Source organism: Neltuma alba, unplaced genomic scaffold, assembly GCF_004799145.2.
Source record: "Neltuma alba isolate B1F8T4 unplaced genomic scaffold, ASM479914v2 tig00005070_pilon, whole genome shotgun sequence".
In the NCBI taxonomy this organism is placed as follows: Eukaryota; Viridiplantae; Streptophyta; class Magnoliopsida; order Fabales; family Fabaceae; genus Neltuma; species Neltuma alba.
In genome coordinates, this window is record NW_021633967.1 from 1 (window position 1) to 58,857 (window position 58,857).

Sequence of the window (58,857 nt, forward strand, 5' to 3'; positions counted from 1 at the left end):
TGCTGGTACCTGCTAATGCCTTTGTTTTCTTTGGAGAGATACAAATCGAGACTTTCAAACCCTAGACAAAGTTATGCTGCTGTGTGTGTGCACTTTTTTCTTTCCTCACATATTCCTAAGTAGATGATGTAGACCCAGAAGGAACTCAAGGCATATTATGCTGTTATTACTAGTATACACTTTGTACTGCACAATGACTGCTCAAGAACAAGTTTCATTAACTCCTCTTCTTATCTATAATGCATTAATTTCTAGCAAATCCAAGCCCTGGAAAGCTTCACTTCTTCTGGTGACTAAATGTTTCATGTTGATAATTGACTATCAGAAAATGGTCCACATCTTTCTCTAATATCTTCATCGCAATATTTATGTCAAACACTGTTTTTCAGTAAGGAACTCTGAGACACTGTTCTCTGTTTCCTGTTCATATTTGAATCTGAGGCTATACACTGATCACCTGTTGTTATTTCTTTTTATATGCTCCTATATGATGCCAGTTTTAATATCTCAATTGATGTGAATTTTAAAGGTAAAAGGTCTAAGAATACGGTTGCTGTAGGTAAAATCTATTCTGTTAATCCATTAACTAAATTTTGATGAAATCTCGGAGTTATGGAATAAAACATTGTCTCATTTCTTGCTTGTTGCTTAGGTGTTGGTGTTGGTGTTGGTGTTGGAGTTGCAGCTTTTTGTGGCGTTCTCATTGTATGTTTGTTCTGCTTTGTTATGAAAAGAAGGAAAAGAAAAGTTGAACAGTTGAAAAGCAATAAGAACCTCTTGTCGCCATCATTAAGCAATATTAATGGCGGTGTGACAACCTCTACAACTGCAAATAGTATGGCTCAAACTGCTCCTTCTTACCAAACCTCCAAGCTTGACTCTGCGCAGAAGAGTTTTTACTTTGGAGTTCAAGTTTTTAACTATGCTGAACTAGAAGAAGCTACCAAAAATTTTGACCCTTCCATGGAACTTGGTGATGGAGGCTTTGGAACTGTTTATTATGGTAACAAGAACATCATATCTCAAATACATACGCACATATATACACACATCACTTTCTCATATACAATTTAGGATTTGAGTCCTTTGAAGAGAATCTTGATCCTATGATTTAAGTAAAATTAACATTTTTGTCCTTATAATTTTGACTCAATTATAATTCAATTTCTAAACTTTAGCTTAATATAACTCAATTCTAATAGTTTTGACTCTATCGCTGAATTTTGACTCAATCTTTAATAGTTTATCTATTTAAAATATTAGTCTTTATATATATTTCATGACACAAGGACTAGAGTTTTAAGTGATTAAAATTATAAAGATTGAGTTACAATGAATTAAACTTTAAAGACCTAATTTTAACCGAGTCAAAACTATAAGGATTGAATTGCATCTAATTAAAGAGTCAAAACTATAAGGGCCAAAAGATTAAATTGTCCCTTATTGATGGCATGTCATTAAAGCTCTATTGTGATTTCTTGTCAGGAACCCTTAAAGACGGACGTGTGGTGGCAGTAAAACGCCATTATGAAAGCCATGCGAAACGTGTAGATCAGTACATGAATGAAGTCGAGATCCTAGCTCGCTTACGACATGACAACCTCGTAGCACTGTATGGATGTACCTCCAGACACAGTCGAGAACTCATCCTTGTCTATGAGTACATTTCTAATGGAACAGTCGCCGACCATCTCCATGGCAAACTATCTCGCTCATCTTTGCTTCCTTGGCCTATACGCATGAACATAGCAGTAGAAACAGCCGAAGCCTTAGCCTACCTTCACGAATCAGATGTCATACACCGAGACGTCAAAACCAACAACATTCTCCTAGACAACAATTTCCGAGTTAAGGTTGCTGATTTTGGTCTCTCACGTTTGTTTCCTAATCATGTCACACATGTTTCTACTGCTCCACAAGGCACACCTGGTTATGTCGATCCTGAGTATTATCAGTGCTATCAGTTAACTGATAAGAGTGATGTTTATAGTTTTGGGGTGGTATTAATCGAGCTCATATCATCCTTACAAGCTGTGGATGTAACTAGGAATCATCGTGACGTAAACTTAGCCAACATGGCTGTGGATAGGATTCAGAATAATGCAGTGGATGAGTTGGTTGATCCATATTTAGGGTTCAAAACGGACAATGCTGTGAGGAAGATGACTACCGGAGTAGCAGAATTAGCTTTCAGGTGTTTGCAGAAGGAGAGAGATATGAGACCTTCCATGAAAGAGGTGATTGAGGTCTTGAGAGAGATCCAAGGTAAGGAGTATAACGTGAAGGACAAGGAAGTGATGAAGATGATGGGTAAGGCAGAAGAAATGGTGCTTTTGAAAAATTGCAGTGCACCAGTTTCACCAAATTCGGTTTCTGATAAATGGGTTAGCTTCTCTTCTGCGTCTAACTCCTCACAGAATCTATCATCTCCTAATTATTCTGTTGGTAAGACTTAGAATTAGTAAGCTTCACAGTTCATATAATTTCAGAGACCCTTTTTGTTCTCATTCTTAGGACACTTACGCATGTTGTGGGATTAATAGGTGAGAGTGAAATTATTGTTGATTTGGGTCATTTAAAACACAAACACACACACACACACTGCCTTGTATATAGAAACCACGTTTTGATGGATTAGTGTTTCTTTTGGATTATAAATGTTTTGGCTTCCTGATATATGTATATATATAGATAGATAGATGGATGGATGGATAGATAGATATAGTCGGCACTTGAATGATTGGATTGAAAAGGAACCGACTTGATTGGTGTGGCAGTCAGTAGTGAGGTGCCCTCATGTTTTTCTTTTCAGTATTCAAGATCAGAATCTGAGCCTGGGAAAAGTGCTCAGTATAAAGCTCATATAGTAAAAAACTAATTAATTAATTTGAGTATATTACAACTGTTAGTTAAATTAATTAATATGATTTTTTTTTCTAAAATATCTTAACCATACTCATTAATCTTCTCTCTGTTTCTCCTACTTGATCATTGTTGAAAAAATATTAATAGGATTATTTAAGAAAAAATTGATAAACATATAAAATAAGTCTTACATATAGGACCAACATCAACTCTCCACTTAGATTTCACATTTAGAACCGGAGAAGTATTATTTTTAGTTTAATTTTCACTTGCCATCTTTTTTTCCCCTCTATTTCTGTTATGGGCGCATTGTGTTCAATTACTTCAAACAACGTAAATAACACAAATCTAGTTATGCTGCTTAGATTTGATATGATTCGGAATTTAATTCTCTCCCCCTCTCTCTGAGTTGAATTTTGATTTTGATAATTTAAAAAGGAGATAAACATAATATGTATCAGCTTTTTAAATGATGATCACTTCAGTTTTATGTTATCTTTCTCTTTCAAAATTAAGTAATGTGGACAATGTTCTGAAAACGGGACAGTTCACCAAGCAAATGTTACCAATATTCACGACCTTCCTATGCAACAAGGTAGGGATAACCAAAGGTCCTTAACTAAATCGATGGGAAAATCTAGCTAAAGAATTTGCATGAATTTGCCTTCCTGAGTACAAAATCAATCGTGACTGGTTAAAGCAATTTAAAATATATTAAAATGTATTAGGCATCAATTGGTTCAATTACGCAACTTTCTGAGAAGTTAATTTTACAGGGACTACTGACATTTCCTGGAAAGTTGATTTCTGAGGAAGTTAATATATGAGTTACTTGATTGATTTTCGTATTTCTTGAAAAGTTATAATTATTTCTTAAGAGAAATTGTTTTGTTTGTAAGATAAAATACTAGGCAAGTAGAAGTTGTTAGAGTTCTATTTAAAAAATTACTTCCATAATTGTGAGGAAGTTGAATCTTTTAACGAACCAAGGAAAATGTATTTCACTCCTTGGAATTAAAAGTTTGAATTCCCCTCCCAATTTGACCTCTGACCAAGCGGGGCCTTAGAAGCAACACCATCAATTTTCCAATTCTATCAGTCATTTATGTCACAAGATAACACTACCTCCGATCTTAATTATAAGACATTGTTTTTAAATTAACGTCTTAAAAATGTTGTGAAATTATCCATATATTATTTTTTATTCTAATTATAAGACCTCATTTATAAATTACAAACGAGATCTTATAATTAGGACAAAAAATAACATGGATAATTTCACATTTTTAAGACGTCGATTCAAATTTTACTTCCTTTCATTTTCAAATGCTGGCTGCCTAAATGAAAATTTCATATAGTCAAACTTTTTTTTAAAGGAATTTCCCATTATTATATGCACATAATTTAATATAAATTTAATATTTAGCTGTGATTGGCTCCTTTTAGTTTAGGACGAATCACAGCCCAACCTTTTGTAAGAGGCTTATTTATTCTTATGCCACTTAGATTTGGGAAAGGGGGGGGGGGAGACGTTAGCATGTTATATAGTTCATAATTTTAAAAAGATCTTAACTCTAAGAGATCGAAGTACAAATGATAGCTTAAGAGATTTGATTGTAATTCTTTCTTTAGAGTGCCTGTTTGGGGTGCCTTGAACACCATTTTTCCATTATACGAGTCAAATTGTTAGAAAAGTTTTGCCACTTGAAACATGGAAGTGATTCTTACAAGTGATTAGCCAAATCAATATTGCACCATTGCTCATTAACATTTTTGCAGGCAACATTATCTGTTGATTAAAGAGGTGGATAGGCGCATGATACGTGCAGGTAAGCTTCAATCACTGAATTGCCTTTAATATAGAGGAACGCATTTTAAGAATGAGACAGAGAACTCAAACAATTACCAAAACACAATGATATATCTCAATGGCTTGCATTTTGGATCAATTACAGAATAATTAGCATATTATTTTCAATCATTCTAACGCCCATAACATTCATTAAAATAATACATATTGTACAACTAAAAGAGAAGGGAAAAGAAAAAGTAACAGATTTGAAGATGAAATATGAGTCTTGTACATATTTTTTTTATTATTATTTGTGAATGCGTTATGCATGAGTATCAAAGATCTAATTTAGTGTCAATGAGATGATACCTCCCAGATTAGTTGCTGTGGGTGATGTTTGAGTAAGATACTACCACACTAATCCCTTTCTTCTCCTAAACCTATCAATAAGGTCAGTGCTCATCCTAGACTTTTCAGGTTTGTTCGAATTTCTAGACTTCTCAAGGCGACTATCTAAACTGTTTCTAGAAGCTTCTGGAAGCACTGCACCCAATACAGATGCAGCATCAGAAGTTCCACTCTCAGATTCTTCTTTCGTAGCTTTGCCTTGGTTATCAGTCTCTACAGAATCACCCTTGCTAGTTCCATTAGCTGTAATTGCTTTAGCCTTGGCTTTAGATTTGGCAATTGTCTGTACAAATTTCTTTAGATGTTTAATGAATTCAGGGTACAGCTCAAGATTACAATGGCCACCACCTCTTACCCATAAAGGTTCATACTTTACCTTGCAAAGCTCCCAAAGCTTCTTTCCATGGGACCAATGCACAACTTCATCTGCTGTCCCCTGTGCATTGAGCAACACGTCACTTAAGAAGGCCAAAAGAAAAAGAACACCAGAACACACACATGTTGAGAGAAAAGTCACTTACATGTATGACCAAAACAGGACAGTTCGCCAAGCATATTTTATCAATATTCTGGTGGGTAAAGATAAGAAAAGAAACCGCATGAGTCACCCGTGTCAGGAAGGGAACAGATTAATTCAAATAAAAAATAAAGCTCTACCTTGTAAATATCAAACCAGTATGTCCGTTTTACAGGATACAGCACTCTCATCCCCGACAAAATTGGACTGTGCAACACGACGCCTCTCAATTCTGGTACTCGAGAAGCAAGATCAAGCGTCGGACCACTACCAACAGATTGACCATATAATATTAGTTGATCATCTTTCACCCCATATTGCTCTTTTAGGCATTTATATGCAGCATCAATATCTGCATATGTATTAGATTCAGTTGGCTGTTTCAACAGAGGAAAAAGCGGCATCCGTTAAGTTACAGGCAAGAATGTAGCTCCAGATCCATTTACAAAAACACACTAATAGCACAGACAGTGTTGGTAGTCCATCGTACAAATGAATAAATGTCCTTAAAAACCCAGATTTCCCATAAAATTATTTAAACACGTCAATTTTGCCTTCATTTTAGCTTCAGTTCAACGTGAAGCTCTAACTACTGAAACCGTAATGCAAATTCATGAATGAAAGTCAAACAATACAAAATCCTATCACAATTATCCAGTGATCATGGAAAAACAACCTCCCAGAACAGTAAAACCGATTAAAACAAGTGGGCGTCCTATTTCCCAGACTAGACTCACTCATAGACAGAACAATTTAACCTAAGAGGAAGAAAACAACATAACTTCAAAAGGAACTTTAGCAAGATTTGAGTAAAATAATCCACGGCAATGTGATGGCGGCGGTCTCTATTGCTTAAAGCCAGCCTACCAACAGAGGGGATAAATCTGAGATGAGTCACAGATGGCAACGGCAGTGGCTCTCTACTGCAGCTGGATCAATGACTAGTCATTTGGTCAATTGTTTTGTGTAACTCTACAGGTAAGGTTTAATAAACACTTCCAGAAAAATTGTGTGATTGCCAAAGTCAAAATTAATTCTCACTCTATCATCCTGAATCCTCAAAAAACGCTTAAAGCTATCAGTAATCATGCTGTGATAAGGTTGCCCTTCCCTTACCATTCAAGTGAAACATGGAAACTTGAACAAAACCATGATAGAAAGTTTGCCGCCAATTTGAGTGTTATTAGCTGACTGGGCATACTCTCATATACAGATCAAGGTTTTATTTAGAATGTAAGAGGGAATAGGAAAAAAATAAAAAGAAAAAAGGAACAGTACCAAAAGAAAAGAGACCGTGTCAGAAAGGGATAATCATCAAATGAAACTCAACCTCGGCTTTCTAAGAAAGTCCTATAGAAATCCTCAAAGGTGGGTTCATATGTTTTTGGCAGCAGTTATTCTTTCTACATAATGGGCCAGTGATGTAGTAGAGGTCAAGCACCGGATATCAAATGTTAGAATGAAAAACAATTAAGAAAAGAAATGGAAAATGGGCAGACACTGAAAACCAGATATTCACAAGCTTGTCACCGAGCTAGTATATAATACTCCTCCGGTCCTTATTATAAGACCCCATTTGACTTTTTATTTGGTCCTAATTATAAGACCCCAATCCATTTTGTCTCTTATATTTATGCATTTTTTTCCAAGATAATCCTTCTAATAATGATAGTTTTAGCCAATATACTTAATTAGCAAGGATATTTTAGGAATGACAACACTTATTTATTATAAATAACCAACTTAACTTACTTTCTTAATCTCCTCAAATAAGTCAATTGGGTCTTATAATTAGGACCGGAGGAGTAATAATTATTTTTAAAAAAAAAAGTCTTATCCCACTAATAAGATCGGCTACATAGATCACACATTGTCATTTTGCTCTATTAGTGACCAATTATCTAGATATGTCATTTACCAATAGGTTTGTTCAATAACTTCGTATGCGAGTATATAATAATCCATATAAAAGACAAACCTTAGAACACCCTAGTTTCTGTGGGGCATGAGATGCCATGCTAATATTTGAAAGTAAATCCAAATAAAAACCCTACTTGATTAGGAGAAAATCAATTAAACCAAGATATTAGTACAAAGGACTAAATTAGAAACATCAAACCAAAACCAAAATGCATAAGGACTTGCTTTTTCAGTGAAGATGCAATGAGAAAGAAAAGATGAAAGAAAAGAAATCATAATCAAACATATGATAACAAACTATCTTAATAAGTTAAGATGCTAAAAGATACAGCTAACAATCAAAGAGCTCTGATCCCTAGGGATCAGGGCATGCCAGCTATCCACTTTTGTATTTGTCATCTGCTGAAGCTCTCTCCTTAGGTGACACTCTCTCAATGAAGAGCTAGCCATGATTATCAATCTTCAACAATCCACTTTGCATTGAGCAGTCTCTCAAATATGCTATTCAGTAATAGGACTGCAGTATATTGACACTCAAAGGAGAGCCAATCATTGTTCTCTTCCACCCTCCAATTCTTTCCAATATATGAAGCTGATGAAGGGTGGTGCTATAGCAGAAGGAGAAGAGTGCAAAAGAAGACTCTTAGTTCTTCAATTCTAGCCATGGTTTGAGAATGGAACGTGCACATAAGAGACGGGGGGCTAAAAATACAGAGATGAAGCCAGCTTTCTAGTCATGGATTAAAATACATGTATCTCCTCTTTGTTGGCTAGGCTGGGTTGCAAGGATTGCCAATTCAATCGTCTATTAATAAGATGTTTATGTCCTTTCATTTCTTTCCCTCTGTTTTCAGGCTACTGAAAGTGTGCTTTGGGTTGGGTTAATAATACCGTTCTTCAATGTGGTCCCTAGGACCAAGAGATTCTCTCCCACTTGTATGTCTTAATAAATTAATTATATATTCGGCAAGGAGAAATGCAGAAGGATATTTCCACCATTATGAATATAATGACATGAAGACTACCCGTTGCTCTGTAAAGAAGTGAAAAGGGATTCAAAAGTTAGGCCACTAACCTTTCCTGTTGACCTTCCATAGCCGGAGTAATCATAACTGCAGAAAAGAACAATATAAAGGAGAGTCATTAACATAATCCCACAAAACAGGAAAACATAGTGCCAGAAAAGGCCATTTCAGAAAACATAGAAATATTTAAAATACAACACTTGGAAATGAATAAATCATTCTCATACATATTTTAAGATGTATAAGTATAGAATACCAAGAAAGAATTTCATTTTTAATAGTCCATTTAAAGAAAATCAAGATAAATACAGTTTTGAGGCAGCATTACAGCAGATTTCCAGACAAAGGGAGTCAAGTGCAACACTCTTAAGGTGGGCAATAAAACGATGAAATTCAAAGTGGGTCTTCATTTAAAGAATACTAAGAAAGAATTTCATTGTTAATAGTCCATTTAGCTTCTCCGAATTCGTAGCCTTGCTGGACAACAGTGATACTGAACTGGGGTAGGGCAGGTCACTTCAAAATCGGTGGTATGTTAGATCCAAAAAAGCTTGAATAATGTACAGGAATGGTAATGAGTAGACAAGTGCAAAGAAAGGGTCTTTGAATCAATATATAGCATGAAATAAGAACATGACACACATTATCAAATGAAATGGGGAAGAAGAAGAAGAAGACACACAATCAAACTCTAACGACAAGGACTGGCTGCCTATTCATAGGCTGCCTATTCATAGGCACCAGAGGGAGTAACACAAGTCTAGGCCCAATATGTGATCATATGAAAAAGCCAAAACACAAAAGAACTTTAGATCAAAAACCATAGTTAAGGAATCCATTCGTACGACCTATAAAAATGGCATTATGCATCATTACCGTTTTCCAGATACGTAACCTTCCTATTCTTGGAGGTACTTCTTTGATCAGCAGAGCGTTTAAAGACCCCAAGAAAAACACGAGAATTGCAATATAAACACGGGGAGTAATCAATTCGAGCTGAATTAAAGGACAAAACAAAATGTTGCATATGCCCATTTCCCCCCCGGGGGGGGGGGGGTAATCTTTAATACATTGATTAAAAAGGAAACTAAATAATACACTAATAGGAAAGGAAATCAATCATTGAACAAATAGGAGGCGTTCGCTTTTTATGAGTATTACTAACCGATCTATGCAACTCCCAGAAATATACATGCATCCAAGAACATATCCAAACAATATTTTTTGATTTTCTGATAGCACATATCCAAACAATATTAAGCTAAACACATAGTTATCCATCTATAGTCAGCTCAATTCAACAACAGATAACAGCAAAGAAGAAAGACCATATCATACCCCATGACATTGAGGCGAAGTTTATTGCTCAATTCGACGAAGAGCTCAAACATCTGACCCAAATCAGCAGCATTCCCATGTGAGTAGAGCATAGTACTTGTCGCTTTGTGATGCTTAACATATACCGCTGCGATGTCGTTGCCTCGCCGAGTCCGAAGTTTAAGAACATCAACGTTTTCCTTCATGGGAACCTCGGGAATAGAAAATCGACCATGGGACAATTTGTCGGAGATCAAAGTGTAGGAAGGTGGGTTTGGGGGAAAGAAGGCAAATTTGGCCGCGATTGAAGAAGTAACTCCGCCCATATCTTCTTCTCATCCAAAGGTCCAGGATTCATAAAGGCAGGCCCTTTTGTGCTCTTTCAGTAGCAGAAGATGAACAGATCGGTATGAATCAGTAGAAGGCGGCGCGTGGGTATTGCTAAGAAGATGGGTGTCAAGCGCATCAATCAACTTTTTAAACGTTGGAGGCCCTGATTTCAATTGTTAGATAGTGAGTGAGACTGATCACCGCGCAGTCGTCGTCCAGTGACAGTGATGTGGCGCGGTTATGGGACAATGGGCTAGTTATGTCAAGATGATATGTTTAAATTTGGGGTAACAGGAATTAGGGAAGAGGGAAATAAAATATTCTGAAATTTGTTAAATAACAAATAAAAATAATTATAAAAATGTCTTGTTATTTAATTTTTAAGTATAATCAATTATTATTAAAATATAGTAAATAAGATTAATTTGAAATTTTAAAATTTAAGAGCCATTTTTTTATATTCTTCCTAGGATTTATGGTACTAAATGGGAAAATCTCCAACTTAGAATTTCAAAATCTTAAATTAATCTTTGTTTCTTATACTACCTTCAGTCCCAATTATAAGATCTCGTTTGTAACAAACGAGATCTTATAATTAGAACCAAAGATAATACTTATTTACAATACTTTAAAAGCAAATGATAACATATTTGTATAGAAATTCTTAATTTAGGATGTTGAAATTCAGGTAATAATTTTTTGGGATTTTCCTTACTAAATACTCCCTTCCACTGCTATTTATGAGCTTTAATTTTTTGAATAGATTTAATAATTCTTTTCATGAGCTACACTTTAAGAACATCTAAATATTTAGTGTTTTTTATTTTTATCCTTAATTAATTATATGTTTCTGTCCTATTTTTCATCCATCTCTCTACCACTCATAATTTCCATAAATAAAAGTGTTTTAAGAGAATATGTTATAATTTTTTACATATTTAGTTATTTGAAACTTTTAAAAAGAATCAGAGGGGGAGTACATAATTAAATGGGAGAATTTGGATTAAATAGTATATAAGGAAATTAATGTAAATTTAAAACGTCCTTATAACTAAAAAATTAAAATTTACAATTCAAATTTTTATATTTATAACTTAAAAGTTGTCATGCCCAGAACAAAAGCTCAAAAGTTCTCATTTTTATTTATCTTTTTATAACTTTCTATGTCATTCTATCGAATCAAATTCATGGGAGAATGAAAGACCACTAGGATCCATGGAATTAGTTGAATGTTAATGAAATCTCATGAAATCAGCTAATGTGTCCGTAGTTCTGATGAAACCATATTGCCCTTTATTTGAAATATAACAAAACAATTGCTTGACCTCGTAGTTGTTATTTATTATAATCAAAACCATACACATATGAAAATACATCCATTTAACTCTGCAAATTGAATGAAAACTATTGCAAACAAGGGGGAAAAGGCAGGAGATGCAGATAACGGAAAGCAGAAGAAGGAGAATAGCTACAGAAAAAAAGACATTGGGACTAGAGAGAGAAAAGGTCATCAAATCACCCCTCTATCCCTCACTTATGGAGTTTTATGGCTTTGTTTGTGTTAATAATGGAAAGAATTTTATGTTAATAAATTGCCACAACTACTTTTTTGATCTTTCAAACTTTGCAAGAATATTATTCTTTTCAGTCTGGTCCTTCAATTTCTATCAGGCAAATGATAAAAAAAAATTAAAAAAAAGAGCTCGAAATTGTAAAATCCTAATTCTGAAAACTAAGAATTGAAAATGATAGGAAGGGAAATAAACCCTAATTAGAATTTTGAAATTCAAGTGAAATGATAAAAATGCCTCTTTATTTTTTTTAATTTAAAAACTTCAACCCTTCACTAGAGGTTGCCACCGACAACTAGACATCAACGCCACGCCAGCCACCTACGTGGTGGCTACCAATAGGGATTTTTTTCTCTAGCAATGGCTTTTTTTTTGGTTATTTTCTTTTATGTATCAAGAAAAAGCACCCTGTTAATCTAAAGTTTAAACTTGTTTTTTTTTTCAATCAAGACTTGTTATTTCTAGATACATTGTTGTCATTTTTAATTAATTCACATGCTATTTTATATTATGTATCAGAAAAAAATGTCTTGTTGATCTCAAGTTTAGACTTATCATTTTATAATCAAGATTTGTTATTGCCAAATAAATTGTTATCATTTTTAATTAATTCACATGCTATTTTACGTTATGTATCAGGAAAAAAACACCTTCTTAATTTCAAGTTTAAACTTATCATTTCTCAATTAAGATTTGTCATTCCTAGATAAATTGTCATCATTTTTAGTTAATTTATATGTTATTTCACGTTATGTATCAAGAAAAAAGCCTTATTAATATCAAATTTATACTTGTTATTTCTTAATCAAAACTTGTTATTGTCAGATAAATTATCGTCATGAGCTAAAGCCACAGCAAAGAAGTTAACTTTTATATATATATATATATATATATATATTGGATATAAATTTCAAAATTCTAATTTAATTTTTTTTTTTTCCTGTCATTTTCAACCTTCAGCTTTTGGAATTGGGATTTCACAAGTTCAGGTTTCTTTTTTTTTTTTTCCCGTCAGTTTTCCTTTCTTATTCTACTCCTCATTTATTGTTATATATACCCCGCACATCCTAAGCACTCATTGTAGACAGCTATTTGGACAATTTTCTAGCATTATTTGGACTCAGGCCCAAAAAAAATTATATGGACCGTTATTTCTACATTATAAAACTGAAATGTCAAACAGCTTGGTCTGAGTCTTTTTGTATGAAATTATTATGAACTATTTTTCTAAAAATTGCTTTTCACTGAAATTGTACATATAAAAAGGTATTTTTGAAAAGGATCAAGCTGGAAATATATATATATATATATATATATATGAACTTCTACTAAATGTGCGTCTGACACCATAAATAAACTACAGGTGCAAAAACATACATGAAGATTTCATAAAGTTGCAAAAATATCACAACTGTTAACTATTGTAACGTTGACCATTTCTATGACATGAATACTGATGTGGCTTAGAGGATCTAACCAAAAAAGGTACATGTGCAAATATACCTATAAAGTTTTTTCAAAAGTACACTTAACATCGTAAACAAACCTTGAGTGCTAAAATGCCTTTGATAATTCCGGAAAAAAACATTAAGATGCTACAATCATTTATAATTTACAAGACAGAATTTCTCTCATATATTTATTTTATAAAATCAATTTTTCACCACTAGTCCAGACATGATAGGCTAATAAAATTGAACATGTCACCCTGCTCATCAAGCTTCCCAGAATTTCACAACTTGAAATTTTCAAGCCCTTATGTTTCAAACCTAGCCCTGCGACTGTGAGACATATATCTTCCAGCAGCTAATTAGTTGAGTTTCATTACTCTCAAGTCTCAAATCCCTTTTCTTCACCAAATGAATCCTTCTGATCTTCCCCAATATAGATTATTGAAGTTAGATTAGCCAATAATTTGCTTATATATGTATGACTTTTAGTTTTATTCATTTCTTCCGTGCATATTTGATAAACAATTATATTATTAAGCGAGGCTTTTTAATTAATAATTTATTTGAATATTTAATTATTTACAAAGCACAATGATGCCATACAATCATATAACCGATTTCACCTAATGAGATAAGACTTGTTATGGTGGTCAATATTTATATTTGTTAGAAGGTCCTGCATATTAACGGTTGCTATTGGTCCCAAGTTTGGACTCTTTAGAGGCTGCGTGTTTAGTAAAATTGAAATACCCGCAAATGTCATCACTTGTCTCTCTGACTCTGTCCAGCTTCTCGAATTGAACCTCATTTATGAGACGACTTTGACATTACCGGTTCTCCAGAATTCTTATGCGCGAAAATATAGCTAGGCTAATTAAATTGAACTTCTCACTTTGCTCTGGCTTCCCAGAAATTCCCAGCTTCAAATTTTGAAGGCCTTGTTTTCCAAATCTCTGACGATGTGAGTGAGGCATATCTTTAATTTGGTGCACACATATATCTTCCAACAGTTCAGTTTCATTCATTGCTCTCAAACCCCTTTTCTCTTCTTCCAATCACGAAATGAATCCTTCTGATCTTCCCCAATGTTCCGTCTTCTTCTTCCTTCTGCTCCTACTTTTCGTTATCACAGTTCATGCCGATGATAGATTCACAAACTGCAGTAGCCACTTCAACTGTGGAATCGTCAACAACGTTGGGTATCCATTCTGGGGAGATAACAGGGCAGAATACTGTGGTCAGCCTGATTTCCATCTCGCTTGCCAACACAATACTCCAAAGTTGATCGTCAAATCTGTAACTTACAGGATTCTGAGTTTCGACCTCAATGATAAGAGACTCACAGTGGCCAGGGATGACTATTGGACAACTATATGTCCAACTCAACACATAAACACAAGCTTCGATTCCACCATGTTCAAGCTTTCTGATGGGTTTCGACAATTCGTCTTGCTTTATGATTGCAGCGACAGTTTTGATGCAATGAGTGACTCTATCAATTCATCAAGCACAGAGTGCTCCACTATTGACGGCTCGACGGAAGAAGTCTACTATGCGATCCTATCTTACAGTATTGATTTCACAAGATTTTGTGAGGTGGTTGTTGTTCCTATAACGAATGCCTTCGTTGATTTGGTACTTTACCATCGAAAGAAAATCGAAGAAGCAATAAAAGAAGGTTTTGGATTAAGTTGGAGCGTAAATAATGAAGAGTGCAACAAGTGTGTTAATTCTGGTGGGCAGTGCGGGCATAGTGATCAGAAGTTCACTTGTTTCTGCAGCAACGGAAGTCAAGGAACTGCGTCGTGTTCTTCATCATCATCAGGTGTGCACGTCGACTGATTAATGATTCATTTGATTCTAAAAGACTTTAGTTTACTTTAGTTTTTAAATTTATAATTATTTACTCAAAATATTCTTATTAATTACACATATTAAAGGTATTCCAATAAGAGATAGTTTAAATACACATGACTAAATAGAGTAATTTAGGAAAAACAAAATACATTTGTTATAGTTAATTAATTTAACAAATTTTCTTAATATCTACAAATTAATTATCTAATTTTTATATTAAAAACCGGAGATAGTGTCTATTTGAACTACTATTATTAGGAATCAAAGGCCAGTTACCAGAGGGACCACCCAATATCTAGCTACTAATTAAGATGGGTTGATTCATCAGCGAGTTGGACTCATTCAACCTGTTAATTTAATAAGTTGGACTAATCCTTCACCGAATATTCTTTCCGGAATTTTTAAATTTTATTTGACTTTGACTCAGCTGACCCACCATCAATAAATATGACTTGCTTGTCATACCGTTTAACACTACTTCCCATATTCAATATAAAAATTAGATAATAAATTCGTAACTATGAAGAAAATTAATTTACTTATTTATAACAAATATGTACTGATTTATCTAAAACATCATTTTTAATCATATGTATTGTAACTATCTCTTGATGACTCTCTTATTATATGCAATCTATAAGAATGCTTGAGGGAAAAAAAAATATAAATTAGGAAGATAAAGTGAATTGAGGTCGTTTATTTAAAATTAAAATAAATCTCATATCCACCCCTTTTAATTAGAATTGGAAGTAGTAATATATTTTTCCTTAATTTTTTATGGGAATTCTTTATTTGAGATTTAATAGTTTCAACCTTCTCTTTGTGGCACTCTACCTATATCAAATTCGGCAATTATCTCTAACTAGAAGGGAAGCATAGTGATAAATCCAACTATAGTGTTTGTCTTTATAAATTTAGGATATGTCACTCCATTACTCTGTTGCATCCATTCAGACCCACAGCATAACGCAATCCTTAAACACAAACAAACCAATAATCATACAAATCAGAAACAATTACATCAAATCTCGGGAAGCATACTTAATGGGAGGGTATTAACTAGCCCGACAGATATTAGTCTCAAATCCAAAATAACTTAAGAAGACTTTGAGTTTATACCCCAAAAAAATAACCCTTAAAGGACTTAAACATACACTCCAACTTAGAATGAATTAATCATGCGTAATAGATTTGATTCACTCAAAAAATTCCTCCTGCAGAAACATCTCGAAATCGGATTAATATTATTGCAATTGTATCTGCCGGCGGTGGCGTTGGGATAGTGATAGTCTTGATCGCAATAATTGGTTGTCGTAGTGGATGTTTTAAATTAGGACAAAAGATTTCCAAGGAAAGAACATACGACGATCATCACCATGTTGAGACATTCGTGGAAACTTATGGCACTTTGGCACCCAGAAAATATACTTACTCGGAAGTGAGAAGAATTACAAAGTCATTCAAAACAAAAATTGGCCAGGGTGGTTATGGAACTGTGTACAAAGCCACTATGCCCGATGGTCGTCTTGTGGCAGTAAAAGTTCTCAGTGAGACCAAGGGCAATGGAGAAGAATTCATAAACGAAGTCGCAAGTATTAGCAGAACATCGCATGTAAATATAGTCACTTTGTTGGGATTCTGTTATGAGAAGAGCAAAAGAGCTTTGATCTATGAATTCATGCCCAATGGCTCATTAGAGAAGTTCATCTATAAAGGAGAATATTCCTTAAATCCAGTCTGTGATTTTGAATGGATGAGAATCTATCAAATTTCAATCGGTATTGCTCGAGGATTAGAGTACTTGCATCGAGGGTGTAACACAAGAATCCTACATCTTGATATCAAACCCCAAAATATCTTGTTAGATGAAGATTTTTGTCCAAAAATATCCGATTTTGGGCTCGCCAAGATATGTTACAAAAAGGAGAGTATTGTATCAATATCTGGCATGAGGGGAACTGCAGGATACATTGCACCAGAAGTCTTCAGTCGCACATATGGTGGAGTTTCATACAAATCTGATGTCTATAGTTATGGCATGTTAATCCTTGAAATGATCGGAGGAAGAAAGAATTTTGAGAGTGGAGGGTCACATGCTAATACTAGTGATGATATGTACTTTCCCAATTGGATTTATAAAGAATTTGAGCAATCCAATGTTGTTGCAACAAATGTGTCCATCACAGAAGAGGAAAAAGAAGTGGTAAGAAAGCTAAGTTTGGTTGGTTTATGGTGTATTCAGACAGATCCAGCAATGCGGCCATCAATGAGTAAAGTGGTTGAGATGTTAGAAGGACCCAATGAATCAGTGTCACTCCCACCAAAACCTTCTCTCTCTTCTCCTCATCCAAGGACACTGGCCCTTCATGCTTCAGATGTCTCCTCCTGCACCGGGCTTGATGATTCCAATTCCACGCCTATTCCAATGGAAACAACTGCATGAAGCTTCAAAGGTGACATGTACGATGTTTAATTTTAGTTTGTTTTGCACTTGTAATTATGAGCAAGAAACAAAAAATCAGACCAAACCAACCAATTCAATCAAAAAATTAGTGAACCGAGCAATGATTTAGTTTATATTGGGGCATTGAACCAATCAAAAGTTAAACCGATATCAAATCAATCAAACTGGGGCTGAACTGGTGAAAAGTGAGGGGAACTGATAATGAACCATTATTTTGCTATTGGTCTTTTTTTTTATTATTCAGCTCTTAATATCTCAATTACTATAGATTTGAATTATTTTAATGATAATTTTGATATCAATGATTATTAATTTCAATTATTGATAAATCGTGAAGATCAACATTGTCAATATTGTTGTACTTTGTTATTATTATAATCAAACTATTATTATATTTTCTTGTATTTTGTTATTAGTAATGATTAATGTTATTGTATTTTGTTATTTTCAATTAAATTATATTATTTTAATATGATAAGTTTGACTCTGAGTTAACCTCGATCCGACTAATTGACCTTTAAACCACTACCTCGACTGATTTAGTATCCAGCCTAGTTTTTAGTTCCTTGATTATTAGTGTCTTACTCATGTTTTGGATCCTCCATTTGGTTTTTCTTCTCTAGGTCACTAAGGAAAAGAAGTATAACCCAGTCCTTAGTATAAGAATTAGATAACTAATTTATAAATATTAAAAACATTAATTTAGTTATTTGTTATAAATGGATATGGGTTTTTTTAAAATACCCTTACTAATCATATATATTGAAATTATCTATCCCTAATATATGCAATTATCATAGGAATTAGTTGGGAACAAAATAGATCGTGTTCTTATATTTAGAATTAAGTTGAGTCTCTAAGTATCTCTTATTATTAAGGATAGAAGTAGTATTATATTAAATTAAACTTCTATCTGGGTTGCATATATCTAGGACATCATTGTTGACATGTCGACTTAACGAACTTGTTGCTTTAGATCTTTTTTTTAAGTATAAAACTATCTGATGTTATGTACCACCAAAAATTATATTGTTGATAAGCTCAGATAAAATTAGGTTTCAAACCCTTAATCTTAAGAGACTCTGAATCTCTCTTCTACATACACAACTATGCTAATTTGCAAATTCTTTATTTAAGCCAAGCTAATCATTGTTGGTTCGCAAAGCAGCTTGCTTGATGTCGTTTTTCTTCTCAAATAATTGACTATAGAAAATAAAACAGTTATTGGCTTAGGTATCATTGAATTTAGTTCTCGCCGTCTCTGTTTAATTTTAGCAATTTCTTTATTTTATTATAATTTACACACTCATTATGTCTTTTATTTACACGCGAAGAGAATCTCTCTACTTCCCTTGCTATCCACTTCACTCTTCTTCTTTATTCTTACCACTAAATCAATTTTAAACGGAGGAGATTTAATACTCCTCCAGTTCTTAATATAGGATCTAATTGTTGAGTTGATTTTGATCCTAAATATAAGACCTAGTCTTCATATTTATCAATTTTTTTTTACATTATCCCTATGGATACTCCTTCAACCATAATCAAGTAGAAGAAAAAAAGAGGATATTAAGGAAGATGATTATGATGTTTTAGAAAAAAAAACATATTATATTTCTTATAATTAACTAACTTACCTAACTTCTTTAATCTAATCAAATTAGTTAAATAGGTCTTATATTAAGGACATCCTTAATATAAGACCTAGTTAACTAATTTGATTATATTAAGAAAATTAGATAAGTTAGTTAATTATAAGAAGTATGACATGTTTTTCCTAAAATACCATAATCATTTTTTCTTAATATCCTCCCTCCCTCACTTACTTGATTATGATTGAGAGAGTATCCATGGATATTTTAGAAAAAAATTGATTAAATATGAAAAATGGGTCTTATATTTAGGACTAAAATTAATTTAACAATTAGGTCCTATATTAAGGACCAGAGGAGTATATAACATTTTAATATAAAACTATAAAGATGTCAACTATTTAGATCAAATTTTAATAATCCAAATTTATTTATATACAATTTTTTTTGTTAATTAATATTAAAATAATATTATATACTATTAAATCCCAACCGTTTAAAATTGATCTAATAAGGAGAATAAGATAATAGAATGAAGTGGACGGTAAGAGAAGTGGATTCTCTTCCCTAAATTCACAACCTTAAATTTTAAAAAAAAAACATTAAAAGAAGTATTATATATGTGTCACTGTGCTATAACACTCGAATAAGTTTACATACCTTGTCCATGCTTTCATGTTAAAATCTTCATTTATCAACGTTGGCAAAAAAAAAAAAATCCTTCATTTATCAACAGAACCGTTCAAATAGTCAACTTGGATGACTTTTTTTAACAACAGTTATTCTGCCATGCCAAATAAAATTTTATTATTTTTTATTTTAATGTTTCGTGCCAATATATATATAAAAGCAACTGACCTAATTTTTTTTTCCATATATATATATAATTACATTTTGAGGTCATTGTTTGGCCTTTTAAAAGTAATTTTACAGAATTTAATTTAATTTTTTTAGTGCTCAGGGTTGCCAAACTGTCCATCTAATTCCGTGATGCGGTGGAAATGGAGCTGGAAAGAATAACGCAGATCCAAATACACGTGCACAATGACCTCATCAAAGCTCCTTTCCACCGATGTGCACTGTGCGCGTACAGTTTTTGTTTCTTTATTGCCCTTTTATGTGGTCCTAAGTCCTAACATGGTTGTTGATGCATAGCTTCCCTTTTTCTTTTACTTTTGTTTGTTATGTGAATGCGTATGGAGCTTTTGTCAATGGGCATTGGGCATAATCCCCCCCCCCCCACTTTAAGTCTGGTTTTATTATAAATCGAGCATACACTCGTTTTAGATACAGCATAACTTCAATTAATTGCCTTTTTGCAAATATCACATTTTGCTTACACACATTTTTAGAATCAAATACATTCTTTGCTCAATTAAATATGAAGATTAAGCCAGCACCTGTGTGGCGTAGTGACGTGATAGCCATCTGATGGTGGCCTTTAACAGGGTTTGATCCCTGTCTACAAGCTTTGTTTGCCTATTCATAAAAAAAAAAAAATTGAAGATTGAAGATTTCATGCAAGACTAAAAGTTAGGAGGGCATTTTTTACACTTTAACCACTAAAGTCTGTTTATGCTTTAATTAGATGGAATACAATATAACTTTGGAAAAATTGGGTTCCCCTTGAAATTTTTTTTTAATAAGAAATACCTGATAAAATTTTATACACAAAAAGTATCAATACGCTGCAAATTTTATACATATGGAGTAACAATGCTCTGATTTAGTTCCTTTTTACCAATAAAATTTTCAATGCAAGACCTTTTCCCAATTTTTCCTATAATTTTCATGTAAAGTAAAAAGAATTTTCCAAGTAGCAGCGTCCTTCCTCCAAAAATAAAGCTTAAACAAAATACTATTCCTCTGTCTCACAAGATGTTCAAGGTGATGACTAAGGGTTTCCAATTTCATTTTTAGTGGGCACATCATGCTCATTCTTGCGATCAAATCACTGAGTAGTGAGTATAACTACATTTCAGTAGTCTCTGCAGATCATTTAACACTTGCTTTTCACTTAAACTTCAAAAAACATATCGAAGCACTAACAAATAATCGGTTCCATTGAACTTCAATCATCACGTTTTAAGGATAGACGTCTAAGCATCATAAACTTCACCACCAAGATTTTTGAAAGGAACGGAGTAACATCAGCCCAAAGAATGCTAGAGCTTAAACAATATATTGAAGACGATATTACACCTCCAAACCCTGTCTTCCCACCATATGTCCACTACTAGACAAATAACATGAACTTTTTTATCCTTTACATGAAGAAGAACCACTTCTCAACAATCTAGGTAAAATAACCAATGAAGAAAAGTATGCTTACTTCAGTCAAGCACGAACCGTTATTGCAAAGCCATCACATGGTTTTACCTTCATCTTGCAAAGGGTCGCGAAGCGTCCCAAACATCCAATCCATCCATATCGTGAAATGACCGTAGTTATGCCGGTATGTGGTGTGGTGAATGGTGTGGTAGCCAGCCCCCATGACAGGCCACAAGTTGGCATGAATGCAATCATGAATATTTGCAGTCCAGATGCCTTCAATGAACATCAGCGCTAAATGTACGGTGAAATGTGTGGGGACAATAAACAGAGCAATGGAATGCGGTACTGCCTGAAGAATGCCATCAAGAGGGTGAAAGGCCAAACCTGAGATGTGGGAGGAAATAAGAAAGAAGGAACCGGGAAAAAGTCAGTCCAACCTTATATCAGAATGCTGATGTAAAATCATCAATGGTGGAGTTACAGTGATGACGCAACTTATGAAAGTTCGTGATAGAAAATTACACAATATGAATTATGAAATTGAATCTTGAAAAGTTGATTAAGCATTGCAGATGTAGCTTCTAAAAGAAAATGCAAGAAAACAGTTGAGGGACAGCGAATCTGGAAAATTACTTTTTGGCATCATCTAACAATAAACTTTCTTAATGAAGTTCAACATGAAGTCCTTTATGGATCACCAAACCAGGAAATTTATTAATTATAGGCTTCTTATGAAGACGAAAAGGAAGAAAATAATAAGTGAGTGAAAGTAAAGGTCTTGCAAGTGTGTGTAAAATGAATTCAATTCGATAAAGTAAACTACTGGATTACAGATTTTCTTCGTAACATTGCACGGATAAGTGATTCTTTGCTGCCTGATAGTGAATTACTATTCATTAGTCAATCTGTATGAAATAATACTATTTCAATTTTTATTTATACAACCTCCCCGACGCGATTAGCATTTATACCAAAGCCATATGAAATGGAATATAAATAGAAAAAGGCAACAATTGGTATGTCCTGCATATACATTCTTCCAATTCAGCGTTTTTTATTGTTTTGTCTTTTAGCAAATAGGTAGCAGATACAGATATATAATTATAAGTAAGAAATATATAAAATAAATATATATTTCAAAAAACTAGAAAGTTAAGAATTGTCTAAAACCTGTAAAAAAATTTGTCCCTGCTTATAAAAATCAAATATAACTTTTTAAAAAAAGAAATAAGATGGTAATTAGCTCAAGAGTCTGAAAAGAAATACACAAGAAAGACCTTTTAATAACATTTTGAAGTAAGGATAACAGTTGTGCATTTCTTCCAAGTAAATCAGTTGTTTTCTACATATTCCAGACAATATACAGTCATTTTTTTGAGTGAAAAAACAATATGCAGTCATTAAGGCCATATAGCAGAAGTTTGGAGCAATTTCTAGCTGAAGTAGCAGGTTCACTGTAAATTCTGTTTCTTCACTATTTCTGGAAAAAATGTGTGTGTGTGTGTGTGTGTGACTCATGATGGTTCAAGCTAACTCTTTTTACTTAAAAGCTAGACTAATCCTTGATTACTACAGTATTGACATTCCATCTTATTATCAAATTTCCATTTAGCATAACAATGGTGCAATAAAAATGATTATCTGCAGTGACTGCTTGGGAAAACACACAATAAACACACCTCAAGGTTATCACCCAAGATAGAAATGAAATTCCATTTGATATCTTATCCAACAACCATTCTTCTAATAGAAGCAATGAAAAAGGAAAGAAAAGATAATATTAACTTGACAAACTAAACATTTAGCTAAGCAAATCACATACTCACCGGCAAATGGGGACAACGTGTTCTGTTTGTTGTAGATGTGGTGAGTAGCGTGAAGGTATTTATAAAGAGGTTTTATGTCGTGCAACTCCCTGTGCATCCAATAAATGCCAAACTCCACTATAACTAGATAAATTGCTATATATACAAGGTAAGCAAGCCAACTGACATGACTTGCTCTTGGAAAACACTTAGTCCACCCATTTTCTGTTATGTACTCGGAAATAGTTGGAAGCAAACTGTACCAAGGCATTGCCTTCAATGCAACATATATTTGCAGGAGCATGGCTTTACGAGAGGGAATCGCGTCTACAATAGAAGATTTCAAAAGGTTGAACAAAAAAAATCAGGAATACCTCTATATGTCCCTTTAATACATAAGATATACAAAAACGCTTGCCAATATAATCTCAAGCCAGAGTTTCAATTAATTCAAATTTTATAGATGATGACTCAGCAACCTTCTAGGACCCATTAACATGAATAAAACCAACTCAGGTTTACTTAACAGAGGCTCAGAAACAGATTACTCCATTCTTTTACTAGAGTCCTGACAAAGCCAATGTGATTAAAGTTGCAGAACCAGAAACATAATTTACCAGATTATCTCCATTTTGTGGACGAGAAATTGTAACTTGAAGAAATCAGCCAAGTTATAGTGATTGAGAAAAAAAATTTAAGTCATGTTTCAACGAGTCATTGAATTGGAATGTAGGAAGTAGAATACTAACTTCGTACGGTCCATATGGCCAATAAACAATTGCTAGTTTCAGTAGTAAACACACTGAATAGGCACAGGATTCAATGAATGGAGATCTAGACAACAAATGCAAGGATAAACTGACAATTCCCATACACTAAACAGTGGCTTTGATCCCTCTTCTACGGTTTCAGACATTTACCACTAGATTACAAGTTAGATTCTCGATTCTCCGCAGCTAATAAATAAAATCACAGTCAAAATCAGATGCTGAATAAATACAAAAAGGGAAAAGAAGGAACAGTCCCAGTAACAGATTAGATTGCAATATCCCAAGGATTAAATCATTTCAAATCAGCAAGACCGATCACTCATATCTTATCGGAAATTAGAATTAAAAGAGTCGGAATTCAGATTCAATATAAGGAAATATCAATAGGGGGGAGAAAACCAAGTCTGAGATACGAAACTTGAATTGTACCAGTTTCATAGACTAGTAAAAATATAATTGAAAAGAAAGCATTACAAATTATATTGATGAATTCTACTTTTTTTTAAGAAAGAAACTCATAAATCAAGAATAAGAGAAGGCTCATGCTGAGAACTGAAATTAAACATCACGGAAAGAAGTTGAATCAAAGAAGCTTCAGATATAATACATCTGATCATAACTTCTCAAGAAAATAGCCTGCAATTTATTCAACTCAAGTTTCTCAGCCAAGAAAATTGTAAGAAACAAAAAAGAGGGAGGAAACAGGTTGTGGTCAAAGAAAAAAACGGAGAATACGCTCGTATTTGCGTACAGTAATTGAGCAAGCAGATACATCAGGCATCGGATTAAGAACAAGCAGCCAAAAGGTTAAGTGACCTGGAATATATAACACCTTCACAACTAAACTACAGAAAGAAGGGGAACAATTCTCATCATGCCATTGACCACCAGAAGAGGAAAAAGAAAAAAAGAAAAAGGAATCAACGATATTCACCTTTAGGGAGATAAACATTGCGCTTCCAGTAATAAATGTAGAAGCACCACAAGAAACCAGAAATGAGGTATAGGAGGGTTCCTCCAATGAAGTTGCGGAGCCATGTCTGGAAGAAGTGAGGGAGTGAGACCCACAAGCGGTCCGGCAAGAGGGACCCGAGCAGAATGCGGTTGTAGAAGGCGGCGTCCTCGACGAACAGATGGAGATACTCACTTGGGTCGTCCATTGGAGAGTCCACAGATGAAGCACAGATGTGCGAGAGACAGAGAAGAGAGAGAGAGAGAGAGAGAGAGAGAAATTCGGAAGAACGAGAAGCCGGCAAGAAAGAGAGAGCAAAAACCGTGAGAGAGAGAGAGAGTAGGAAATGGCATTGGCCAAACCCACACCATGTCCATACATATATATAAGCAATTAAGCATCCGCGGCTCAATTGATTAGGGAGTTAGTTTTGATAACTTGTTCATTTTACTTCCTCTTATCCGGTTATTCCTTTCATAACATTCACATTAATACATCTGTTTCTTTTTATTAAAAAAAAATTTCATCAATCCACTAAATCAAAAAGTTAATTAAAATTAATTTTTTTGGCCAAAAAATTAAAATTAAGTAAAGACAGTAGATATGTAAAAAAATAATAAGTTTTTTCTCAAAAATATTTGTATTTATAGGGGAAAAGATAATAAAAGAAAAATGAATGAATGAATGAATTGTGCTTCAAAAAATGAGATAATAAATATATCAATTATTAAAATAAGTAATTAATGGGATAAAATAGTAAACCAGCCAAAAAATTTTAAACAAAGTAGAGATGGTAGTTGTTTTTAATAAAAAGGGATGGAGAGAATATTAAATTGATAGGGTTCTTTTGAGGAAAAAAAAGTATATTTTCTATATATCTTTTACTTTTAATTAATATTAAAAGATTTTTTAAATCATGCAATTAGGTTGATTGGATCTTATAAGAAGGATTGGAGGTAATATCTTTTATATTTATTATTTTTTTAAAGTAATTTATTCAACTTATATACTTATACAGAATTTAATGTTATATTTTAGAGAGATTATGTCACATTTATTAAAATTAGGTAATTTTTTTAATTTTTTTAATTTATCCAAATTAACAAGATACCTCTTACATTAAGGATTTAAAGAGTATTAATAATTAATATTTATTATTCTAATTAAGAAATAACAAAATAGAAAATGATAAGATCTAATCCTAGCAGCCACTCATGGTTTGGTAGAATGATAATCATCAATTAAGCAGTTCATAAGGCCAAAAAAAAAAACGAGAGAGAGAGAGAGAGAGAGAGAGGAAAAGAGCATAATGACATTTGATTTGCTTGTGAAGAAATTATTAACACGTTGATAACCATTTTTCCATGAGTTCTATCATGTTGTGGTGATGAGAAGGGAAAACTTCTAAATAGATTAAACACATGTTTTGACTTTTGAGGCAAGTTAAAAAAAAATGCACAATTAAAGAATAACTGTTAATTTCACTAAAAAAAAGGATTATTAATTACCAATGCCTTATGACACATATTTAGATGTCAAAAATGTAGTATCTGAATGTGTTCCAAAACATCAAAATATCAATCGTTTTCTTATGCCATCTCCAGTACTAACTACTAACTACGAACTAGATCTTATATTTAGAGTCAGAAGTAGTAATATTTTTTTTTTTCTAAAACAATAATTGGAGGGGTTCACTTCTAATTTGATTGATTTTTTTTTTTAAAGAAAAAAAGGCTCCGTCGTTTAGATATCCCGAATACCATGAGAAATTGAAAGTGGTAAGGCTTATTCTTCCAATTATAATACTACTTCCCATCCTTAATATACACAGACTAATTAATTAATTTAAGTAAATTAAAATTTTTTATTAAACTAATTATTTGTAATAAATATATATATTATTTTCTCTAAAATACCCTTACTAATAATGTTTATTAGTTAGAATTATCATATGGTAAAACCTACAATGACTATTTAAAAAAAAAAACAGATAAATATGAGAGACAAAGTATATATAAAATCAAATTGAATGTTAAATTAACTCTTATATTAAGGATCAGAGGTATACATGAAAAATGTACCTAGTTAATATATGTGTGTATCAATTATCATGGTAGTAGAATTAGTGTTCTTTTATAACCAACAGAAAATTGGGTTTATTGAAAGAACCTAGTTTTTCACAACAAACCAAGTCTCAAATCTAACTTAAAAAGGTGCTCACATTTATTATTCCACAGTATTTTGAACAAGATTAAAGTTCTTTTATAACTTAATAATATTTTAAATTAAAAATGTATATATTGCCCAGTTATACATATTAATTTTTATTTTATACATTAGCTTCACAGCAATAAATAATACTTTTAGAAAATTATCCATCTTAAAAAGAAGGCATTTGTTACATTGTAATTTATTTCATTTTATTATATTTATTCATCTATCATACCCAGAGCGATTATCAATATAATTTCTAAGTTTCTTCGAGAAATTAATCTTTTGCATCTAAAGATACTTAATTGTACTCTTTCTTTTTCTGTTTGAGTTACTTTTGGGCTAACTAATATACAGAGTAAGATTCAAGAGTAAAAAAACATACGTCACCGTTTTATGGATATTACTCTTCCAATATTTAGGGATATTTTTATTAATGACTCTTGTCCAAAAAAAAAAATCTCAATATATGGTTAGGGTAGAATTTAAAATATTAACATTTTGAACAGATTCACAAAAAATTTTTCCTCCATTTTCTTACCATCCTTTACCAGAAAAAATAGTTAAATAAAATAATTTATAATTAGATAGTCGTAACTCATTTTTTCATATTTAAAGCACGAACCTTCCTCCGTTGAAAACCTATGTTCTTGATGAATCTTCGGAAGAAAGGACGCTTTGAGATCAATCCGTTAAGTTAATTGTAATTTAGAAACAAATTACTTGCTTTTATTTACTATATAAGTCACTTTAACAAATTTATCAAAATTAAAAAAATGATATTAATTCATTAAATTTGTCTCAATTTTTTTTTTTTTACTTTGCCGATATTAATGAGCATATCAGATAGAGATAAAAATATGGAAATCACATTTAATTATTAGTTGCCGGGCAAAATTAGTAAATAAGTATTAATTATTTTTAAGTGACTTTTTGTTATGGACCAAAAAATTTTCGTAAAAATGACTTATATTGTAAATCAAAATGAGGGAGTTATTTTACATTTTTAACAAAGGAGCAAAGTCCTTAATAACAAAATTATTCAACTATCCTTTATCATAAAATATTCAACTAATCCCAGAACTCAAACACCGGCATAGCTAACTTTGTGCTGCTGCTGCTATTTACTATCTTCGTTTTTAAATATAAAAATTAGTTAATTAATTTAAAAAAATTTAAAAAAAATTTAAAATAGTTATTTATAATAAATTAGTATTGTCTTTTTTTAAAATATCTTTGTTAATCAAATTTATTGGTTAAAATTACCAATAAATAAATATGATACTACCTCCAGTCCTATTTATAAGAGCTAGTTGAATAATTTGAGGAGATTAAAGAAAGAAGTTAAATTAGTTATTTGTAATAAATAAGTATTGTCTTTCCTAAAATATCCTTATTAATCAAGTGTATTAGTTATAATTATTATCGTTAGAAAGACTATCTTGGAAAAAATACATAAATATTAAAAACAAAGTAATTGGAATCTTATATCTAGAACCAAAATAAAAATCAAACAAGATTTTATATTAAAGACGGGAGGTTGTAGATAAAATAAATTAAAATTTTATATTTAAAGTTAAAATAAAAATTAAACGAAGTCAATACAAAGAGTAGAAGGCAGCATATGTTTCTTCGGTCATCATAAGATTGGGACTAATGGTTCAACACTCCTAGGCAACAACCCAACCACTCAAATCCACGTGGCCTAGATTATTCTATTTGGAAGCTACGTATTTCTTTTTCTGAGTTGGGGTTCACTTCTTTGCTTGTGCGCGTGGGACCCAGCGTGTCGTGAAAGACAGAAAGAGAAAGATCATGCGGGGGGTTTTCAAGTTTGGCAACCTCCTGAGATATTTGTTGAATTCAAGATTTTTTTTTTTACATAATTAGAATAAAATTATTTTTAAAAAGAACGCTAGGATCTTCAATCTTTCATTTGGATTGAAAAAAATTGAAAAAAATGAGAAAAAGTACATCTTTAAATAAAATACTCCTCTTGTCTTTAATATAAAACCTAATTGTTGAGTTAATTTTGATCCTAAATATAAGACCTATTTCTTATATTTATCATTTTTTTTTAAAATTATCATTATGAATACTCCTTCAAGGTCTTAACCATAATCAAGTAGAAGAGGAAAGTAATGTATTAATAAAGATGATTATGGTATTTTTTAAAAAAAATGTCATATTTTTTTGTAATTAACTAATTTACCTAACTTCCCTAATCTAATCAAATTAGTTAAATAGATCTTATATTAAAGAGCGAAAGAGTATCAAATTTTAGCCTTGGAAATTGTTGAGTAAGCTTTCTTCTCTTGAGACTCACTTCATATAATGTTAAACCTAAACCCATTTATAAGAGTAATGATTTTTAGTATAAAGTGTTTAGGCTTTAAATCATGTCATTCAACTAATAATTGTAAATAGGGGTGTTTACTTGTGTCATGTCTCAGCATCTCATTCTAGTCCTAGTTATTTTAGGGTGATGTAGTCCCGTTTCAAAAAGGTTTTGTTACGAGATAGTCCTGTTTCAAAAATTTACGGACAAAATGTCTTAAGACACAGGACGGGATGCGAGGTGTCAAGTCTCAATATATTATTTTCTTAATCTTACAAATTTATTTTACTTATTATTAACATAATAATGATATAATTTGTATGATTACATTGTGTACAATTTATAAGTTCTTTATATGATTTTTTAGTATATTTTTTGAATTTAATTTATTTTCTGCTTCCAAAAAAAATATTTTTCTTTATTAATTGTGGATTACTGTTAATTTTTTTAGCTATTTTTTATATAATTTTTATCACGAATTTTTATACTCTAAATATATTTAGTTTTGAAATAAAAACTTAAAAAATTTTTAAAAAAATAAGTTGGACGAGACACGAAACAAAAAAGCCGTTCCGTCCCATGAATACCCTACCCCCACCCCCAACCGGAAGCAAATTCCCTCAGCAGTCCATCCTCTCAGCAGCTGATCGGGACCATTGATTTTATTGAATCGTGACTGTTCATTTTAATACTTTTAAAACACGTCCAATACCCGTGAAATGCGCAGATTAGCCCATTTCACACGGTCCACAATAATTTCCATTTTCAGTTATGGGCTTCAATGCCCCGTCAATTTATTGAAAAAAAGAATAATTGCGTTGACTTAATTAGACAAAAATTATTTTGGTAATTTAATTTTATATCAAGTTTTTATTTATTTTTTAATTTGAAAAACTGAAAAGTATCTTTTTCAGTCCTATAATCTTAATATTGTTAGTCTTAAATGTCATTCTTTATAATAATAACTATTTTAAAAATTAAACATAATATGTCAATATTTGAGAATGACTGAAAAAATACTGAAGCAGCAAATTTATATTCTTTTTTATAGTGCCCTTAAAATTATAATGATTAAAAAAAATATTAAGTAAATTCTACTTGAATGTGACCAGAATGAGTCGTTCTCGTTAGCGCCGTGCCACTTTAACATAAAAGTTAGTGTTGAAATTGAATTTGGCCATAAATATAAATATAAAATATCAGTCTATTTTATTTATCATTTTTTCTAAAATATCCGTATTAATTATAAAGGGTTCTCACAAAAGAATAACTTTAATCATCAAATGCACATGATTAAAGAGAATAGTTTAGAGAGATCAACATATATTTGTAACAAATAACTAACTTAATTAATTTTTTTAATTAGTTATCTAATTTTTATATTAAAGATCAGAGGTAATATTAATTTGTTGTATCAAACTGCAAGACCACAAGGGAAAAAATTTGGAGAATATGATGAATATTAAAGATATTTACATGATAAATTACCTGATTAAGTACTACTTTTATGTCTTGCTTAGAATGGTGATTGAAATCTTTAAAAGAAATTTTTTAATTATGACTATATAAATATGTGTGAGGAATTTTGTCTTAACTTATATAAATATGGTTATGATAAGAAACTCCAAACAAACACTTGGCTTGTTTAGAATGTCTTAAAAATAACTTTTTAATAATAATTTATAAAATATGATATAAGTATATAAAAAGAGTTTTGTTTCAATTTAAGTGTTTATGCATTGAAGATCCAAGCAAGCCTTTAATCGATAAAAAAAGAAAAATTTTGTTGCTTGGTCTGAAATGTATAAACTTCTAGTTTTTTTGGGCAACAATCAAGAGGTGAAGTTATGTTCTAAAATAACAGTTCTTTTTGGTCAAAAGGTTCTAAAATAACAGTTCAGTTGTATGTATGACAAAACCGATATATACTTTTTAAAAAGTTCGCTTTCATTATTTTTTTTAAATTTAATAATTTATACGATAATAATAAAATCAATTTAATTTAACATATGTTTCTAACATATGAATGTTTGTCCAGGAGAAATACAAGGTTAAAAAAAAAGAAAAAGAGGAACCACTCGAAAATTTATTTAAATCAAAATACAGTGGAATTTTTAAATTTTGTTTCTTAGGATTTTTAGGGCGAGTTATATATATATATATATATATATATATATATATATATATATATCTCTACAACATAAAAACTATTTTTAAATGAAAAGTATCGCATAGTTACGTGTAATTATAACTTCGTCGCCTGTGATATCTTTAATTTATTTTACTAGTTAAAACTTAAAAAAACTATTTGTACAACTTAATAAGAGATATTTAGTAAAATATTAAAATAAATAAAACTAAAGATAAATCTTACTTACGATTAAATGTTATAGTTTTAACCAAATAAAGCAAATGATGGCAAAAAAAACCAAATAAAGTAAAATTACATGGAATTTAATTTGTAAGTATAATTTTAATAATATTTTTAACTTAAAAAGGGCGGGAGAGATCTAAAATGGGAGTCACGGGATATAATGAAAGGGGGAAAGATTCTCTAATTTATGGATTGAGCATGTGTGACTAGGGAGTTTGGGACCCACTACTTTTTTTTTTTTTCCCTTCAGTGATATATGACAGATCAGAGAAGTGGTCCCTGCATGTGATTATGTGAATTTTTTTTTTTGACCTGAGATTATGTGAATTTGTAATTGGGAAAATGACTTGAAAAATTTCCATAATGAAATGGACAATCACATTTCAGTGCCAAAACAAGGAAATAAACAATTACTTTTTTTTTTTGGGGTCAACTTACAAAAATGAAGGGATTAGTTCCTCACAACATAATAAACCAAAGATCGAATTTTCATTGAGAGAGGTATTCGTATTTAGTATCCAATAGTGTCTCGAATAGGATTATCTCTAATAGGAGAATACCTATGCTTTAGCAAAAAAACATATTAATTATTTAATAAATTTTTATTAATTATATGTGATTTAAATATAAATTATCCGTTTATTTGTGGATCGGTACTTTTTTATTTAAATGTTTATTTTATGAATATTTTTGTATACTTTAATTATATTATTTTTATAAGAGGTAAATTAGAAATTATTTGAAAGTTAAAATGAGATACCAAACCATTTCTCAAATGGCAACATTCTAATATTTGGGGTTAGTTATACAACAAGATAATGAAATCAAAGGAAATATTAATGAGAATTCAAATTGGATGTTTTAAATAAAAAGCACTACTAGAATCTGTCAATTTTTTAGATCAAAAGATGATGATTAAGGAGTTGTCAATACTAAACAAATACTTCATAGACTCACAGATATAAGATTAAATAGTCGGAGGATTTTTAGAAAGTAAAAAAAAACTTAGTCAAGTTTCTTTTATTCATTATATCAAATTCTCCTATCACATATGTGTATTTTTTTGTTTCATATGAATTTATAATTAAATGTTATTAAATGTTAATATTTTAAAAATAAAACATATGAATATAAAGAATTGAACGTAAGTATTATAAAAGAGATATCCCAAATTCTTCGCGGATTAATTATAATTAGCCAGCTTATATAGATTTGATCCCAAAAAAAAAGAAGAAGAAAAATTATTATATATATTTGTAATCTATAAATTAATTTAAAATTGTACTGTAAACCCAGTTGCGTTTTCTATACGTCTATGTTCTTTTCCTTGCCCTACTCATCAGTTAATTTCATTCTCATCATTATTTAGGTTCTTTGACCTTTTTCACCTTAATCCAACGGGGGACGTACGGCCCCATTTGTTAAGGTATTCAGTAATTTGTATTTTGTAGTTTATTTGATTTGGACCACTCCTCTTCGATCCCCACTTGAGTATCTCTAATTTAAAAGATGTGGGTGTAAAAATATTGATACATAAATATATTCATATAACATATAAAATTTATAACCACTAACATTATTTATAAATCATTAAAAAAGGAAAAAATTATCATGAGGTTTCAAATGAAGAAATTTAATTATATATTAAAAAACATCTCCTGCCCCAAAAATATAGAAACAAGCTCGCCAGTGTGAATTCCATCTCTCGAATCTTTTTGCGATATCGTGGAATACGGTTATAATACAGACCAAAACCTAAAAAATAGATAATTAATTTTTAAATATTAAAAAAATTAATTAAGTTAGTAATTTATAATAAATATATATTGGTATCCAATCATTATAACCATCCCTTAATAAAAACAACATTTACTACTACTTCCGGTTCTTAATTTAAGATCCTGTTTGACTTTTATTTTGATCCTTAATATAAGACCCCAATCTACTTTGTCTCTCATATTTACTCAATTTTTTCCAAAATAATCTTTCTAATAATTATATTTCTAGTTAATACACTTGATTAGCAAGAATATTTTAGGAAAAACAACACCTATTTAAAATAAATAACTAACTCAACTTACTTCTTTAATCTCTTCAAATTAGTCAACTGGCTCTTATAATTAGGATCGGGGTAGTATAAAACAAGTCTAGGTGCTCATATTTGAACTATTCAAATTAGATATGAACCATCCAAATTTTAAAATTTTAATTAATTATTTTTAAACAAAAACATATTTTTTTAAAAAAATGATAGTTAAGAAATTATTTTTATTTTAAATTTCATACCCTATAAAATGATTGTCTTAAAAAAATTAAAAAGAAAAAATCCGGACCGTATGAATCAAATACAGATGGTTCAAATCTTGAGGTTGGGGTGCTCATCACTCTGATGAGGGCCCAAACTTGTTTTCCTTACTATGTGAAATCAATAAAAAATACTTTAATGAAAGAATTGTACATTTAAGAAATAAAATAAATTGAAATCTTATATTCAGAATTAAAATAAATTGTCACCAACAAGAATTGGTTTAGTTGGTAAGGAATCAGTTTATAACCCACAAGTTCGTGAGTCCAAATCCTGTTATTGATATGAACATCTTGTTAATAGCAATCTGTAGGTATCTTTGTAGGTACTTTATAAGTTTGAAGATATGCCTTAATCCTGAGAAGTTCCTGAGACCCAACTCACTTAAATTTTTGTCTACTAAAAAAAATTCAGCATAGTTGCCATATTTAGAATGAATGAGCAAAAGAGCACCTACTGCAGCAATTAATTTGAGAACTCCGAGAAATTGAATCGTGATACTGCCAAAATGACACCCGCTTATATTTTCCTGTTGCGTTGTCCTGAAAGTTCAAAAGACAAAGATTCATGACAGTAACAAAAAGAGCACAACTAGTGTGAAATAGTATTCTTAACATAAGACCTAGCTTGTAATTCAAATTGAATTATCAAATATATTTTATATTAAGAGCCGAAAATAATATTACAAGAAGTAAACAAAACCAGTTACATAATCACAATAAAACCAGGGAAGCTGCTTAATTAATCACAATAAAGCCAGGGGAGCTGGTTAATTATACTTGTTTTGGTTCTTAATATAACTACTACTCAACTAATTTGAATAGTTTGAGAAAGTTAGATAAATTAGTTTATTATAATAAACATGACATAATCTCCCTGAGATATTTTTATGTAATGTGAGACATACTTACATATAAGCTCATAAATTAGATAAATTAATCGGAAAAAAATGATAAATACGGAAAATAAAGCGAGTTAAGTTCTTATATGTTTAGAATTAAGTCTAAGTCCTAGCTAACTCCTGTAAATTACAGACAACCATAACAAAAGAAGTAGACAAAACCAGTCACAGAAACTACATAACTAAAGAAGTACACAAATCAGTTACAGCAACTACATACATAACAAAAGACAAAACCAGTTATAGCCATATATACAGCGCTTGCTCAGAACTGTTACAGCAACTAATTTTCAGGCTTAGCAAAAACACTTATTCATATCCAGCATCTTGACAGTCAATAAAGAGTATTTGAGAACTCTTCCAGTCAAAAGATTGAAACCAAAAGCAAATGACAATTCATCTTCATTCTGCAAATATACAAGTTAATTCTGCATATAAGTTCAGTTATGCAAGATACCCCAATATCTTACTCAAAATCAAGATTGAGTTACTGGTGCTGCTCAATGCATCGAAGCACCCAAGTAAGATATTCCCTATATCTGACAAAAAATCACACATCAATATATTCAGTCACACAAATAATAGCGGATCACATCGGTTTTTCCCTCTTGAGGTATGGCATAAAATCCAATCAGCATGCTCTCATCAGAAATCATCTTGACATAAGCTGAAACACGCTCTTGGTTGGAAAGTCCTTCAACCTTCATAAGATCAACAAAGAGAGACTCCTTCATGGCATCCATGCGCTTCTCACGTTCAACCCTACCTATATGCATTCCCAGACGCTCACTTGCCTCCTTGAGGCTTTCAATTAATGTATGAGCAATCTTCTCCACGCCTTCGAGTAGCAAGTCATCACCATCAATGCTGTTTCGCTTTCGCTTTCTGAGCCCTGAACTTGCATTTGACGGAGCCTGTTCAATTAGACCCCGTCTTCGTCGTCGCCTCCTTAACAAGATAGCTATGCACGCGCAAAAATAAAACCTACACACTGCCTCAGCCATGCTCATCCACCAACACGACAATCGCAATAGTACTCCCTTTTCTTCAGATAGTGCCATAGCTGTGCAACCAATTATACAGAGATATAAAATAATTCAGTTTAACGTATGCAAGTATACTGAGTTCAGCCGCGTATAATAAATATAGGAGACAGAGACCCCTCTGAAAACAAAAATATAGAATCAAATGCTATGGATACAAACATATGCGAGTTCTGAGCATACACAAAAGTCAGGGAACTGGGCACATTAAACTATTTAGCCAGTGGCAGGACGATAATAAGCAGGTATAGCAGTTACAAAGTCATACATAGCGCTCGGGCGAGGCGTAAAGTACGAAGTCCGATTTGCAAAACCATTATCAGAGATGCTTAAGACTTTAGAAAATAATTTCTAACAATCCTCTGGTTCAACTGTTATCCATTTCTCCCGCGACCTCTAATCACTCCATCCCGTCTATATTATAAGAGATACGGGAATTAGCGGCGGAGGAGAGGGTAATGAACAGGATCAATACGCTAACCTAACAGAGTCTCAATCAATAGGAGAAAAAGAATCGAGCGAGGGTCGACCACCTTACCAGCGAGACTGCGACTTGCTTCTCGAACTGATGAGAATCGAGAGGGGAGAGCTTCGACGGCGACGGAGGTCGATGAGAGTGAGAACAGAAAAGTGTTATGGTTAATTTGGCGCAAAATTGCGAGGGTACTTCTGTCCGAGAATTATTATATACCGGGGTAGTTTCGTCCTCAGAGTTTCCAACCCCAAGATAGTTTTACATAAAACAATTTGGGCCTTTCTCTGATCCAATCCCAATTCGACTTGGGCTTTCTCTTTTTTACCAATCCCAATTCGACTTGGGCTTTCTATCAATTTGTCCAGATGAATTGGGAAATCCTCTTTTTTACTTATCTAAAAGTTTTCTCTTTTCAAACTAAAAAGTTAACAAATGAAATTGTTATGATTAAGATACAAAATCATAAAGAATAAATAAATTCAAACTATTAAAATATTTAATCGGAGCATTACTTTAAAATTTATAAAAAAGGAATAGTAAAATATTAAATTTCAACTATTAAAAAAATATCTGATCATATCTAATAGTTGAAATATGATATGGAAATTGAGAGCTTGTAGAGGCTGAGATGAACATGCAAGATGCCGGTTTAGATCTCATGAGAAAATGTTCTCTCCGACATGGCATGGAAAATGATCATCACGGGGAAGGCAATTGGATTTGTGGGTTTTTTTGGTAAACTAACGATGGTTCCTGCTGCAATTGCAGAACTTCGAGCCAAGCTACATGGACTTCGTATGTGTTGGAGTAAAGGATTTCGAGACATTATTCTTGCTTATGATTGCATTGAGGCTATAGACTTTGCAACAAGAGGGTGTGATGTTGTTTATCCTTATAGTGATACTTCTCATGTTTTTAATATAAGACCTATTTAATTAATTTGATTAGATTAATGAAGTTAGGTAAGTTAGTTAATCATAAAAAATATGATATGTTTTTCTAAAATACCATAATTATTTTTCTTAATATCCTCTCTCCTTCTTCTATTTGGTTATGGTTAAGGGAGATCAATAGGGGTAATTTAGCAAAAATCGATAAATATAAAAAAATAGGTCTTATATTTAGGACTAAAATGAACTCAACAATTAAATCCTATATTAAGGACCGGAGGAGTAATACCAATGATATTAGGCTTGTGATTCACAAGGAGTGGAAGGTCCAAATCAATCATGTGTTTTAGGGATGATGTTTTGTTAGTGGATCATTTAGCTAAGTATTCCCACGATGTAGTGGGATCTTTTTGCACTTTTGATCAAGCACCTTCTTTTTTGTCGAAGAGACGCCGAATGATGATCAAGTTCTATTGAAAAAATGTGATATGGAGAGAAGTCAACTCCATTTAAATAGGAAAAATGACACATAAAGATCATAAAAATTACAAAATCTCATACCAGAATTTATTACAACACTTTTAAAACATTTTGATAACAGTCGACTTGCAAATTATATCTATCATTTTATTAGAAGTAATTCTATTCGAGATATTGTTGAGCATTAAATATAGATATTTCTCCCAACAATAATTCTAATCATAATTGGCCATATTACGAGGGAATAGATTTTTTTTTTTTACTAGACCCAACCTATTTGTGTCATCAAACAATTCAAATGTGAAGGAAAAGATCATAGGCACAGAATTGATTGAGGACAAGAATAGTGTTTTCCATCAATCTCTCCTTGATTGAGGTATGATATTTTCTTTACAAGCAAAAAGCCCAAATATGCGGCGAGACAGTAATACAAATGCGTATTTTTCACTGAAATGAAAAGGAAAATAAAAAACATTCTTTATATAAAAAAAAAAAGATAAGTATTTTCACGAACATACACGAGGATGATTGGGAGGTATTTAATTACAGCTGTTATTTTATTTTATCTTTTCTTTACTTCATTCAGCTTGTAAGTATATGTAATTCTTTAATAAATTTGGATCTCTCAACTGAAAAAATTAAATCTTAATTGAACTTCAATTAAGAGATATTAGTCACTATATACTGTGATCTAGGAAGAGTTACAAATCTATTATTTAAAAAATCAGAAGTTTTTAATTGTAAGTAACTCCTCCCTCAACACCGTCAGATCACAATCTAATGGTTGGTTGATAATGAAGGCATGATTGAGGATATTCAAATCCTATTTTAACAACTTTTTGATTTTTGACTTTTATATATTCGCGGCTGAAAAAAGAACTCTTACACATTGGGTTTTATATTAAAGTGAAACACAATCAATCATGAATTACTTATCGGTTCTTTTCTTTGATCAGCGAATTAGTTATTGGTTCCGTTTATTAAACAATTAAGAATACTCAAAGTTAAGCAACTAATTTGTTGGTAAAAAAATTGTTGTCTGTTATTCTTTTCTCAATTAAATTACCTAAATCATCAAGTGATTACACTAAAAGTAGGAAATTTTTCTAAATAATTTCACACGTGGAATTAAAAGTTATGACCTCTCAATCACGTTGAAAATATATCAGGCCAAAAAATTACATTGAAAATTAATTGGATTTTCCCAACCGATCTCTTTACTTTTCTTCTACTTTTTAGCTTTGAATTATTTATTAAACTTCTGCACTTTTGCACATCCAACTTTTCTAAATTTTTATTAGGGAAGAAAAGAAGAAAAAGAATAAAGGTGAAAGAATATAAAATTATGAAAATGGCAACGAATCAAAGGAACATAATCTAAGGATCAAAGCCAAGCAAAAGAGGAGCGATTCTCAACAAAGGCTCCAATGCATTTGGCATAAACTTTCTCGCAAAAAGAAAGCACACATTGGTGACATTACCGTTATAAGTGCAATGGCCTCCATACCTAATTCGATTCAAGAACTCGTCTGTAATATCTCCCCATCCAAATCTTCCTGGATGTGGGCCACCCCTCGACCAATCAACCCATGTAATACTACGTTTAGAGTTCATTTTATCATACTTCATATGCACAAACGTTGGTATATAATGCTCGTCCATGTAACAAGGTGGACGACATAGTTCCTGAAAGATAGGGTAATAAGTGGTATCAGAGACAAGTTTGATTGCAAGATCACGATGGAGTTCAAACCATTGAGACCCTTTTCGCCAATTGGTAATGTTGATCATGGGTGACATTTTAGGGTTGTATCGTCCCCGACCTGGCTTTCTGGGGTCGTCAAAAGTGCTTAAGAAGGAGCGAGATGAGTTGATGAGATAGTTGTATATAGTTTTGAAGTTGAAAAGAGGGATGCAGGATTCTGAAAGAAGAACAAAGCGTTGGTTTGAGATGTCATCAAAGAGCGCATTTGCTACAAGACGCCTTTCTGCATCTATCATTGTTGAAGTTCCCCAAAAAACTGGCTGCAAATTGAAGACAACATTATATTATATTTCAAAGATCATCTCACTAGATACTCTCCTATGTGGATATCACTTAAAGACAAGTGGAGAATATAGTAAAATACAACATTCAATCTTATATATAAGACACAAATAATTGAATTACTTGGATAAAAAAATTGGTTAAAGGAAGTCAACTGAAAAATATATTTTATATTTCAAAAATAATTTTTTTTGGTGGAAAGAGAGTAATAGAATGAGGAAATAAGAAAAAGAGGTAATTACTAAAGTGAAATAGCATGTAACTAATTGGGGTTAAAATAAAAAAATGTTAGTTAAAATTTCAGGCATCCTTTTAGGTGTATCTTTAAATAAAGCAGTGCCCACCTAAAAATTATATCTTCTCCATATATATGTAGGAACGAAGGAGTACATTTTTGGGTTCTTCTCGTTTTCCTTCATTCATTCTAACAGGATAGATGCATATATTGGGGGAAATTACAGTCACTATCCTTACTGTAATGAGGTAAAAAAGGTTGGTAGTTGAATCTGTGTAAATATATAAAAGTAATTGTATTGTATATATTGCTAACCTGGCTAGGGATTCTTCTGCCAAAGAAGACAGAATCTTCAGGGAGAGTTTTATTGAAAGAAGGATGCTGATGTAAGTAGATGTTGTAGAAGCCTTCATGGCCTTTGAAGAATCTCTCCCATAAGGGTCCCAGTGGCAGTGAACCTTTTGCTAGGAACATGAAAGCCACTTTAGGGTTTTTCTTCTTAAAATCATCATCCTGCTTCATTCCTTGTACCTTAATTGCTTCCGAGAACAACTCTTGGTCTGTCATATTATGCATGAGAGACACCTTCGTTGTACTTCTGATGATACTTGTGCCGGACATTAATAGGTTTTGTTCCGGCTGTGTCGACGGTGGGGCTAGTGTCGGAGCCTGTGGCCGGTACGGTGGTTCTGAGGAGGCTGGATTTACATGGTAAAGAAAGTACTGTAAATGAAAAGAAAAGGTTTTGAAATACAAAGTGACTACTGTTCCTAGTGAGATACCAACAATGAAGAAGACAAAGTGATAGAAAAGGTTTAGGTTTAGACGCAGATGAACAATATTGGATGGTTTGGGAATCCTGAGAAATGGGTTATGCTCCATAATTGTTAACTATTTCTTGATCGCTCACAAATAGGGAAAGAGAGCAGAGAGTGATATTCTTATATATAAGTTTCAAAAGGGATTTGTGAGAACACTTTGAGCTCAAGTTATGGAGGACTAGCTTTCTTTAATTGTTTCAATTCCAGCAGACTTGTTTCCTTCTTCATTTGTTCTGGTCAAGAAACAATAATAGAGAACCGAAAAAGATTAACATACAGCAACTTGTTAGCTTCTTTCTCATTGATGTTGATTGGAGTGAAGAGGTCAATATATACGTGCAAAATATTTATTCCATTTTTATAATATAAGAATCAGGCATAATCATCCATTTGCAATTAAACAAACATTACACACTGCATCAACGAAAAGGGAACTTTTCGTTAATTTTCCATGAGTTAGAAATTTACGCCTACGATATATTCTTACTACCTCTTCTTAAATCCACTTCTTATCGGATATAAATCAGCCGAATTAGAAATGTATGGGGAGATTAGAAAAAGAAAGGATAATCGGAGAGTAAATTTCTACTCCATATAACTTTAATTTTCTTGTGTCACTCTTTTTATAATTGCATTTTGTAAAAAAAAATTGATTTGAATTTAAATCATAAATGAAGGTTATATAATATATATATTTATATAAATATATACTAATTGAATTTTTAAAAGATATATAGAGTTGATAGATTTCAAGAGTAGATATGTATGTCATATGCGTCTAAGCAATTTAAATGATAAATTAAATTAAAAGTTAGTGAATAGGAAGGTAGGTACGTAACTGGGAAGTGGTTTGCTTTGGGAGTATGGAGACCATAATAATTATTGAATAAGCCTAATTCACTTGACTTACTATATTATCGGAAAAATCGGAGCTAATTACTAAGTTTCACGTGTTAGCTCCTCTAATTACGGTTTAAAGCAACCCAAGAGCGACGCAATTGAATATGCAAATTTCATAGTTATTCTTTCACTTAACGTTAACCCCACTGAATTGCTTCTCGGTCTGAAACCTGACTTTCTTTTATACTAGTGTGTGTATATAAATATATAAATATATATATAACTATATACAATTACACACACAGACACACATGTTATCTACCTATTGGTCTGAGACTTGGCCTAATTTGATTTCAAATAGTCGTCCAAATATCTCAATTCACAAGTTATTTGACTTGACTTCGCAGAGCCACAATCACAAGTAATTATAGTTGTTTTATAGTGTGGTGTGAAGTGAGAAGCTATGTTCTTCATCCTCGTCTGAATCTTCAAAAATAAGGTATAGTTTGGTCAAATTTGTACAGAAAAATTGTGATTGAGAAGCATGTGACAGCTTGCCCCAGCGAGGAAGAAGCAAAACGAGGGGACTAAAAGGGTCAAAAAGAAAAGAAAAGAAAAGAAAAGGAATAATTTTTTTGCCCCTAACACTCGGTTATAAATATAAGAGTTAATAAAATAATTTATTTTAATCATAAATGTAAGACAAATCCTAATCTGCTTTCTTTTCCACATTTATAATTTTTCCCCTAAACTCTCTTTGATTTTTTGATTTTATACGATTAAACACATTTACATATACAAATATGTCAACGTCGTCCAAATATGGCTCTCGCGTTATTAGCATTAGAGCAACTTGCCGAACTGAACTCTTTTTATTAATTGCACATATTAGGAGGATTTTCCATCGAGAAGTAATTCCCAATACAAATTATTAAAATGTTATTTGAGAAAAATCAACATACTTTATTTTATTAATAATTAACTTAATTAATTTTTTTAAAAATATCTGTAAATGAATCACCAAACTTCTACGCTAGGACATTAGGGAGTGCAGAGCAAGTTACCGGTTTTCCTCCACTAATTTGTGTTTTGTCCTTTCCTATAAAGTGGATGTCACTGCTGGTAGACGAAAAGAAAAAGTTACTGTTGATACCATTCTTACTGCTGCTACGCGCAGTAGCCGCCAAACAGATCCCAACCATGACCTAACAATCCACATAGAGATAATTACTACCGAATAAATGAGCAGAGAGTGGAAATATGGGACGTCTGAGAAATTTCTTTAATCTCACTTGGCGTATGAGGCAGTCATACTTTGATCAAACCAAATGAAACTTCCATTCATTATATAGAGGTTGAAAAATGATTCGCATCATTTATGATTTGACTTGATACGAATTTTGCATTTCGCCACTTTAATTAATACCTACTAGTTTCTACTTTCCAGTGTCATCTTCTGTGAACCCTATCTTCGTAATGTCATCATTGAAGCTAATTACCACTATCACTTTCACATCTTGTGCGTGTGCGCTTTTTGTAGTCTTCCCTCTAATTACAGTGGACCAACGACACCTGCGCATCCAAGCAAGAACTGATAATGCAAACCAACTGCATATTGCAAGTTGGCTTGCAGCAAGTTGCAGTTTTAGTGAGTCAAGAAGCATGCTTTTAAGATCTAAGATAGGCTGTCATTTAGCCAACCCGAACTTGTCATAAGATGAATTGGCAGGCCCGCCAACCCAACTCTTTTTTTTTTTTTTTTAATTTGCTGTAATATTTTTTTTAATTTTTCAATTAAAGCTGTCAGCTGAAAATACCTGCCTCAAAACAGGCTTCCATTTTGCAAACCCAACCAGTCACCTTTTGGTGGGTTGGACCCTCAGACTCATATTACCACCTCTAGAGGTGAGCTTCACCTTTCCAGGTTATCAACAAGTTCATTTGCTTATTCGACTCCAAACATTTCCAGCGTGAATTGTTCCCAGAAAATTAAAGTTCCAGTCCTTTACTGTGCAATATAACTCACGTACACTGTTATAGTGTGCATTGAAAAAGGAGACTTCAAAGATATCGTCAAGGATAAGTGGCATAGAGATACCTATTTATATCAGGTCCTCTAAGAGAGAAGTCGTTATGTCAGTTTAACCCCCACCCAAGAAACAAAACAAAACAAAAAGGGTTAACAAACAATCTATGCTTAGAGTCTTGTTATTTTCAAAATCACAACGCTTTCATTATTATGAAGGGTAAATCACACATGCAAGCATAATTATAATTCACAACTTTGAAGCGGGACACTCTAGTTGTTCAATCTGCCAATAGAAGTGAGAATGTTCTCGCTGGCTAATATCTATTAAACATAAAATTGTGACCATTAACATAGATGCTCACCAAAGTTGACAATGGATGGTTCTGTTATTTCCACGAGCAAAACTGTGGCATAATCTTGAGTTAGCCTCTGGCAATCACTAATGGCAGACCAATGGTTATCCTGCGGAGCAAAGGGAGTTGCCGAAAAAGTCCATGTGCAGCATTTAGACTCTGATAAGATGAAAATCTGGGGAAGTTCTTAAATTGATGGATTAAGAGCTCGTTCTATTTCCTCCAGTGATCGACCCTTTGTTTCGACAACATTGCCAGCTATGTACATGACAGCAAGAAGACAGACGGCTGCAAACCCTAAGTATACAGAGCTGATACCAAATTTGTTCACAACACTCAAGAAAAAGAGGCCGATGGCGAAGTTGGAGATCTGATAAGATAGAAAATTCAGTTTCATGATTAACAAAATTCTTAGGCAAGCAATATAATCAGTGTAGGCGCAAAATTTATGCTGCAGCTAAACTTCATGCAGGAAAGAGATGGGGAAGATTCAAGCAGTAAAGGCAAGCATATACTGAGATTCAATGTTTTTATTTGAATCCAAGTTGCATAACCTGGTTGTGTTATGTTTTAAAGTTCATACACCACTTTTTTAATTAGGCAGGGTCCCACTCCCCCTCCCCAACCTTTTTGCTTTTTATAAACTTTACGAAGCAGTAATTTGTATTCATGGTAATCTCAGTGGTAACTAGTTCTTGGTTACTTTATGAAATTTTAACTCATTTATCCTTTTGAGAAAGTATTTCTATTTAAAATGCCGATAGCTTTGTGGCCTAGCAGCATATCACTCGCCCTCATTGGTGACAGGTCATCGGTTTGATCCTGTATTCTATCTAGTAATTAAGCAAAGAAAAAGGATTTTTAAAGCAAGATGAGGGCAATAAATAGAGGTACACTTGTTACTCTAGAAATAACTAACTCACCCAATGCATGCCAAACGACAAAGCAACCGCTTTTGCTCTTATTCTGGAAGCAAATATTTCAGGTAGAAGAAGGCCAGGCACGGGACCAGCACCAAGAGAGAAGGATAAGACATAGCTGTTTAAAATCCATAGACCACAGAGTCAAAAGAAATGAACAGCCAAAAAAATATATTAAAAAGATTAAAATAATTGAGGTTTGATCGGTTCAATGAGAAGAAAAAACCATTACTGACAAAAATAAATAACTTACAGAACAGTTCCAAGGACAGCAAGTGTGCCAGAATATGGTGCAAGGACATTCCAAGTAAAAGACACAGAAAGAAGCAACATAGAAGCAGCCTGGGTGTGGGCGTGAGAGAGAGAGCAGTTAGTTATATATGAAAATAAGATACTGGAAAATTCAGGAACATATGATCAATTATACTAAAAATGTAATTAATTATCACAAAAAAGCAATAAGATCTGAAAAATTAAAAAATATATTAAACATAGGTTGGCACATGAATTTTTTCATTATAGGAAAAAGAGGCATCTGATGAAATTTGCTTGAAGATACATGAGACTTTACTATGTTCAAAGGCTTCAAACCCAGCCCATCCCACTTCACACCCTTTCTCATGCTCTAAACCCCTGCTTCCCTCTCTTCCAGCACACCAAAGCCCAATCAGCCAGACAGCTATCTGTGGTGTCAATTCCTGTTTTTCCGTTCCTGCTACCTCACACCTTTTTCCTCCAGGGGAATAGCTCAGAATATCATCAGCCAGTAGGCCATAGCTATGACTGGATCATCAGGTACAAGCTCAACTACACTCCTACCATACACCATAGTATTATTAGTAATGCGGCCATCAGGTATGCTAGCCCAACAATTTCAAACCAAGGCTTCCAACAAACCACCCAAACCCCTTGCCAGAGATCACGTGTCAAGTAGCTTTCTTGGTTCATATTTTAACATCTGAAACTTATCCCCATTGTACGTTACAATGGGCCGGAAACAAATAGAATGTTCAAGTGTGAAAAGCATATCAGCACATGGTACAATGAACATGTTTCCTTTGCTGAAACTGCTTTACAGTATTAAGTGTATAATACTTGACCTGAGAAAGTTGTTACCAGCTCCATTTATATTTTGTTACGTAGACCTTCTGAAATTCAGACTGAGTTGAAGGACGAAACACATGGGTAGTTTCGCACTCGTCGAAATGTATATTATTACTAGCACTGTATTAGGTTGATAATAATATTTTACAGTTTTCGGTTAAGTGTTTTAATTTAGGTCCTTTTGTCTAGTTAAGTCTATCTCATTTAAACAGGGGGAACTTTTGAATTTCAAGATTTTAATTCAAAATATGTAGTAATACAGCATAAAATATCTCATGTTCATCTGCTTTAGGTCTACGATTCATGTTAAAACTAATTATTACCATTCCACCAAAGCTCGTCATAAGAAGACTTTTCCGTCCTTGTTTGTCCATCAAGGATGAAGCAACGGCTGTGCCTGCAATGAAATCAAACAACGGTCACAAAAAGCATCATATGGGTGCATATTGCACAGTGATCATATTATTTGAAAAATCAATACTAACCAAAAACATTAGCTGCACCAACCAGAGCGCTGGCGGCAACATCAGAAGCAATTCCAGCACTCCGGAACACAGAAGTAGAATAATATACCACAGCATTGATTCCAGCCAACTGTTGGAACAAGAAAAGTGCTGCCCCAACACTGACAACTGCATTCAGACAATTCAGAAATGTTACACCGATACATATTAAGAGCACAAATCAACCGTAGGATAAATCAACATTAAGTTGGGGAGTGATATTTAACCATACAGCTCATGTCAAAATCAATGTTAATATATAACTCGTTGAGTGGGGAAGGCCTCAAATAATAGAAAATTGTAAAAGGTCCCATAAATTATCAAATTTGAAGCATTAGCCAGGTCGGAACAAGCAAATTGACTTCCCCAAATTACATGTCGGTAAAATTGTCACAACAACAAAAATGGTAATTTATATTATACCATCCATCATGTGAACATTCTTCAGACATGCAAAAAGTACGATCATGACCTTCAAAGTGCAGGCATATATTAACGCAAGTTAGCACAGCATGAATCACACATAAATACACAAGATAAGCATTTCATACGCTGTTATCAAGATGCCTAGTGGCATCCATTATAATTAAAGCTGTAGGGTGACACCGATTTTGGGTTCTTTTGTATCACCCAAAAACCCTGGAGTTCTTACATGAACCTACTTTTAATTTTTTCCCCTTTTGTAACTACTGATTGTATCCTTCTTATGAAAATATTCGATTATCATCGCAAAAATGGGAATCATAAATACCACAGTATCCAAGATATCAAGGAATGTGAGATAATAGTGTACCGAATGGCTACAAGATGTTTCAGGTGCATAAAGTACAAACCGAAGATAACAAGTCTCCATAAAATTTCAAGAATACCTTTCCAATATCGGCTAGAAAAGAGATCAAACCATCCTGCTTCAGGTTCAGAAGAACCTTGACTTCCAGTTGCTAGGTCACGCATAACCACAGGAACTCTTTCTTTTCCATATAGTGTTTCAACAGCTTTTTCAGATTCAGCAAGTTTTCCTTGCTGTAAATTAATAAATGTAATTTGTTCAGAAATCTGGTTTTGCAGAACAAAAACTAAAAGAAATGATAGCATAAAATCCTGATTGGAAATACATAAAAGACTTAAAAAGATTACAATCATGCATGCACACACATTCTGTTGGATAGGATTCAAATCTCACACCACAATGAATATTCTCATGAGCCCAATTTTGATGCACCTTAGATGAATAAATTCCAATCTTTATATAAGATGATATAGAATATATAGAATACCAACATATACATTGCAATCCCATGTTGGATTTGTCAATTGAATACATGAAAACGTGTTGTTGAGGGCATTGGAATAGAAACTTCTGAACAGTTATTTTTGTAATATACAATTTTCTCCTCATGTAACATATTGCCTTGATAGTTGAAAACAAAAGACCGAACAGTATCAGAGGAAAACCTGAAACAGCCAACGAGGACTCTCTGGAGAAAATCCCATTCCTAGTGCCAACAGAATAGATGGAACTGCTGCAATGCCAAACATTGTCCTCCACCTGACAAGATAAATTGCTTTTACAATGATGATGATGATTAATGAGGGTATAGAGGATGCAAGTAAAGAAACATTCATGGAAGGTCAATATAGGAAACCCAAAAGATATTCACAATGGAAGACAGAATGCAAGTTTGTTGCCTTCTTCAGTACAAGAGAGACAAGTTGCAAAACAGGAAAAAGATTCTAGACCAACAAGCAGAAATAAATATTAAAGATCATCTGGACATTACAATAGTTAAAGTTACCAGTCTTCTATTTAGAAAAAGAAAAGAAAGCTGTGCATAGGACTGCAGCTGTCCAGAATCCACCGCAATCGAGTTTTGTATTGGCAGTTTATAATGTTAACAGTCTTTGAGATGTAGAAGTAAGAAGTCATATAGCTCTTATCAAGTTGAGATTTAGCTTGTTATACATGTTATTGGTGTATTACTTCATAAATACTTCAAACTGTTGTCAAACTTAGTTGCAAAACTTCAATATGAGAAATTTGATCACACAAATACACTTTTATCTAAAAAAACAAGTCAACATTCCTATGCTCTCCAACGAGCTGCATTGTGCATGTCAATTATGGTGGGGAGATCACAACCTACAACTCTAAAAAAGAGATCTTCAGGTACACTGCAGAGCCGAAGGAGCTGAATTACTCACTTCACAATAATGATATTAATGTCAGTCGATGTTGCAATACATGCTCTGAATACAATTAGGAGAATCCATTATATAGTTTTTGCAAAATTCTTTTCTATTAAAACATTTTTAATGCCGCAACATTTATTTCTCCCACAAAAAAAAAATACATATCACCACTTATTGGAAGAAATAAGCAGCTCACAAGATGGATAGATGCAATAGCTGAATACCAGATGGGATTTCCAGCAAGAGGCAATCCAGCCACCAGTGCTGCAAGAATCCCAATACATATAAAAAGTTGATTAATAGATCCAAGTGCACCACGGATTTCAGTTGGTGAAATCTGCCATTAAAAAGTGTAACCACAGGGTCAATAAGGAATACGAGAAAATGACCATAATTTTGTAAAGTTCACTAATTTATAGAGGCAAAACCTCAGATATGTATAGTGGCACAATAGCAGATGTAACACCAATTCCTATACCAGCAAGCAAGCGGCCAATGATCATTGTCTGAACACTCTGGGCCGTAGCACTACAAACACATCATATTTCAGAGAATCAGTTTCTATAGGCATATAAATCATCAAATTTTTAGCAAAGGACAATTGACAGACCAAAGAAATGCTCCAATTGTTAGAGGGATTGCATCTAACTGAAAAGTCCTAGTTCTGCCAAATTTGTCAGCCAATGTTCCACCCGTAAAAGAACCAACAGTGGCACCAGCAAGTAGCGTGCTGACAATCCATCCTACTCAGAGAATTTACATTCAAGAAAATCAACAGAGAACAACAGATGGATCATACTCCAATAAAACTGGACTTTTGAGGGAAGAATATTATAGATAAGAAACATAGATTTAGAAGACAGAAATATAAGGTTGGCCAAAAAAAAAGGGAAAGCAGGAATAAAAGGAAAAAAATTTCAGCTCAAGCTTTAAAAATTAGAAATGTTCTGTTCAACGTTGCAGTAAATATCAATACAGACAGATCCGTAATAGTATAACATTCAACAGTGTGCTGAAAATTTTGCTTTGTGTTGGGAGGGGGGAAAAAAAAGCATGAACTTTTCCCTTCTTTTTTTTCTTTTTTAAATTTTTGGCTGATGCAATGAATTCAAATCCCGTTGTACCTAATAAAAAGTTAAAGCCTTCTACCTTGTAATGCAGTGTTTTCAGCGATTCCAAGATCTTTGGCTAAGTACTCAAGAGCACCATTTACCACCCTGCACCAAAAACGACCATCATCAGAATTTTCCCAGATATAGGGTACTATTCCATAGAAATCTGTAGCATAACAAGGATAACTCCACAAAAGACACCCATATGTTATGCAGCCAATAACTGAACACATCTAATGGCTGCTGACGTCATTTATAATACTTAGGTTTCAGGGTAAACATGATCATATATTAACTATACATTCAATTCCGTGGTAGTTAGAAAGAAGATATTCATACCCTAGATGATAACCAAACAACATCGCTCCAAGACAAGCAACCCCAACATATGGTAAAACAGTTCCAGAAGATTTCCCCTGAGGATTTGTAACAACATTCTCAATATCTCCATCTGCAACTCAATTTTACTTGCAGTTGTAAGAGCATGTGTATGAGGGAAATAGGAGCAGTACTAGAAGCAGTGTTTATATATTTAGGTGACAGAAACTATTTTGACATCATGACACATAACACAAGTATAAGCAATTACCAGCATCTCTGCTTTCAGAATCAATGCATATGTGATTTCAACAGCAGATTTATGTAATATAAGCGAATTCACAATATATTTATTGTGAATATAGTATTAAGAGACACAAAATAATTGCAATGGAAGAATACTATAGATTGATTAGAGGGCTAGGAGAAATTATATGGTAAATGCTGGAAATAAATCTATACTAGAACTTGAGCATGAATCTCACTCAATTAACATGTACCAGACTTCTAAAATGTCCGACCCATTAGCTAACAGACTGAGAAAATGGGAATAGCAACCTGAAATGTTTTTCTTCAACAAATATCTTAAATAAGATGCTAAACTCATAACTGACTCCACTACTCCTTAACTTATGCAGCACGCAAAACTAATGCTGTTAGACAATAAAAATGCTCAAAAACAAATAAAAAACAGATAATAAACAGCCCTTGTTTGCTGCCACATGGCTTTCTACGTGTGTCAGTAATAACAGGCTTATCATGGATCCTAACAATGATTCGCAAAGAGTTCATTATTCTTAAATGTCGAATTCGCAGACACTGTAATTTTCAACTTACAAGAGTCATTCATACACCAACTGGATTGAAAATAGCAAATGGGCAGAGCAGCACTGCCTCAGCAAGCATCATCTATATTATGCTAAAACATATCACAAAGCTAAGGGGTATTCAGATTGACTAAGAATTTTTCCAGTCTTTTTTAATTAAACTTTTTTGCTGAAATACCTATCTGACTTGACAACCGCAACAGGTCATACCAGAACTGCGGAAATTAAAGATTGAATAAGCAGCTCTACCATGCAAGGCATCAAACAAACTAAACATGGCCCTAAGAAGCACGAGCATCGACAAGAACAAGAGGCACAGAATACAACACGAACACCATGACAAAACAATTCGGATCTAATCAGAAATATACTGATTCGACTTCCGAAACACTACTTTTTCATTAATGGTCAATATATTTGATTGCATTAACCTGATGGATGACTTAGACAATTGTAATTTGCAAATTTCAGAAATCAAAGGTAATGTTAAGTAGTAAATTAAACACAGCATAGAAAGCAGAAGCAGACAAACCGGAAGCCTGAACCCTGATGAATCTGGGTTTCGCCGATGAGCCAAAGATGCCGCGGACACCTCTTGTCAGTTCAGCTTCCATCGTGAGCGGACCAACCCCTAAACCGAAGCAGTTCCTCATATTCGTCATGCATACGGTTCTTGACCTCACAGTAGTTCTACTAGTAAACACGCTTGGCTTTTGAACCCTTAAAGTGTTTCCCTTAATGACAAAAGAAGACGCCTCCATACTATATGACTGAAGACTCCAATACTCAGAAAGTCAAACACCAAAATTATGACAATAAATAAAATAGACAGCGGTCAGCAAAAGGAAATTAAAACCAATGCAGTAAACAGAGCAAACCATGAGATGGATTTAGAAGCAATCCTATAATTTTGAGAATCAGATGACACGAATTAAAGAAAAAGATGAAAGTAATCGCCGTATTAAGAAGGGTGATAATTGAATAGCAATGAAAGCAAGACGCAGAAATCAACCAGCGACTTTTTGCGCTTACCTCAACACCTCACTCACTGAATAGAGAATCCTATGGGGTTCCCCGAGCAATCTTCTAACTTTGTGGGTTGCTCTGTATGTATGTTGCAATCGGTTTGGCAATTTCAGCGGGACACAGTAACAGAGTGAGTGTGATTGAAGCTTCGAAAGGACCGCTACTGAATGAAACCAACAATAACGACGAAGTTGGCGAAGAATTCACCTTCTGTTATTTTCTCCAAAAAAAAAGCTCTTTTTGGTTTGGTGTTCACTGTGATTCTTTTCAGGGGGAAACAAGTGGAAAGATCGGATTTTTATGGAGAATTCTGAGTGAATGAAATTACTGCTGTGAAATTCTCGGGAAGATTACGCAAGATTGGCAATTAGATTTGTTTGACGCTGCTGATGTCGAACTTCCACGTGGGGCACAGACATTGTGTGTCATTCTTTCGCGGCAAATTCGCATGAAAAGTAGCCTGGGGATATCATATTTATGGGCCCATGTGACTTAGCATTAGCAAAAATAAAATACATATGCATTTGCAAATTAACTTACTTCATTTACAAATCAAATTTAACAATTTATGTCTATAACTTCCACATGTTTGAAAAGACCTCTTTACCCTTCCAGATGTTCTCACACGCTCTCCCCCCTGCCACCCTGCCACGACGCCTTCTCTCTCTCACAGTCCTACACTCCTTCCCCACTCCCCTCAGGTCCATTGTGTTGGAAGAAGGATTTGGGGTTTTATTTTGTTTTTCCTGGATTGAATGGTTGTCGATGAAATTCCCCGGTCATATGGGACTCTGGTTATTGATGCGTGATCATCAAAATTTCCGACTTTGGGCTCATCAGTTTTCCATGGCCGCCACTTTTTTTCTTTTTAATTGCACCAGCACTTGTTCAAAACTTCCATTAACCTAGAACTAGCAAGCCAAAAGTTCATTCAAAGCTTTTTCTAATGGGAGTCAGCAAAATATAATTGAAATCTTTTTGTCAACAACTCGAAGCTCCGCGAACCAATTCCTCTCAACCCTGCCTAAATTTATGTGCATGAGCAGCTCTGAAAGTCCTCACTTTCGCCGAAAGTCGACAGGTAAACATGGCACTTGCCGCCTATCTCCTTTACATGAGTGTCCTTCTGTTACTTAACAATGGAGACTGCGTGAGTTGAGTGAGTCTGCGTCTGTCTCCGAAATTGGGGATTCTTCATTTACGACTGTGCGAGGGGAATGAGGCAGGGGAGGCGGGCTACGAGTAAGCGAGGGACAGAGGGTGTTGTAACGAAGGGTAAGGAGATCTCTTTCGATTTTTTTACTAATACCTTGTAAATAGTAAAAAAAAATTTCCATCAAAGTTGTTCAAAGTTTAAACAACTTTTAAAATTTATTTAAGCAAAAATACTTCAATAATCATCCTTTTCCGTGTAATTGAATTTTGACGTAAACAACTTCTAAACTTCATCACTTCTTTAACAATTTTTTTATAACCTGTCACCACACATTGATCTCCTGAAATGATTTTAATAGTAATTTGATTATTACTTAAATAATGATAATAAGTAATGATTAGGCTTTAAAAATTAAATAATAAATAATGATTAAATTGATATGAATAAAAAATAAAAATTAATTTACCTAGCAAATAAAGATTTTCAGTAGCACATCTTGTTCTTCCCCACATATATTGTGGCTTTTATTGTATATTCACTTTTTAAGTTTGATCAAATGTCTCATTTATTTGCGTAGTTGGTATACGGAGAATTCAAATTTTAGTTCATTATATTTGTAGAAAAATAATTATTTTTACTAGACCCAACTTTTATCTTCCATTGGTAATTGACATATATTCAAATCAAATCAGTACAATTAAACTTAAAGAATTGATTGCAGGAGCAACTAATGTTTCATTTGACAGACCAACGTACTCAATTAAACAAATTGATTGCGGATGTACAAGATGTAAAAACTAAAAGATTTAAATATAAAAAATCAAAATATTATTTATATATTAATTATGCATTATATTAGTTAGTTAATTTTTTAAGTCCTCTAATTGAGCTATTAATAATTTTCAGCTAAGTTTTTACAATTTACGTTATACTTTCTATTTTCTTAGTTAAAAGTTAAAACTCTTTTATAATTTATTATAACCAATATTTTGTTTTTATATGACTTATTTTTCTAATTTTTACAAAATATTTAAGTTCAAAAACTTCTATATTTTATAATGGATTGATTTGTAATATGTTTTCAACTTTTATAACCGATTTTTTTAAATTTATTATTAAGTTATGTTAGTCCAGCTATAACTGTTTGTTTTTACATCAAAGTAATAGTCACCGGTATTTGAACCGTTCAAAAATATTTTTATTTTTTTCTAATTAAGAAAATTATCTTAATACTATAAAATCCAAAATGAAAATACTTTTTAACTGTCAACTTTTAAAAAATTATTTAATAACTAATCGTGGTTCTTCGGCTTTTTTATTCACATACTTTATTTTACTCAAATGCTATGGCATGGAAAATATTTATTGAGATGTTACATTTCGAAATCGTTCAGGTGGTGATCAGGTTTAAATTATTCATTGAAAAATTTATTCTTACAAAGAACGAATTCAATGGGTGTTACATTAAAAATTGAATAACTCTATCTTACCAAAAACAAGTTTAGTGTGAGACTTACTGTGTAGGACAACTTCACTTTTTAGTATGGGACAGTTACGCCAACCACGCAGACAAATGAGACGTTCAATGAATTCAAGAAGAAGTGAATATACCAATATAACATGTGGACACATGATACTAAAAGTCTTTTTTTTGGGGTAAAAAATACTAAAAGTCTTTATTTGTAAGTTAAATTAATTTTTATTTTTTTCATATCAATTTAATCATTATTTATTGTTAATTTTTTAAAGGGAAAATCCCAGAAAAAGCCCTTGGAATATACCAAATCCCAGATTGGGTCCTAAAATTTCGAAAATGACAGAATGGGTCATTGACCCAATCTATCATTTGTGAAATTCAGGCGAATTGACATTTTTGCCCCTGAGTAAAAGTGAGTAGTTATTCTCTAAACAAATCTAGGTAACGCTTACACTGTTTTAGTGATTACAAGATTCGTTGTAGTTAATAATAAGGTACCTGACAATAATAAGATACCTGACTATAAAAAAATAAGTAGTTATTTCTCTACACAAATCTAGGTAATGCTTACATTGTTCTAGTGATTACAGAATTAGTGTTGTAGTTAATACAAATACCTAACTATGAAAAAGTGAGTAGTTATTCGCTACACGAATCTAGGTAACACCTAACTCTTATAGTGATTCATTGAATCATTGTAGTGAATGAATAATGAGGGCAAATTGTCAATTTGCCTGAATTTCACACAAATGACAGATTGGGTCAATGACCCATTCTGTCATTTTCGAAATTTAAGGACCCAATCTGGCATTTTCCATATTCCAAGGACCTTTTTTGGGATTTCCCTTTTTTAAAACTTAATCATTATTTATCATCATTATTTAAGTGATAATCAATCATTTTTAAAATCATTTTAGGGGATCCGCGTGTTGAAAAGACCTCTTCTTAATACATAATTATAAAACCATTTTTAAAATGATAACCATGGTAGAAAAAGAATAGAGTTAGAGCGTTAAATACTACTATGGTTATAAAGATTTGACTTATTCCGAAAACATCCTAAGAGGCTCATGATACATAAAACACCCATAGGTTAACAACACGCAGACAAGGCCTCAGGGCACAGTAACTGCCCACAACCCCAATATAACATTCATCCACACAGACTTAGGGCACAAGAAACACAGGGTGCTCAACCTAACCCACAAGTCATACACATAAGAGTATTGCACATAGCAGAGTCTTATGGCCTTCAGCCATTTTAACAACATTCATCAATACAGTCTCCAAACAAAGAGAGTATATGTCAACACAATCGTAGGCTCTAAGATAGCAATATACATAACATTACATGCCTAACCAAAAAGAGACTATTATGCTATACTCGCCTGTGCCTTTGGTTGCTTCCCTTCGCGCTGAGCCAAACTGGATGGCTCTTTTGAAAAGCATTGATGAATAGTGGGGTGAGATGTAAAGTCCGAATAACCAAGTATTAATTTATGACATATATAAGTAGGATGGCAAGTTGGCGAAGTAGTGCTTAAATATAGTTTAAGAAATAAATAATACTTTTAAGATATAATCACATAAAAAGAGTATATCTCACCATCCACAACACAATTCATAAAAGTATATATTACCACAACATAATGAAATATGTCATCTCATCACCTTGCTTCTCCTTATGACTCCTTAACAAGGACCCGGCTTTTTGTGCTGAGTAACCCTGCCAAAGGTCACGCCACTCACATCAAGCAATGTCCCCCTCCTGTACTTACACGCGCCCAAGAATGGACTATGGTGCAACAGGTGTCTGTCTAAGAGTTTATTCTCAATTCCGGGCCAAGGAAAAAGAAGAACTACAGGGATCTAACAAAAAGGCCAAACATTGGGATCCGTAGTGTAGGCCTGCCGCGCGAGCTTCAAGAACAATTATCCTCCACATAACAAAAATCCCATCCTCCACTATGAACCCCATGCATAGTCACAATATAAACCAAAATATCATAATCTTCAAAGTAAGATGATATAATTTCAAATAAAGTATACACATTTTCATTTCATTTAATAACATAATATTAGTATATTAAATTCAGTACTACAAGAAAACATAATTTCTAATAAAACACAACTCAAGCATAATTAAATTAACATACTTCCCACTTCACCAAATTTGTCATATAATAAAATATATATTTTATTCATAGGCATACTTTCACACAAATTAACTTGAGAAAATAAAACATAATAAACACCTTACAATCCCAAGGCATTTATATAAATAAATTAACCCCAGTTACCTCTACTCCAAGCTTAACCTCACAATTTGAGAAATAAGAGAATAAATTACAGACTCCAAAGTACAGGATAATCTACAAATAATGTAGATACAATTTAATATACATACCAATAAATAACTTAAATTACATAAGATTTATTATTATTAATATATATACATATATTTACTACTTGAAAAATTCTTACTTCAAATAACAATTTTCCTCTACCCAAATAACTCATTTAAATCATAAACAATTATAAAAATATTTTTTTAACCTAATATTGTAAAAATCTCAATTTATAAATTAAGTTTCCAGCTTTAAAATTTGTCTAATAATATATTCTCAACCTATTTTATATTTTAACCCAATTAAAATATCAATAATAAATTAATTAATCCAAATAGTTATTTAACTTAAATTTAATTGGTAAAAACATTTAATATATCTTGAATAATACATTTTCCAACTAAAATCTTAGTTTAAAATTCTCAAAACAATAAAAATAACTATAAACCAATTAAAATTTTAATAATATATAAAGCACCCCAAATAAATTATTTAACTTAGTTTAATTGGTATAAATATAGATATATATTCATAAATAACAGATTTTTCAACAAATAAATTTAATTTTAAATACCAAAAGTAATAAATGGATAAATCTAAACTGATTAAATTTCTTAATAATATATCTTTAAATTTCTACAGTCAAATATTTTCGAAACTCAATACTTACTCTATATCCAAATCACAAATTTTTCTCTAAACATTGTAGTAATACTACTAATATAAAGCTATAAATATATAGAAAATATTCATAGAGAAAAAATTTAATAGAAAGAAGTTTTTGTATACCTATATGATCCCCAAAGCTTACATTACTCTTCAAACTGCTAACACTTGTCTTCTTTTCTCTCGGTCTCTCCTTCTGCGCCCTTCACTCTTTCTTTCCATTCTCTGCGATCACTCTCTCTCTTTTGTCCTTCAAATTTCACCGTCCTTCCTCAATTTTTCTCATTCATTAATTGTTCCCTCCATATTTTTCTTTCTTCAGCCAAAAGCTTTCCCCCAAAATTCCTCTTCCTCTAAAATACGTTCAGCTTTCGGTGGAAAGCTGAACATGTTGTACCTTCCCCTCTCTCTTTTTTTAAAAAGTAAATTATTATTTTATATAATAAAATTTATTATATTATATTTTTTGAAATAATAATTATTTTTTAATATTTAGGATGTTACACACGTGTGGTGAGAGATTGTAAAAAAATTATTCAAGAAGTGATAAATTTAAAAAGTTGTTCATACCCAAGATAAAGTTCAATCACAAAAAATGATGATTATTGAAGAACTCTCGTTTTTGCTTAAATGAACTTTAAAAATTGTTCAAGTCTTGAATAAATATCATTTGGGGAAATAATTCCCATCATGTAGGATTTTGGTGAATTTTTTTACTGTTTACAAGGTATTAGCAAAGAAATGATCTTTTTTCTCAATATTTACACAAATTACAAATCAGTACTCAGATCTCAATATTATTGGGATTTCCTCTTAATTTTTGTGTGGGGGATTAGCATTTAGTTTTCTTACCCAAAATATTTTCATATTTTTTCTTCTTTTTGGCCAAATATGCTTATATGCATAATTTTTTTTCAACTATAACTTTTTATATTAGAAAAATTTAATCTATATGTAA

The 58,857-nt window shown here is 32.6% G+C and overlaps 7 protein-coding genes across 9 annotated transcripts; 2 read left to right on the plus strand and 5 right to left on the minus strand.

Annotated features, from left to right (window-relative positions):
* Positions 1 to 511: 511 nt before the first annotated feature.
* LOC114746590 (LEAF RUST 10 DISEASE-RESISTANCE LOCUS RECEPTOR-LIKE PROTEIN KINASE-like 1.4) lies at positions 512 to 2,658 on the plus strand. The gene is made up of 3 exons (XM_028934816.1): positions 512 to 559; positions 665 to 1,003; positions 1,486 to 2,658. Exons 2-3 carry the CDS (start codon positions 727 to 729, stop codon positions 2,454 to 2,456), a joined length of 1,248 nt encoding a protein of 415 aa, XP_028790649.1. The 5' UTR covers positions 512 to 559; positions 665 to 726; the 3' UTR covers positions 2,457 to 2,658.
* Positions 2,659 to 4,814: 2,156 nt separating this feature from the next.
* On the minus strand, positions 4,815 to 10,355 carry LOC114746585 (alpha/beta hydrolase domain-containing protein 17B-like). Of its 2 annotated transcripts, XM_028934811.1 has the most exons (6): positions 9,866 to 10,355; positions 8,578 to 8,614; positions 5,723 to 5,959; positions 5,587 to 5,634; positions 5,442 to 5,501; positions 4,815 to 5,348 (listed from the first exon to the last, which is right to left on the minus strand). In XM_028934811.1, exons 1-6 carry the CDS (start codon positions 10,168 to 10,170, stop codon positions 5,067 to 5,069), a joined length of 969 nt encoding a protein of 322 aa, XP_028790644.1. In that variant the 5' UTR covers positions 10,171 to 10,355; the 3' UTR covers positions 4,815 to 5,066. The 2 variants fall into 2 exon arrangements, with proteins under 2 accessions (XP_028790644.1, XP_028790643.1); XM_028934810.1 differs by having other exon boundaries at positions 4,815 to 5,501; positions 9,866 to 10,351.
* A 3,903-nt stretch (positions 10,356 to 14,258) lies between these two features.
* LOC114746586 (LEAF RUST 10 DISEASE-RESISTANCE LOCUS RECEPTOR-LIKE PROTEIN KINASE-like 2.7) lies at positions 14,259 to 17,500 on the plus strand. The gene is made up of 2 exons (XM_028934812.1): positions 14,259 to 15,021; positions 16,274 to 17,500. Exons 1-2 carry the CDS (start codon positions 14,259 to 14,261, stop codon positions 17,494 to 17,496), a joined length of 1,986 nt encoding a protein of 661 aa, XP_028790645.1. The 3' UTR covers positions 17,497 to 17,500.
* Positions 14,293 to 25,224, minus strand: LOC114746591 (delta(7)-sterol-C5(6)-desaturase-like). Of its 2 annotated transcripts, XR_003740292.1 has the most exons (4): positions 24,893 to 25,224; positions 23,210 to 23,515; positions 21,302 to 21,767; positions 14,293 to 14,303 (listed from the first exon to the last, which is right to left on the minus strand). XR_003740292.1 is itself a non-coding variant. In XM_028934817.1 (3 exons), the coding sequence occupies exons 1-3, from the start codon at positions 25,116 to 25,118 to the stop codon at positions 21,475 to 21,477; spliced, it is 825 nt and encodes a 274-aa protein (XP_028790650.1). In that variant the 5' UTR covers positions 25,119 to 25,224; the 3' UTR covers positions 21,150 to 21,474. The 2 variants fall into 2 exon arrangements, 1 of the variants encoding a protein (XP_028790650.1); XM_028934817.1 differs by lacking the exon at positions 14,293 to 14,303 and having other exon boundaries at positions 21,150 to 21,767.
* A 10,102-nt stretch (positions 25,225 to 35,326) lies between these two features.
* On the minus strand, positions 35,327 to 36,690 carry LOC114746589 (uncharacterized). The gene is made up of 2 exons (XM_028934815.1): positions 36,621 to 36,690; positions 35,327 to 36,102 (listed from the first exon to the last, which is right to left on the minus strand). Exon 2 carries the CDS (start codon positions 36,098 to 36,100, stop codon positions 35,606 to 35,608), a length of 495 nt encoding a protein of 164 aa, XP_028790648.1. The 5' UTR covers positions 36,101 to 36,102; positions 36,621 to 36,690; the 3' UTR covers positions 35,327 to 35,605.
* Positions 36,691 to 39,249: 2,559 nt separating this feature from the next.
* On the minus strand, positions 39,250 to 41,172 carry LOC114746588 (glycosyltransferase BC10-like). Its single transcript, XM_028934814.1, has 2 exons — positions 40,525 to 41,172; positions 39,250 to 39,952 (listed from the first exon to the last, which is right to left on the minus strand). Exons 1-2 carry the CDS (start codon positions 41,089 to 41,091, stop codon positions 39,305 to 39,307), a joined length of 1,215 nt encoding a protein of 404 aa, XP_028790647.1. The 5' UTR covers positions 41,092 to 41,172; the 3' UTR covers positions 39,250 to 39,304.
* Positions 41,173 to 44,049: 2,877 nt separating this feature from the next.
* On the minus strand, positions 44,050 to 52,503 carry LOC114746587 (plastidic glucose transporter 4-like). Its single transcript, XM_028934813.1, has 14 exons — positions 52,259 to 52,503; positions 51,759 to 51,996; positions 50,421 to 50,532; positions 50,119 to 50,186; positions 49,580 to 49,712; positions 49,398 to 49,497; positions 49,194 to 49,306; positions 48,235 to 48,328; positions 47,649 to 47,802; positions 46,762 to 46,908; positions 46,600 to 46,673; positions 45,426 to 45,514; positions 45,176 to 45,290; positions 44,050 to 44,622 (listed from the first exon to the last, which is right to left on the minus strand). Exons 2-14 carry the CDS (start codon positions 51,985 to 51,987, stop codon positions 44,440 to 44,442), a joined length of 1,611 nt encoding a protein of 536 aa, XP_028790646.1. The 5' UTR covers positions 51,988 to 51,996; positions 52,259 to 52,503; the 3' UTR covers positions 44,050 to 44,439.
* Positions 52,504 to 58,857: the final 6,354 nt, after the last annotated feature.

What these genes read in the sequence shown, in the direction of transcription:
- LOC114746590 (XM_028934816.1), top strand. Translation starts at nt 727, where the DNA reads ATGAAAAGAAGGAAAAGAAAAGTTGAACAGTTGAAAAGCAATAAGAAC. An exon ending in CTTTGGAACTGTTTATTATG is followed by an intron (nt 1,004 to 1,485) that starts GTAACAAGAACA and finishes ATTTCTTGTCAG; the next exon opens with GAACCCTTAAAGACGGACGT.
- LOC114746585 (XM_028934810.1), bottom strand. Translation starts at nt 10,170, where the DNA reads ATGGGCGGAGTTACTTCTTCAATCGCGGCCAAATTTGCCTTCTTTCCC. An exon ending in CTTCGCCTCAATGTCATGGG is followed by an intron (nt 8,615 to 9,865) that starts GTATGATATGGT and finishes TCTTTTCTGCAG; the next exon opens with TTATGATTACTCCGGCTATG. An exon ending in ATGGAAGGTCAACAGGAAAG is followed by an intron (nt 5,960 to 8,577) that starts GTTAGTGGCCTA and finishes CTGTTGAAACAG; the next exon opens with CCAACTGAATCTAATACATA.
- LOC114746586 (XM_028934812.1), top strand. Translation starts at nt 14,259, where the DNA reads ATGAATCCTTCTGATCTTCCCCAATGTTCCGTCTTCTTCTTCCTTCTG. An exon ending in GTGTTCTTCATCATCATCAG is followed by an intron (nt 15,022 to 16,273) that starts GTGTGCACGTCG and finishes TTCCTCCTGCAG; the next exon opens with AAACATCTCGAAATCGGATT.
- LOC114746591 (XM_028934817.1), bottom strand. Translation starts at nt 25,118, where the DNA reads ATGGACGACCCAAGTGAGTATCTCCATCTGTTCGTCGAGGACGCCGCC. An exon ending in CAATGTTTATCTCCCTAAAG is followed by an intron (nt 23,516 to 24,892) that starts GTGAATATCGTT and finishes CTTCTATTGTAG; the next exon opens with ACGCGATTCCCTCTCGTAAA. An exon ending in CACGTTGTCCCCATTTGCCG is followed by an intron (nt 21,768 to 23,209) that starts GTGAGTATGTGA and finishes CCCACATCTCAG; the next exon opens with GTTTGGCCTTTCACCCTCTT.
- LOC114746589 (XM_028934815.1), bottom strand. Translation starts at nt 36,100, where the DNA reads ATGGCACTATCTGAAGAAAAGGGAGTACTATTGCGATTGTCGTGTTGG.
- LOC114746588 (XM_028934814.1), bottom strand. Translation starts at nt 41,091, where the DNA reads ATGGAGCATAACCCATTTCTCAGGATTCCCAAACCATCCAATATTGTT. An exon ending in GCAGAAGAATCCCTAGCCAG is followed by an intron (nt 39,953 to 40,524) that starts GTTAGCAATATA and finishes TTCAATTTGCAG; the next exon opens with CCAGTTTTTTGGGGAACTTC.
- LOC114746587 (XM_028934813.1), bottom strand. Translation starts at nt 51,987, where the DNA reads ATGGAGGCGTCTTCTTTTGTCATTAAGGGAAACACTTTAAGGGTTCAA. An exon ending in CATCAGGGTTCAGGCTTCCG is followed by an intron (nt 50,533 to 51,758) that starts GTTTGTCTGCTT and finishes ATTGAGTTGCAG; the next exon opens with ATGGAGATATTGAGAATGTT. An exon ending in TGTCGTTTGGCATGCATTGG is followed by an intron (nt 44,623 to 45,175) that starts GTGAGTTAGTTA and finishes CTATCTTATCAG; the next exon opens with ATCTCCAACTTCGCCATCGG.